General features: G+C 35.7%; 3 protein-coding genes across 3 annotated transcripts; 2 read left to right on the forward strand and 1 right to left on the reverse strand.

The window, feature by feature from the left end:
- Positions 1-4,850: 4,850 nt before the first annotated feature.
- On the reverse strand, positions 4,851-18,913 carry LOC131937138 (uncharacterized). The gene is made up of 3 exons (XM_059294330.1): positions 18,765-18,913; positions 5,257-5,885; positions 4,851-5,170 (listed from the first exon to the last, which is right to left on the reverse strand). Exons 1-3 carry the CDS (start codon positions 18,911-18,913, stop codon positions 4,851-4,853), a joined length of 1,098 nt encoding a protein of 365 aa, XP_059150313.1.
- A 6,327-nt stretch (positions 18,914-25,240) lies between these two features.
- On the forward strand, positions 25,241-27,632 carry LOC131937139 (sex peptide receptor-related protein 2). Its single transcript, XM_059294331.1, has 2 exons — positions 25,241-25,501; positions 26,522-27,632. Exons 1-2 carry the CDS (start codon positions 25,305-25,307, stop codon positions 27,630-27,632), a joined length of 1,308 nt encoding a protein of 435 aa, XP_059150314.1. The 5' UTR covers positions 25,241-25,304.
- Positions 27,633-36,651: 9,019 nt separating this feature from the next.
- Positions 36,652-38,412, forward strand: LOC131937145 (green-sensitive opsin-1-like). The gene is made up of 2 exons (XM_059294339.1): positions 36,652-36,988; positions 37,284-38,412. Exons 1-2 carry the CDS (start codon positions 36,792-36,794, stop codon positions 38,392-38,394), a joined length of 1,308 nt encoding a protein of 435 aa, XP_059150322.1. The 5' UTR covers positions 36,652-36,791; the 3' UTR covers positions 38,395-38,412.
- Positions 38,413-72,089: the final 33,677 nt, after the last annotated feature.

Below are 72,089 nucleotides of genomic sequence, written 5' to 3' on the forward strand. Positions count from 1 at the left end.
TGGGTGCGATCATTACATTCCCATTAAAAAACGCGCAGCGCCGGGGAGGTTCACGGGCGGATCGATAAGTAACAGGTGTGGCTGATCGTTATCTTTAATGAATGTTCTATTTTCGGTACACATTCGTTGTGTTGGAGAATGGTCCCTATACAAAGTACACGCTAGTGTTAGTCTTTTATTTTAAACACCATTAAAAATTTTAAAAAATTAAAAATTTAAAAAAATTAAAATCCAATTACGTAACTCGTTAATAAAAATTCAAAATTTTCAAATTTAAAAATTTAAGAAATTAAAATCAAACAAATAATCAAATTACGTAGCTAATTAAAACACAAAATAAATTAAAAGTTTAAAATTACAAAATTAAAATCAAATTACGTAACTAGTTAATAAAATTCATTAAAATTAAAAATTAAACTTAAAAAATAAAATTTAAAAATTTAAAAAATTAAAATCCAATTACGTAACTAGTTAATAATAATTAAACTAATTAAAAATAAACAAACAAAATATAAACAAAGTAATTAAAATCAAATTAATTAAAATCAAACAAGTAATCAAATTACGTAACTCGTTAATAAAAATTAATTAAAATTTAAAAAATTAAAATCAAGCTCATTAAAAAACTCATTAAAACTCATTAAAATTACGTAACTAGGTCACTGATTACGTCACAAGGTCACCGGTGGTGACCTACTGACCTACTTTCCCTCACCCTCCGCATCCCCCAGGTGGGTGAGTATTTTACTATATAACATGTTTAACCCTCACCATCCACCTCCCCCAGTTGGGGGGAGTATTTTACTATATGTCGGTGTACCTCACCCTCCCCCAGGGAGTATTTTACTATATCTCGTTGTACCTGCGGCTCACCTACCACCGCCTGGTGGGGGAGTATTTTACTATATGTCATTGTACCTCCGCATCCCCCAGGCAGGGAGTATTTTCCTATATATCCTTTGCTCACCCTCACCCTCACCCTCACCCTCCACCATCACCCATTCGCTCCAAAAGGGACCTAATATACTACTAACATTATGTCGGTAACTTTTTAAAAAAATTTCCCACATAGATGGTCCATAATGGGAAATTTCTACGTACGCCGATGTTTTTTAATACATTGTTCTACTTCAGCGTTAATGATTAATTCATTTGTTATTCCTGTTTGATTTTTTTTTTTACCTATTCTTGATAGTACACGTTTGACAAATCTTCAATTCGAGGTTTTTTTTTAACAATATTATTTAAGGGAAAAATTTGATTTAGTGTTTTTTTAAATAAATAGTTATATATTTTAATGTATGCGAATGTCAACCTCAGCCCCCTCCCCCTCCCCTCCACAAGTGTTCACAAAAACCGACTTCATTAAGACTCCGCGAATGATGCAAATGGATAGCCCAGTGGACATAGGCAAAAGTTCTGGGCTTAGAAGATAGAGTGATCAGGGGCGAAGAGGTTTAAAAGGATACTGGTTAGCATTGTGTAGTCAGCTGACACGCCGTTTTTCAATGGGATATGGGTCTTCTAGAATGAATCTAAGAGCATTTGTTTGTATTTAAACTTTCACATAAATAAAAATACTTCGTTAATTAATCACCTTTTCATCGGTAGGTAACTGGCCACGTGAACACCTACAGTCAACCGTGTAACACTGCGGCAAACTTCACCCTCCAACAGAGTGGCGACGTCAGGGTTTGTGTCAGGATTTCATCAGAACTGTTGATTTTTACAGATGCTAGAGAAAAGTGCAAATGTAATGCTTTATATCTAAATAAAATTTAATTTAAATATAATTACCTTAGAAAATATAATTTATTTTCTAATTTAGCATTTTATATTTCTTAATATTATTTTAAACATATGCCTCGCGTCTGTGGTTCTTCTCTGAGTCTATCCAGCTCTAATGGGTACCTGGTCACTCGCGTTATGTAAGTCTAATAACCTTTGTTCTAGTCGCACTATTCTTTCGTATTCCGTCATCAAGAAATCATATACATTCTACTTCTTAAGCCTCATGATCCGACTGGTCTAGAAGTATACTTTACTGTGGCGAGGCTATATTGGTGCGCAATTGATTTTAGTCATCGAACTCTATTGTATTAAAAATGTTAAAATACTGAAAACAAATTGAATTAAAATGTTTTAATAACAATCTAGTATATAATAATGCACTAAAAACTAAAAAGGAGAAACATGAAATTTATTTAATTATATAATAATACACTAAAAATATACTGCACAAAATGAACATGAAAATGTACGTATAAAAGTGCGGTGTAGTTGTTGTAGGTCGTCCTACTAATTTCAGAACATTTTAGTTAAATCATAAAAAATCGAATATTTAATTAATTCAGTCAAATATGTCAGATTGCATAATGTTTGTGTCTTGATGCACATGCCAAGTTTGAAACGAATCGGTCAGTTAAAAGTGCACTAATTTTGCTGCCTGTCGCGGTTGACGACGACAAAAACACCACAGACAGAGGAAGCTTAAAAAAATATTGTAATCATAAACTTAAAACTTTTCCAGAATCTAAAAAAAAGTCATATAAGTGTATATATGATGTAAGTTATGTTAGAGCTAATCTTTGCTCATATATATATATATATATATATATTTATATATATATATATATATATATATATATATATATATATATATATATATATATATATATATATATATACATATATATATATATATATATATATATATATATATATATATATATATATATATATATATATATATATATATTGGCAAAGATCATCATATATATATATATATATATATATAGATGGGCAAAGATTAGCTTTAATATAACTTACATTAGCAGCTTTGGGTAGTACACTATATACAGTAAAGACGCCAGAGAAACTGACCATCCTGAAGAATGTTTGTGCACGCCTCAAAACTTATGTCTGGGTGGGACTGGATGACATGGAGACGGAGGGCGTATTTCGGTGGGTGGATGACGGAACAATCGTCTCAGACAGCAGGAAAAAAGTGCTGTTTGCTCCAGGTACTTGGGTTTATTCACACTTTTTAAATCTTCACTTCTTTTCTAACAGTTATCAAAATGTAAGCAGAAGCGAAGCTAGCCATTAAGGCCCCAGAGACGAACATCCAATGTTTCACCTCCCCCACCCTACAAAAAGTGAGAGATATTGGAAGCTGGATCGTCAGATTTTGAACTTTCAAAAATAAAGTTATTTGGCGAAGTTTTGTCGAAGCAAATGCTTCTTTTTTAGGAAGTTGTTTTTAGAAGATGCAATCTAATTTATTCCATTGGTGTTTTATCTCGGGATCAATAATTTCCAAAAAAAACTAGTATAATAGAGTTTGGATCATCAGCTAAGCTGCACAAAGTAATATAGCAGTATTTATATAGTGTTACATGGTAGTCAAACGCTGTGGTAGAACGTTGTACCTGTTTTTGCTGGCCAAGTAGCATTGACTATTTACAAAGTGAAGTTTTAGGAGGTTGTTGTGAAACAAGCAATCACACGCCCATCTTTTCTGTACATGCTACTAATTTTATAGTTAAACAAGCGGGCACATCTCGCGCGTTGCCGCGGTCTCAGAAGAAAGTCTGACGCAATATTTTAAAAGGGTTTCATCAATGCGTTACCAATCCTATATTCTTAGTGTTTTTTCTATCCCATCCACCGCCCCCCCCCCCCTCCCCCGGGCACGCTACTAAATGTAAGTGTATGCTTTGCTTGGAAAAAACGTTATACAATCGAAACGTAATGGTATCCATGGATTTATGCTAGGTAAAGCACAAAACCTGAACTATAATCCGCTGTTTTTAAAGCTAGACTTTTCTACTATTAAAGATTTATAACTGCTTGTGTGAATATATAACTACTTTTTGTTTAAAGTGTATCTATTAAATCTACTAGCTACAAGAATAATTGAAAGAAATCAATTGTTAATTTATTGATAAATGAAGCCCACAAATCAAAAGTTAAAGATAATAATTGAAATAATCGTGAGATAGTTATGTCTACATAACTACTTTTTGTTTAAAGTGTATCTATTAAATCTACTAGCTACAAGAATAATTGAAAGAAATCAATTGTTAATTTATTGATAAATGAAGCCCACAAATCAAAAGTTAAATATAATAATTGAAATAATCGTGAGATAGTTATGTCTACATTAACTATTAAAGATATTTTTAAAAAATCAGAATAATATGTGTTGGGTGCGTACATTCTTAAAGCTAAGTATGTATACACATGCGTAGGTTTACACCTAGTTAACTAAATGTGTACACTTTTACATTATTATAACTAAAAAAGTTAAATTAATGTGAACGCAGCCTTACCCCCCCCCCACCCTAACTTTTGTTTAGCCATGTATTACAAATGCACGTGTGTTTAAATTCCAGGTCAGCCCAACAATGGGGGACCTAGTGAGGACTGTGTGGCCTTCTCACCTATGCTCAGCCCACTACACGACGCATGGTGCACTGATAAGGACTTGTACCTGTGTGAGATGGAGTGCTTGTATTAAAATCTTCATTACGAGTGTTGTACACAATACTAACCTTGGTCAATGTGGTTTTTTTTTTGGACTTACCTTAATTCTTGCCATTAATAAAGAGAAACGCATTTGTCATTCTACAATTACGTTTTTTTTTTAAAATTCAACATTTTTCTTGAAAGTTTTTATAGAGTAGAATATATTATATATTTCCCATACTGTATTTCTTTATAATGGTTTCTATGTTTTTTTTTGTTGTATGTTTTTAATGTGTTTACAATACATCTTTAAAAGTATGTGTATACGTGTTTTCCTTAATAAAAAATGCAATCGACTACAGCAAACTTTCTCTCGCCCTTTATATAACAATTTGACCACAAGAGGTGGACTGGGCCCCAGGGACACAGGGGGTGGACAGGGACACTGGGGGTAGACATGGAGTCAGGGGGTGGACGGCCTCAGGGATACTGGGGGTGGACAGGGCCTCAGGGACACTGGGGGTGGACACTGCAGCCGGGACAAAGGGGGTGGACAGGGACCCTGGGGGTGGACAGGGCCTCACTGTGTAGACTGGGACACTGGGGGTGGACGGGGACACAGGGGGTGGACAGGGCAGCCGGGACACAGGGGGTGGACAGGGCAGCCGGGACACAGGGGGTGGACTGGGCCTTATGAACACTGGTGTGGACAGGGACACTGGGGGTGGACACTGCAGCCGGGACAAAGGGGGTGGACAGGGACCCAGGGGGTGGACAGGGCCTCACTGTGTGGACTGGGACACTGGGGGTGGACACTGCAGCCGGGACAAAGGGGGTGGACAGGGACCCAGGGGGTGGACAGGGCCTCATTGTGTGGACTGGGACACTGGGGGTGGACGGGGACACAGGGGGTGGACAGGGCAGCTGGGACACAGGGGGTGGACTGGGCCTTAGGAACACTGGTGTGGACAGGGACACTGGGGGTGGACAGGAACACGGGGGGGTGGACAGAGACACAGGGGGTGGACAGAGACACAGGGGATGGACAGGGCCTCAAGGACACTGGGGGTCGACATGGAGCCGGGACACACGGGGTGGACTGGTACACAGGGGGTGGACAGGTATACAGGTTGTGGACAGGGGCACAGGGGGTGGACAGGAACACAGGGGGTGGACAGGGCAGTCGGGACACAGGGGTTGGACAGGAACACTGGTGGTGGACAGGAACACAGGGGGTGGACAGGGCAGCCGGGACACAGGGCAGCCTCAGCGACACAGGGGGTGGACAAGGACACTGGGGTGGACAGGGACACAGCGGGTGGACAGGGACGCAGGGGGTGGACAGAGACACTGGGGGTGGACTGGGCCTCAGCGACACAGGGGGTGGACAGGAACACAGGTGGTGGACAAGGACACTGGGGTGGACAGGGCAGCCGGGACACAGGGGGTGGACAGGGACACAGGGGGTGGACAGAGACACAGGGGTTGGACAGGTGCACAGGGGGTGGACAGGTAAACAGGGGGTGGACAGGGCAGAGTTCTGACAAGTACGACGATATCAACGCATGCAAATGATTTGACAGTTTGACAATATTTAACTTTACTACTTACTGCACTATAAAATACAAATGACAATCAGAACGAACGATGCTAAGAGTTGACTACACTACGACCTAACCCTAACACAACTAGAACAAGACTACTATTATCTTCTTCCCCGGCAACAACGAACCTACACTGAAACGTCATAATCTTGCGTACGGCATCACCATTTCATGCGTTCATTATATATTTCGCACTAATATTCGTTCGCACCAACATGCCTGATCAAACACACATCATAACAAAGCCCACGTAGCATTATACCATCACAAAAGTCCAAGTACCGCTAAAAAAGCCCATATGCAATCACGCAAACCCATTTACAATCTAACAAACTCATGTATTATCACAAAAATTCATGTACTTACACTTACCTAGGTAATATTGACAAAGTCAACGTAAAATCAAACAAGCCCAAGTATCATCACACAAGCCCACATCCCGTCATAAAATCTGCACTTTCAATTAATACATAGACAGATTTTTCTTTGTTTTGTTAGACAGTACGTAGACCGCGCAAAAAACAAAAAAAAAAAATAAATGTGGGCAATCGAATAGCTTGGTCTAGAGCAGGGGTCTCCAAACTTTTCAGTCCGAGGGCCGTATTAACTATCAAATTTCAGTTCGGGGGCCAGTTTCTTCAAGGCATGTTTTTGATTTTTCTGGGCAAAGTTCCCAAGCCATCACCAACAAAGGATTTTTCTTGGTAAAAAATATCTCATCGGGCCGGATGAGAGGACTTTGCGGGCCGCATCTGGCCCGCGGGCAGTAGTTTGGAACCCCTGGTCTAGAGCCTAGATCTAAAGCTGTATGCATGTTTTTCTTTTCTTTAAACTCAAGATTAAAAAAAAACTAAGAAGGTACACATTTCTAAAGAGAAAAATATATCATAGCAAAATTTTGAAACGTGTCTATTCAGACTATGGAGACGAAAGGTTTGAAACAAAAGCTGTTTTAATCTTGATGTCGCGACTTGCGTTTATCAAATATTTACGGTTGTGTGTCTAGCCTTCATGTTGTTGTTCACAAAACTTTGTTCTAGTTAAACTGATATAACTAAGTCAGATTGACGTAATGGAATACAAGTGGAAGAAAGAAAATACAAGTTATGACATGTACAATGCTTGCGAAATTTTGTTGTATAAACTCTGCTTTCATTTAGCCACTAGATGTCTTATAACCAATTGGTAAACTTTACTTCATCTGCGCAACCACCTTCAAATCCAATGGCTTATTTTACTTTAACATATAAACTTGTATTTATGTTGGGTTTTTGTTTGTTTGTTTTTTAAGAGACGGGTGTATAGCAAAACTCTGTGACAGTTTCGGCAACACACCAACTCCTTCCCCCCTCCTTCTTCCCCCTCTCTCTCTCTCTCTCTCTCTCCAGAAATAGAACAAATATACTTTACTTCAACCAGTATCTCCCCCACACTTGAAGTTAGAGTGGTTTCGTCCTCACTATCTTAAAAAATGTCTGTGGGCAGCAGTTGTTTGATTTTGGAATTTTTTCGCCTAAAATAATTGCTGACTACAGATAACGAGCCTCTTTTACCCGACCACGCCGCCCATTATTTCCAATACAAAAGAGCTTACTTATCAGAGGTTATCAGCGACAAACAATAATGGGTGTACTATAGTATTATTTGTAATAGAGGAATTTAAAAGTTTATGAAAAGAAACAAAATTAAAAAAAAAACCTTTGACTCTATAACGGAACTTATTAACAGTGTTTCTTCCAGACTTTTTTCTCCGGGGGGGCACTTGAAATCTTCGGGGGGGCGGTAGACTTTCTTCGGGGGGGCGGACACTGTTAAAAGTATATATTTTCTATATAAATTATATAAATTTCATTTCGTTCGGGGGAGGGCGGTAAAAAATTTTTGGGGGGGGGGGGGGGGGGGGGGGCTTTGCCCCCCCGAAGAGATGCCTGGAAGAAACTCTGCTTATTAACTGCTTTCTCATAATAAATTCACTTTTACTTAGTTTTCAAGATACGTGTTAGATCAAATGGTTAATGGTGTATAAATAGTTGTGTTTCATGTTTACATCTCAACTCCTATCTTACGTCGTTTGATGTATCGTCAATAATTAATGCCTGATCGATTACTTTTTCTTGCGCAGTCCAAAACTATGTCATGTCGTACAATAACACGGGTACAGCACGTGGATACCACAGTAGCACGACAGTAGCATTATGGTAGCACAAAACTAGCATTACGGTAGCACAACAGTAGCACCACAGTAGCACCACAGTAGCACCACAGTAGCACCACAGTAGCACCACAGTAGCACCACAGTAGCACCACAGTAGCACCATAGTAGCACAAAAGTAGCACAACAGTAGCACCTCAATAGCATCACGGTAGCACTACAGTAGCACAACGGTAGCACAACAGTAGCACAACAGTAGCACCACAGTAGCACCACAGTAGCACAACAGTAGCACCCCGGTAGCACCACGGTAGCACTATGGTACCACAACAGTGACACTACTGCGAAGAGACAATAGTATTTATCCTAGTGTAATTCCTATTCTCCTCACTGATTGTTGAAATCATATAGACGCAATATGTTGCAATATGTTACATGAGATCTATCATTGATTCGAAAGTCTGCATTATAAATGCTTTAGTATTGTATTCCAACCGTGCATCTATTATCAGCTCTTAATTTGCCGTGATTACACGTGGACAAGGTTGATGTTCTTTCTTAAGCCTCGTGCTTGTCATAATTTTGGTGGAGTGATTTTTTTTCTTCATTTTTGACGTTCAAGTCAAAATTCGTTAGGCTTACTAGAGTAGAGAACTCTACGTTAAAACTTTGGACTGTAAAATATTCAATTGCGTACGTCGTTGACTAGCATACGGTAATGCCATGTGTACTTAGATATTTCAATCAAACGGTTAAAAACCACGTACTATTCCCAAACCCGACTAGGATATGTATTACATGTTAGGACTTCTCATAATACGGCCCAAACTATTTCAAGCAAAATTCTAAGTGTGATTGCGCAGGGATTCTTGAGTCGGTTGCATCAGTAAATTTATGAAATCCTGATTAGACTTAATGAGCTATTTTAGTTTACAAACAACATTTATAATTAAACAATAATTTAGATAATAAAATGTTTTCAAAAATTTAAATTTACATTTTGCGCGTCAAAATATTAACTAATAATAAAGAAGCAAACAGAAACGGCTATATCATTTAACATTACATAAATACAACAGACTAAATGTCGCACTCTGAACGTTACCGGCTGAAAGACCTCTTAGAAGGCTCAATTACTAAAATAAATTCTATTTCGGCTGATCATGTAATAGGCAACAAAACCAATACTACTGTGATAACAATGCTTTTAAAACAATAAGTTCACTTCAGTCTGAAAAATACAGAAATAAAACTCAAGGTTAAAATATAACGCCTGCTTAACATTTCCCTTTTTCCCCACCATTTTACTGCCATGTTTTTTAAACTTTAGTACAACAAGTGCACACTATTCGTCAATAAACAATTAACATAATCGATCACTTTATTAGTGTAAGCAGTGGCCTTGGGGATGTCTTTCCCGTAATATTTAAAGCTTACCGTAGTTTTGAAAATGTTTATCTAGGGTGTGCTTCATCAATGTTTAACTACTGGGGTCAAGGGAGTGCTGTAAGTTGATGGTCAAACCCATGTATCCAATACTTGAGTTAAACTGATGATGTACTATTGACGGGTTATCCCACGTATTACAGATGAGTTAAACTAATGTTGTACCTAGATGTGTTGATAAACTTGCTCCAAGGCTAAACATTGAAACTCCACCAAAAGTGTCTAAATAACCTAAAAGCTATACAATCTCATATTAGTGTAACCCCAGCACTTCAGAATGTTTGTACGAGAGCCGGTAAGCTGCATGAGAAATATACAACATATTTAACAATACAAAATAGTGAGGAATACTATTTTACAGCTTTCTCAACAACAAATTAGTATTTGCTCACATTAAATTTTACTTAATCTTTTTGTAATGTTTATCATGGTAACATTTTTAATATTTAAATTAAGTCTTTTTTTTAAACTTAGAGCATTACAAATGCAACATATCATATTTACTACGATAAAACATCGTGTCTACAAATATTTGGTTTAACAACTTAGCGAATCACAACTGATTGATACATTTTCTTCGATAAAACATTTAATTTCAATTAAGTTTCAATTAAACATCGTGTCTACAAATATTGCCTAACATCATTTGAGTACTACCAATACACTGACTGTGTGCGATTGTACAGGAATGAGGAAACCAAAGTAAAACTGTGTTTAACTTAACAAAGATAAGAAACTTTACTGATTTCATGTTTGTATTAAAACATGTAATTAAGTATTGATAAAAGAATCTTTGATCATATACACTGGCTCATCAAAATATAGAAAAAAGTAATGTTACCTAGAAAAAGTTCAATTTATAGCCTAAACCTGATTGGGTGAAAAATGAACACGTGATGTCGGAAAATCCCGCCCATAGTATTGATCTCCTGGCAATAAATCATAAGTGAATTTGATATCTAATTGTCAAAGCACAGTCCAGATTTCTGGCTACAATACTCGCTTAAAAGTTTTTAAAAATATTCTCGTCTTCCGTCGTTTAGAAATGTAGCGTTAAATCTTCAGTTTGATCAAGTTCATTCGTACTGTTTAAACATGACTCGTTCCATCAGAATATCGGTGTAGTGTGGTCTAGTAATCAACGCCGCCTGACAATGTATCAACTCATCACTCATTCAGCCAAAAAAAAATCACTCAGTTTTAAAAACTTCTGATACACGTGTTTTAATATTCTTCAGGAAAATGTAGGTCTATGTTAACACAAAATTGCTACCCACAGACATTTTTTTAGAGAGTGACGAAGAAACCACTTTAACTTTCAGCGGGGGAAGATACTAGTTGAAGTAAAGTATATATTTTGTTTAATTTCTGGAGAGAGAGAGAGAGAGAGAGAGAGAGAAAAAGAGAGGGGCGGGGGGGGGGGGGGGAAGGCGCTGGTTTGTTTCCGAAACTATCAGATTTTTACTATACACCGCCTCCTCTAAAAAAAAAGAAAAACAAACAAAACCAATCCACACAAACAATAAAAGTTAATATGTTAAAGAATTTGAAGGTGGTTGAGCAGATGAAGTAGAGTTTACCAATTGCTCATATGACATCTAGTGGCTATATTAAAGTATGGTTTATGCAACGAAATTTCGCAAGCATCGTGCATGTCATAACTTGTATTTTCTTTCTTCCACTTGTATTCCATGACGTCACCGTGACTTAGTTATCTCAGTTTAACAAGAACAAAGTTTTGTGAACAACAACATGAAGGCTAGACACACAACCGTAAATATTTGATACACGCAAATCTCGAGCTCAAGTTTAAAACAGCTTTTGTTTCCTTGTTTTAATGCATGCTTTTGTGTTTGTTTGCTTCTTTTTTGATGCATGCTTTTGTGTTTGTTTCCTTGTTTGAATGTATGTTTTTGTTTTTGGTTTCTTTTTTGATGCATGTTTTTGTGTTTGTTTCCTTGTTTAAATGCATGCTTTTGTGTTTGTTTGTTTCCTTGTTTGAATGTATGTTTTTATGTTTGTTTGTTTCTTTGTTTTTATGTATGTTTTTGTAATAGTTTCTTTTTTTGATGCATGTTTTTGTATTTGTTTCCTTGATTGAATGTATGTTTTGTGATCGTTTGTTTCTTTGTTTGAATGCATGCTTTTGTGTTTGTTTATATCTCAATGCATGTTTTTGTGTTTTCGTCGTACCCAGGGGCGTAGCGAGGGGGGGGGGGGCGGGGGGTGCGGACCGCACCGGATGACACCATTTAGGGGGGTGACACCAAGGCAAAAAATAGCAAAATATATAGAGAAAAACTTGAGGGGGGGGGTGCAAATCGAAAGTTTGAGGGGGGGTGCAAATCAAAAACTTGAGGGGGGGGGTGTATTGAGGGGGGGTGCAAATCAAAAACTTGAGGGGGGGGTGCAAATCGAAAGTTTGAGGGGGGGGTGCAAATCGAAAACATGAAAGTTTGTCCCCGGGAAGGGTCGCAACGCCTCTGGGGGGGGGGGGGGTGACACCATTAAGTGCCGCACCGGGTGACACCCGACCTCTCTACGCCACTGGTCGTACCTAAACGTTCAAGATTTAGTTGAAAGAAAATTTGACCATTGTCTACCAGCTCGGCGTTTTGCCAAACACTTTCTTAGCTCAGACATATTGTCATGATTTTTTAATGAGTACAGTGAAACGATGAATCGTCTCACATTGAAGGGTTCTTCAAGGGGTAACGAAGTAAACTGGAAAAGCGGACTACAAGATATGCATGGAATGAGACGGCTGCCATTTAGCTAAGATTGAAAGATTGTATTTTTTTTTCGTATTAAGTGTGTGTTGGCACTAAGCTTGTTTGTCTTTATAAATACAAGTATAACAGTAGGACAAGAAACGTGTTTGTGTGTGTGTGTGTGGCGCGAGTGTGTGTGCGTCGTGTGAGTGTGTACGTGTGGCGCCAGTGTGTTTATCGCGGGTGTATGTGTGGCGCTGGTGTGTGTATTGTGCGAGGGTGTGGCACGAGATTGAGCCACGAGACATAAGAACGGGAAAAGAGTAACGCTAGAGTAACACAACAGAAGACAAATTTTTAAAATAACGACATAATTATTCTCTTTGAAAAAAAATAAACCGGGTGTGATCTCCCCTAAAATTTCTCGAATATTTTATATATGAAACAACAGGGTATGGCAACTCGGGATATCGACATGATTTTTAATCCATTTTAAATACTTAATCTTTTTAAAATAGAATAAAATATCGTAGAAAAAGAAATTGCACACCAAGTGAACGCCAAATAAAATGTGAATACTAGTGTGGAATATTATTAGTAGGCCTATTTAATAAATTCACATGCGTTTTTTGAGAAATCGGAAATAGCGAAAATTACTACTTTCGTTCATCGAAAATTACTCAAAATTAAATAGAAGGCAGACAATTAGATATTTTACTTACACGAGAAATTTATTTATCTATCTGAAATAGTACTCAATTTTTAGGCTTTTGAAAAATTGGAAGTAGAAAAAGTTCCAGTTCCGGTTATCGGAAATCGCTCAAAAGTTGATACGGATCTACGATTTTAATATAATACTTACATATGAAATTTCATCAACCTAGCTGTAACGGTACTCAAGTTATCGTTTTTACAGACACACACACAGACACACACACATACCCACACACAAACATACGGACAAGATTACAAAACTATTTTTTCCGACTCAGGGAGTTGTAAAAAGTCGAGATATGCAAAAATCTGTTTTTTTTTTTTTTTTTTTTTTTTTTTTTTTTTGCACGATTGCAAGACTTTCTTTATACTTGTATATACGAGAGAGTAAAATAAAAGCATTTCCATTCAAGCGAAGACACTTTAAATTTCTTATAAAATATTTAAAAGCTGTTTTCTACACATCAATTGAACATGTTTGTTACTGAAATAATATTTGTTTTATCCTTGTTTCGGGTCATTTGAGGTTAGTATTGTTTAGAACACCATGGATAGTGAGTTGCGAGTTGAGTTTAGCCCAGGGTTGTGTAGTTTTACCCCAAGGTCGAATGCAGATTGTAGAAACTCGTAAATGATAGGAGATGGGGGATAGTGGATGTAGTGAAGGAGTGAAGGGGGATGAATGGGGCTGATTGTTGTTTGTACTTGGCACCTTGTTCGTCCCTGTTCAATCCTCGGTCTGTGATTTGTAACAGTCCGGTTTGTGCCAGTTTATGTAAAGGTATATAAGGTGTATGAAAACGTGTGTGATTGTATCAGTTTAGTCGAGTATATAAGGTGTATGAGAACGTGTGTGATTGGCTCAGTTTTGTCCAGTTCTCCCACAAGATTAGTGTCAGTTAGGTCTATACGAGTATTTAGCCACTGTATCGTAGTTTTTGTACTATCGTGTGTATTTTGTGTTTAGACTAGACTGTGTTAGGTGTAGATAGTGTATATATAATTAAATTCTTTTAGTTTTAACGAGCTGTTGTTTTATTCAGTCTTGTTTTGTAACCCGTTTGTTGTTGTTTGTCTAATATGTTGCATCGGATCACACATAAGGCGTGTCCGCGTGTTGACAACAGTAGACAGCTGGTAGAGCGAGTGGGGTTGAATGTTGATAACACGATTGTAAAGAGTTGTAGAGGAATAAACACGTTACCAGGTACCAGAGTGTTGAGTGTGGATGTGTTTTGGTCTGATTAAAGAGAATCAGATTTCATCAATCCTTTACACATTGTTATGTTCGATGTTATAGCAACCTTGGTGGAAAATTGTTTTAATTATGTGTCACAATAAGTTATATATAATCACTAAATAAATCTAACCCCACTGAACGAGGAAACAATTTTGTAGCCAATATAGGGGAAATAACCAAGTAAATAGCTCAAGGTTTAAAAAGTCGTAGTTGTTCTTTGATCTGCAATGATGTCGACAATTAAAAGTGCTAATTCTTAATTTAATTAAAACCAGTTAAATAACCTTAAGTACATATATATATATATATATATATATATATATATATATATATATATATATATATATATATATATATATATATATTCTTAATACAAATATTTACTTTGAAAACATATTTAAACCCAATCTCTCCCAAATATATATCTCAGTGTACCATTAAATCAATTGCCCATTTTGGACATGGCTTACATTTTCCTAATGCACTTTTACGGGGTTTGTATAAAAGACACAGCGCAATTGCCTGACACATGTAATATTTTGTTCCAATGACAGCAAGAAAAAACAGCTAGAAAAAGATGCAGCCACTCTGCATACAGAAACATCGCCAGGGGAAACAATCGCAATAATAGCGTCATCCCAGGGGAGGTAATACAATACTTAGGATAAAGAATTGCCACTGTTGTCAGATACAACCCTGATCATATTTTTTAGTTGAGCAGAAATGATTCTAGCATTTGGTTCTGACGGCAAATAATGTGTTCGGGTAATGTTTATCTTTTTCATGTAAAAGTTGTGTAAATATCGATGCCCTTGTAAGCCGTAACATACGTGACGTTACATGTTTGTCTTATTTTCATTCGCGAATAATATATGGACATCAGGGGTCCAACAAGGCACTGACTAAATCATATTCGTTCTAATCTATTATATTTAAATGAATATTGTATGTGGTATACAGTTACCGTAACATATGTGGTATACAGCAACCGTAACATATGTGGTATACAGCAACCGTGATCACATTATGTGGTTGGTGCAGAACTTTGAAAGTATAGAAATGGGTGCCAAATAGCGGCTACATATGCATCGTGTTTGTGACCAACCACCACTCAGATCGGCTGAATGACCTCACATATTTGTATCAGCACATGTGTTTGTACACATGTGCTGGTAATTAACCTATATGTGCAGTAATGTGTGGACTGTGTGTTAAACTCGCCAGCCAGCCAGCCAGCCAGCATCAAATCAAATCCACTCAAAGAACACGTAACATCAGCACCTGCATCTAAATGATTTAAAGAACATCAATTCTGTTGTTGTGTCATGGCTCAATCACTTCACGGTTGGTGAGCTTATAACCACAGCTCCTCTGTTCCCTCTCACACTACAGTTCCCCTGTTTACTCTCAAACTCAACCTTCCCTGTACCTGCTAGAACTGATGCTCCTGTGTTTCTTCTGGAGTTTAAAAGTCCCCCCTCCCCCCTCCCATCCCTGTGTTCCGGTAAAGTGCTGTTTGTAAATAAACCCATTTTTCATTCTTTGAACTTTCTTACGATTGAAGAAATAATAACAAGAATTAACTAGCCGCCTTTTATCTTCAAATTTTCAACATTTGATTTGAGAATGTATATAGAATCTTTTACATAATGTTTTTAAGCTATAGTATATATATATATATATATATATATATATATATATATATATATATATATATATATATATATATATATATATATATATATATATATATATATATATATTTATTTATATATAATTACATATGTGTGTGAGTGTGTGTATACATTATAATATTTATATTTACACACATACAATTCAGCAAACCAACAAAAGCATCACATTATCTAACACACACGTCACAACACATCTCCTCCAGTAATTAAAGCATGCAGCCGTTCATTTAGCCTGACAGGCCTTGATTAGTACAACAGGTGATGCCGAGGTTTCCTCACAACTTTTTAACTGCTGCTTCCTCTTGAAAAACTTCCCGCAGACTACCGTGTTCTATTTTCGTCACCCTTATTTTTTCACGCATGTTTTTTTTTAGTTCCACCTTCACACAATGTAAATTAACTATGTGAGTTTAACTCTGAACGAAAAGTTTTAACGGTTAGTGTAGAGTGTAGAGTAACACACATCTTTTTTTAGAACACGTTGATTGTGAATATAAATAATAATCAGATAAATATTTTTATTCACACTAAATGTGTTCTCAAAACGATTCGTTATGCTCTGCTATTTTTCTCTTGGCTAATTAATTTTGAAATGTTCAGTCTTGTAAGAAAACTTGACTCTGTTTAATCTTAGAATGCTATTAAAATAATTTTAATTAAACAACTTATTATCTTTTCTTTATACTATATTTTTAACACATTATTATCTAATAATAGAGAGTTACCCTCTCGGAAATTGCGGTACATATTGTAGATGGAGTAGATTTAATCTGTTTCTGTGAGCTCGCTATGTATGGATATGGTGTAGTTAGGTCTATGCCAGCCACCTTTACTTTCCCAGGTCTCAACTCTGGGATCCGAACTGAAGATTTCCGGGCTACCAGTTGTTCTCACTACTGCCCGTTCATCCCTTCCCCACCCCACCTCACATAGCTCAGTGCACCAAAAAGCTAAACATTACCTTAACCTTCGTGTTATGTAATGCCAACGTGATCCCACAGAAACACATTTACAAACACTTCTTTGATCAAAGCTTGTGCAAAACCTGACAATAGCGAAACAGGTAAAATATTTCAGCAATTAGGCGATACATAATTGTCTCATCAGGTATGTAAGTTTTTACACTGAACTAAGACATGCCCAAAAAAAAATCACTTCGTAAATCACATCTTTGTATAAAAACTCACAATAGAGGACGAGATAGAAACTTAGAAGAGAGTTCTGGAAACAGACGTGGGTAAAAATATGGAAGTACAGCTGCAGGTAACATAACACAACAACACAACAAAAACACAAAACTGCAAATATATGGAAGTACAGCTGCAGGTAACATAACAACAAAACACAACAAAAACATAGAACTGCAAAAATACAAACAAGCAGGAAAAAGAGCTAAATCATAAATCAGAAAAAGGAAAGCGAAACAAAATACAAAATACATAAAAACATAAAAACATAACACTACACAAAAATACAACAACTACACGACCTACACACACATAAGCACTCACAGATTGCACTTACTATATATATATATATATATATATATATATATATATATATATATATATATATATATATATATATATATATGTTTTTATCTTAATATCTCTAACATGATTATGTAGTGGGATGATGCGCATATTTTCATGTACAGAATGATGAAATTAGAAGATTTAATCGTGTGCTTCTAATCCAATTAAACCAAAAAATTTCAAAAGAAAGCCTCAGTGGCCCCATGACTCAATTTGTTCCCCATCAAAAATTTCCGCAGCACTAATTGACACGAGCGGTTTAAAAAGTCTCATGGCTCACGTGTTCAACAGGTTAGTTTCTGTTGCACGAAGGTGCGTGCTCTCAAAGTAAAATTTTTTCGTCGTTTGTACATAGCTTTACTCTAAATATTATGATTTTTTTTTTCAGTTCACTTTGGTTATACATATTCCTGGTTTTATTTATTTACAGTATGATATAGAAAACACATTACTAAACTCCAGGACAAATAGAAATCAAAGTTTTAAATTAAAAATAAAGTAAAGAATTTAGCACCCACTGAAATTGTGTATGAATGGTAACTCTAAAGATATTCAAACAACTATTGGTATAGGACTCAAATTAAATATTTAGAAAATTAAAATTATTAAAACAAGAATCGACAGGCAAAGATTCTATTAAAATATGCAACACGCAAGTACAACGAAGTAAAAGATTTAACATGTTAAGGCAACATTGTCAATTATTTAGGTGACTGTATGACTACACCACTGAGCGTAAAACACGCTTACAACCACGCACACATCATGGCCGAAGATAATCTCATCCAAGACTTTTAATGCAGACTTTACAAAATCTGTGTCCTCGTTGCCCTTCTGCCTGGCAAACAATTCTAGAACCCAATCATCGCTACCGGCAGATCACTAGATTCTATCTTAAGAGCCCTCGAAGGATAAAAGGCATCAACTTTCCCAACAACATCTATAATGATAGAATACAAAGAGGGATAGAAGTGGAGGCCGTTTCACAAGTAATTCAAACAAGAAGACGGCAAAAGCATGCCAAATTTATGGAAATAATTTCGGCATTGGTTTAGCGGCTTCGGTACTATGGATACTTGTTATCTCACCATGTCCACATATTGCACACAACTAACCACCAAAATTGCACATACCTAACCACCAACCCACAACACAACAACCACCCAGGGACTTAGTAAGATGAAAGGTAACCACTTACATTGGACCTGTTTTATTGAGCCTGCAGGTAACCTGTCTCACTGTCTGCAGGTAACCTGTCTCATTGAGCCTGCAGGTCTCACTGAGCCTGCAGGCAGCCTGTCTCACTGTCTGCAGGTAGCCTGTCTCACTTTTCTTGACTGCCAGCATCTGTGTCTGCTCACCAGATGCCTGAATGATTGACTTCCGTTTGTCCTACACATGTTTGATCCACGCCTCCCCCGCCTACCCGTTGTTTGTGGATGTAAGACCGCGTATGATAATGTCTGAGGGAGGGTGGGGGGGGGGGGTAAAACTCGCCGGAAACCTGGAGCTTCATGCAGTGCCATTGCTAAGTGGGTTGGGGAGAAGGTGGGGTGGGTTTTTATTTTACTACACAGATAAATATCTGGTAATTAAAAGTCACTGACAATAGCGAGTGACGTTAATGTAATTTTGTATACCTTTAGTATACCTTATTTAATGTTTTCAACAACATCATGTACTTTATCCCGTCATAATATAGTGTGTTGTATAATTTTCGACCACGTACATAGCAGAATATTTTACTCTTACACTAAACCCCCGCTATAAGCAAACATGTCATAAAGAGAACGTTTTATTTCTGATTGATGTTTTGGGCCAACAAGAAGATGTTTATTCCCTCACAAAAAATGTGTGGCTCCACGTGTGAGACATACCCGAGGGTTATTGTTTTATCCTTTTAGACAGGGAATTGCAAGGACACGTACGCAAAAAGCATCGTTCAAATCACGCTTTGTTAAATATCAAACAGCCTCCCCAATACAGCCAGCGGAGATATAGATGATGTGTGATCTTAGGATGGCGTGGAGCTATTACAGAGCATGAAACATGACTCACTCATTCTCTAATTTACCCTAAATACCAAGTATAAATAGCTTGTCTAATGCTGTTATAATAGAAGTGCTGGTAAACAATGAGACGACATTACGCGTTTCTTCATAAGTGTACCCATGTTATACCCATGTTATACCTATGTTATTTCCATGTTATACCCATGTTATACCCATGTTATACATATTATATATATCCATGTTATACCCATGTTATACCCGTGTTATACCCATGTTATACCCATGTTATACCCATGTTATACCAATGTTATACCAAAGTTATACCCATGTTATACCCATGTTATGCCCATGTTATACTCATGTTATACCCATGTTATACCCATGTTATACCCATGTTATACCCATGCTTTACCCATGTTATACCCATGTTATACTCATGTTATACCCATGTTATACTCATGTTAAACAAATGTTATACCCATGTTATACCAAAGTTATACCCATGTTATACCCATGTTAAATTGGCTTGAATGGTTAAAACATCGAACTACACCATCTTATAAGACGTTGAGAAAATGTATGGACAGATTTAACGAGCAAATGGGTTCAAATCATTGTTTGGTAGTTGTAGTACATCACGAATTTAGCCTATTACAATTCATAATTTATTACAAGCATTTCACTATAAATACAGCTTATTGAACTGATGTTTTTAAGTAAATTATATTGTTTCTAGTGATAATATAAATTGCGAATGTTTGGGAACAAAACAGTTAGAAATTGTGTTGACAATAATTTCAGAGTGTGTTATGTTTTAAAATACTTTAACTCCACGCAAATGTCTATGTGTTTTATTTAGACAAGCAGGCAGACAAGGTTAGCACAGGAGGAAAAGCGCAGGTGTGATTAGCTGGTTTTAAAATCTGGACTGATGAGCAGGTGTGCTTCCCCCTACCCCCGGGACATCTTGGAGCCATCACCTGCTGTAAATGCGGAAACTCACCGAAATTGAAACAGGTTTTGCTCATGGTGTTTGGCACCTCATGACAGACTTGAACAAAAACATCTCCAAACTTTCATGTTCAAATACATTTTCGACATTTCTAGTTACCTTCTCTTCTTATAAAGGAACTTTTTTAAAACCATTTTTTCCTAAAGTCACAACCAACTTCAAAAACGTGTGTAAACATTCACAGCTTATGACGTAATGTAAAGGAGTGGCGCCAGCTTTTGAATGAGTCTGGAGATTTTTAGCGGATTGCACTCTCTAATTCTATACATTAGCTAAAGCTTAACTCTTGGTTTTCTCCCTTCCTTCTGATACCGGTTGTCTCCCTTCCTTCTAACACTAGTTTTCTCTCTTCATCCCACTTCTCGTTGTCTCCCCTTCCTCCTACCTCAGATTGTCTCCCCTTCCTCTTACCTCAGATTGTCTCACTCCCACCTCACATTTTCTCCCTTCCCTTCATAAGTTCATAGGTATGACTCAGCATGTTTGTAAACATTTTCAAATAGTTTTTAAAAACAATCTCCCAAAATACTTTTTTTTCTTCTTCCCAAATAAAAAAAAATAGTATTAACGACGTTTTAGCATCTTCTAATATCAATAACATTCGCGAATCTTCTACTCCTCTACTGCGTGCCAGGAAAGTCAATTAACATAATTATCGTTACCTCTCCTCACCCCACCCCCCCACCCCACCCCCACACTCTCGCTCTCAACAACGTAAATCTTAGCAACGGCAGGAAACAGTTCTCTATCCCACTATTACTCGCCAACTTACACACAACATATCCTACCCCTCCACCCCCAACCTACCCCCCGACGTAACGTATCACATGACATTGATAAACACAGCCAGTATGGGCACCCATCAGGACACCCAGTGTGGGCATTAAATAATTTTCTTTCTGAAAGTAATTATCTGTTTGTCTAAGTTACCAAACCATATAGATATATTAAAAAGCAAAATAGAAGACATATATTGCTGCTACCACTAAGTTATCAATAGACAATGTCTGCTGGCAGCGAGTTTAGGTATACCTACCGTGGCATCCTACCACAAGCAACAAGACAATTTTCTATTATCTCGACTCCTTTCTGGACTGATATCTGAGTCTATTTTGAGCGCGATAAATCAACACATTGGTCGTGCTTATTTCCGTCAACACTAGACGAAATAAGCATTTAAAACAGCTTGAAGGAATAAGCATTTAAAACAGCTTTCTAAATAAATGTTTTTGTAATTACTACAGTGTGAGAATTTAAAAAGTTTAAGTTAACAAAACATTTTTACAGATATATTTCTGTTGTGTATGGTTCTGTTGTTTGATTTTTATTTATTTTGTGACTATGTGCATTGCATTGCAGAATTATTGTCTCTCTATTGCGATGCTATATGTGTTCAGAGCATTGCCTATTATTTGTGTGATACTAAATTAATTCAGACTCATATCTTTTAATGTATGATACAAGTACAAACCTAGCACGAAGGTCTCGAGTTAGAACCTCGGTTCGGATTTGTATTATAGGACGTCTCTGAGTCCACCCAGCTATGACGGGTACCTGACATAATTTGGGTGAAGTGTTTGGCACAGTGTTGAGCACACCTTACCTTCATATGCTGAGGTCAAGAACCATGAACTCTACTTCATCTGCCCAACGTCTAAAGAGGAATCTTAGAAACCTTAAGTTGAGTTGGAACCTCAAACTTGTATTGTCTGTGAATGACGTCTATCAGCGTGTGCTCCTGTTACTTGGCCATGAGATTACAAAACCTGCACCTCGAGAGATCGCGTGTAACAGCCATGGATGACGTGTGTAACAGCCATGGATGACGTGTGTAACGGCCATGGATGACGTGTGTAACGGCCATGGATGAGCATGCCTGCTGTCAAAACTAGCAGCGTGCATGTTACTCACTCAGTGCTAAAGGGAAAGAATGCTCAACGATACTAACAACACCTGCTTCTTAGCGCGTGTGTGGGTTCTGCATGAAAGGGTGCAGGCTTTAAACAGGTAGAGGGGGGAAGGGGGAGGGGGGTGGGTGGGTGCGGGATGTAGTGTGGAAAAAATTAACGCGCTCTAATTAGTCTAAAAAATTATGGATCTTTGAAAGGTGAACGCAATTACTAGCTTCATGGTACCGTAGTGTATAGTCACGACAACAAGTAAGGTTGTAGAGCTGGGCAACAAGCTAGCGATAAGTGGTAAAACACACAACGTATACGATATAACACACAACGTAGGTCTACGTACGGGGATACCACTAACATTTACATGTAGACAGACACATTTTTTTTTCTACAAACTGAAACTTTTCCCCCACCCCTCACACACGAAACTACCAGCATTTATCCATCCCTCCCCCACCCCCTCACACAAAACAGTAATAACATTTATTCACCCCTCCCCCACCCCCTCACACAAAACAGTAATAACATTTATTCACCCCTCCCCCACCCCCTCACACAAAACAGTAATAACATTTATTCACCCCTCCCCCACTCCCTCACACAACACACTACCAGCATTTATTCACTACCCCCCCACATAACAGTGCACCATTTATCCATCCCCCTACACAAAAAAAGCATAATTTATCCAACCCCCACACAGCAGTACCAGCATTAACTCCCCACCCCCACACAACAATACCAGCATTAACTCCCCACCCCCACACAACAATACCAGCATTAACTCCCCACACCCACACAACAGTACCAGCATTAACTCCCCACACCCACACAACAATACCAGCATTAACTCCCCACACCCACACAACAGTACCAGCATTAACTCCCCACACCCACACAACAATACCAGCATTAACTCCCCACACCCACACAACAGTACCAGCATTAGCTCCCCACACCCACACAACAGTACCAGCATTAACTCCCCACACCCACACAACACTACCAGCATTATCCTCCCACTTACCGAAGGGTGTAGTACATTTCCCCCCCCCCTACCTACCTCAGGAACTGACTGACGTCTGCCTACCAAAGCTTAGACTAATTTACACCCGTGAAATGTTAGCCAGGCAATTATGGAGCCCCGAACCACGTGACCGGAGGGGCGTGGAACATGCACCAGGAACAAACGTGCCCGTGAGACTTAGAGAACCGGCCGAGTACCCCAACCAAGGGCGATAATCCGCGTCTGTGTTCACTCATTCAGTCGGCACCTGTGTAATGTGTAGCTCCGATGTTATGAGCTGCATTGTTGCTGTGTTGGTGTGTTCGTACTTCTCTGACTGGATTATTTGTGGATTAACATTATGTTAATACTTTTTTCCTCTAACATTTTGTTAGGTAATTAAAAAAAAATTGTATGCTTAAAGGTAGCAAACGTCACTGATTTAACTAGAATAGGATTAGTCGCTTACTGATCGGCAAACAGTTATGGATATTATTACTGTGTGAGTATATATATATATATATATATATATATATATATATATATATATATATATACATGTGTATATATATATATATATATATATATATATATATATATATATATATATATATATATATATTTATTAATTAATTTATTCATTTATTTATTTATATATATACATTTATATATATATATATATATATATATATATATATATATATATATATATATATATATATATATATATATATATATATATATACTTTACGTCAAGAATATAATATATGTTTTATTAATATTTGATTTTTACTCTTCATATGTAAAGAGCACAAATCTCTGTCACATCAACTAATATTTAAGTTTTGGCTAGATCGATTGTTAAAAGGAAAGTTCGCTAAATCTAAAATCTGATTTATGTACGCTCAAGAGTCGTTCCAGCTCTAATGAGTACCTGTCTCAAGTTGTCGAGTAGAGACAACGGGCAAGATTTTATGTATGTGATAATTCACAGAAACGGGTGAACATTTAGTGAGTCAATTTCAAGGGATAATTAACATTATATTCACACGCTATTAGTAGCCCTTTCTTTTATTATCAACATTTCCTCACAGATTAACATTTTCGTGATATGACCACGAAATGCTTTCGACTGGGCCTTAATACAATCGAAATGTTAGATATACAGTCAGCTCTTTTTATCTGCTACCAATTTTTTTTCAAGCTAATAGTGCGACGCAAGATACGTTTTAATTAAAACTTTTGTTTTGTTCAAGTCATTAATATTTCTGAGCACCACCAACAATTAACAGTTAACAGCAGTTTAAAATGTTGGCAAACTCCTGGCCTAAAGACGGCTACATCCTGTCTGTAATGTAAACTCTCGCCCAGCCCTCCCCACCCTGCTCTAACATTTTCCCATGTTTTCGGGATCGAGCGTCAAACACAATATTTCTGATTAAATCTTTGTTAAAGGGTTAATCTATCAATATCTGTAAGCGGTCTCCTCAAAAAGTTATAATATCAAGTTTATGTTGTAGGTTCTTAATGGAATATATATATATAGTCATTATAAACAAACACAAACTTTCTTTTTAATTTTGTTCTAATGTTATTTATTATTTATATTTTCCAGCTGTTAACAAAACATTGCTTTGGGTAAAGTGAATTTTTAAACGGTAGGAATATCTGTTGCAGGGATCTCCTGAAATCAAACACCATGCCTTGTCCAGGATAATGTGCTTTCTTGGAAAACCTACCTCTGTGGTTCTATTTGAGGAACTAAACATGATTTAATGCTGGCAAAAGACAGCTCAGTTCTACGATGGATTCAACAAATGTAACCTTGGATTTCTTCAACGGGTCCACCTATGGGACCCAGTCAGTCGGGGACCCCTGTAACCTCACTAGCACCGACCTTGACCTTACCTGTAACATGATGAACGTCACCATGAGCGTCCTGGGCGATGAGGAATTTACATTGGTCTTTCGTAGGGGAGATGAATCTGGCGAACTGGAAGAGTAAGTCTTGATAGTGACATGAGCCATGTGACATGAGCCATGTAACATTAGCTATGTGACATGAGCTATGTGACTGAGTTATGTGACATGAGCCATGTGACATGAATGACATGAGCTATGTGACTGAGTTATGTGACATGAGCTATGTGACATGAGCCATGTGACATTAGCTATGTGACATTAGCTATGTGACATTAGCTATGTGACATGAACTATGTGACATGAGCAATGTGACATATGTATATTTTTTTATTGGGAAAAAACTTTCAAATTAAAACACGTCATTCACTTCATCTGAATCAGTCACAATAATTATGGGATGGGGTGGTTTCTTTCTAGCGCGAACACGATATTTATATTAAATAAATACATTTATTAGCCAAACGCCAACAAATAAATACATAGCAATGGTTTAGAGCCATTTGTGTGCTTTGAGATCCCCCCCCCTATTGGCTATCTGTGTGGGAACATTAAAAAAACAATTGGTAAAGTCTACTTAGGTTCCGTATATATGTCATCTGAGTGAATAGCTAACGCTCTTTCAACCTATATTTTTTGTGGAAATTTATTTGTATTATTTAGAGACTTGATACAAGTATTGGACCTGATAGAAACAACAAACAATTATATGAGAAAAGATATAGCCGAAAGCTAGCAATGCCTAGTAACTCCGCATTAAACATTGCAAGTGACAACATTATTATCGAAGACTTCACCCATGACCTAAGTTCAAAGTTCATTTCGGCTTAATACTTACAATTTCTTTTATGCAGTCCTTATATAAGTAGATATGCAAGGAAACGAAACATAAAAAACAGAATTACTTATTGCTAAATTTATAAGCAAACTTTTTCCACAGCATACAAAAATAAGTTTGTTATAATTAATTAAGATTAAAAGATTCTGTGATCTTGTAATTGTATACGTACCAAGTAAATTAAAAAAAAAACCAACTAATATTAAAATCATCATATAATTACTTTAACTGAATGATGTATTTATGGCTTTTACTTTTACCAGGCTTGAAGAAGCAAGAAAACTAAACAATATCAACTTGAATATCCGAACCTACTACCTGTACGTGCTTTGTTTTCTTGGCGTGCCTACCAATGTTATGACCATCATAACAATCCTAACGATGCAGGCCATGAGTCCAGCCACCTTCTACGTCGCTACGTTGGCGTTCTGCGACGGCAGCGCGTTGATCTGCAAACTCATCGGCAACCAGTTCACAATACGGCAGGTGCGTATGGACACGGTCTGGTGTGCCGCAGGGTGCCTGCCCATGTACCTGTCGTCCCTGGCCAACTGGGTACTGGCCCTCATCTGCACCGAGCGGTTCGTCTCAGTCTGCTACCCGCTCAAGAAAAGCTACATCTTCACCAAACGGAGGAGCTACATCAGCATTGGTGTCACGTCTTTTGTTCTTCTTGTTCCTTTCTTAGGAGTTTTTGCTGTAATGCGCGATTATACGCCTGTCGATAAAACGTGCGCTACAAAAGAAGAATACCTGTGGTTTTGGGAGAATATTTATTTCTGGATCGAAGCTATCCTGATTGTGTTTTTTCCATTTGTTGTGATATTCATCTCCACGTGCGCTATTGTCAGAGGACTACGTCTGTCAAGAAAAGCGCGACGGACAATCTTAAGAAATTCCATCGTTAAAAATCCTCACAGGAAACATGAGATGACTAACGCCAACAACGAGAGACTTGTTGCCGAGACGGAGCGAGCTGAGAGGAACATCACCGCCATGATGGTTCTCGCTGCCGTTCTCTTCCTCATCCTCGCTCTACCTTCATGTGTTTACTTCTTCACGGCGAGAAAAATCCCAGACTCTGAAAGTGTCTCTATTGCTCAATGGGGACTCTTTAAAGAAATCTCGTTCGTGCTAATGGACTCCAACCATGCTATCAACTTTTTCCTTTACTTCTACACGGCCAAGAGGTTCAGGAACCAGTTTTTTAAGCTGGTTAAGTGTAGGCCACTGCGCAGCTGGTACGTGAGAAGGACAACAGCAACTCATCTCGGTAGTCATCCCAAAGGTGGTAGCGAGGGGGGCAACTTCTTGACCTCATGGCATAAAAGCAAAAATAGAAAGAGGAGGGAGAAGTTTGCCCACACAATATGAGACGTTGTGTCATTCCCAGAGACTTTCCTGTCTTTAGTCTATCACTGGAATGTCGACGTAGGCGACAAGACAATTAAATATAATAAATTACTTGTGGTACTAAGGATACAATTGGGATCTAGTCCTAATGTATAAGAAACGATAAACATTTAAATACCAATAACCTTACATTATTGTAAAAAAAATTCACCATTTTAAATTTAACTGCTGAAGCATATTTTGTTAAAATTGGCCCTCCAAAAGGTTAACATAGCTGTAGCTTACGGGTAATCACTTGGCGCAAATCTAAGTGTGATTTTCTGCTTCATCGGAAACACCGATACTAAAGATTTTCCCAATGTATGTAAAATTCCCATGGACAGAACTATGGCAGGGGTCGGCAACCTGCGGCTCGCGAGCCGCATGCGGCTCTTTTGATATCAAGTTGCGGCTCTCCAGCTCCTTGCACAAATACTACTAATCTTAATAAAAAAATGAAATATTTGAAATAAAAAAAAATGTTAGTGGCTCTTTAAAACCAGGGAAATTTTGAAAATTGTAACTTTTGGCTCTTCCGCTTCAAAATGTTGCCGACCCCTGAACTATGGGCCTACCGCTCTCTGACTGACGGGTTATCATCATGTGGTGTTTGGGTCACACCCTCGTTAAGTGTTAACTGCCGTGACATTTCCATTCCCGCCTAGAACAAACCTAACGAGAGAAACACAGTAACGCAGCTCGCGGATTTCATGCACATCACAAACTATGGATATTTGAGGTGACATTGATATATTTTAATGCCGGGTAACTAATGAATTGCTAAGACATAGCTGTATTAAAAAAATGCTTTCCTTAGTTTTAAGACAAGAAGACACGATCGGTTGTGGTTCTATCGAGTGACTTCTAACAACAATAGTGTATTTTTTGTATTTTTAATTAGATTACACATATTTTATTAGTGGTGAAATTAAGCTGCCAATAAAGATTTCAATTAAAACTGTTCTTCTAAGAATTATTGAGTCTAATATTATGCAATATATCTTTTAACCCTTTATCTACTGACGGTACTTATAAGTACCACTTTAATTAAGTGCCTGTATTATTTTTAATTTAATACGAATTTTAAAAATTATTGAAGTAATTGATAGTATTATCTCCCCTGAGTCGCCGGTAGACGGAGGTATCAATGTTTTTTTTTAAATTAATGGTGTGGCGCCATTTTCAATGTCTTGCTATATCGGTAGTTCACAATTTTTCTGTACAGTTCTCACACACGTTCCTGAATTCCCTTTGTTTTACCTTATTTTTCAAGTTTTCATCCCCAAATATTTTTTATTGGCACCTTCAATAGTCAGGCAAACGCGTTTAACTTCTAGTTATACAATTTTAATCAAATTGTCTTTGTATTAGATCGATGTTTACAAGTGGACTTATAAGTACCGTCAGGGCACACGGTCATTTTTTTAGGATTTTTAGAAAATGGCAGATTTGTTAAGTGGAGTTACATAAATATTGTCTTGATAATTAATTATCGAAACATACTCAAAAAATGATATTTACACATGTATAAGAAGGTTAGCATAGAGTTTACATAAGAAATATTGTAATTACATGTTAATTTCTAGTAGTAAAAAAAAATAACAAGAATAAATGTATCAGTTGCAGGCTCGTTTACATGGTTTAGTATACTTCATTTGTATACCAAAGCCTAGTTCTAGTTGTAAGATTTAATTTGTTAGTTATATTTACTGCAATAAACTGTCTGGCCTACAACTAACACTTACGTGATGTATACCTGTAGACTAATAATAGTCCATACTTCTGCATATAGTATAGATCTCTATGGTAAATTTTAATCAGTAAACAGAAAAGAGTAATCCACTACGGCTATCCTAAACACATTGAGGTCACTTCTATTTATGAACTTTGCACTGTAGTGTAGACTTGTCATAAAATTCTAGTAGGCTACAATTATACTAGTATTCTTAGTAGTTGTGTGCTGAGTGACTAGGCCTTTGTTTGTTTATGCGGCTTATTGTACTAGCTATTGGAAGCTTCCAGCAAAAGCATATTCATTCCGGCAACCGTTGCTACACCAGAAAGACCACAGAGAAGATTGAGCGAGCATGACATGTCGACTACTTTTGCTGTGTTTGAGGTCTAAGATGTGTTCCCATACAAAATCCAGTAAAAATCGTACTCAAAATATACTTTTGTGCAGTATTTATGTGTGAAAATTACAAAAAAGTGATTGTTATAATGATAGCCATGTTATTAGTTAATAAATTGTATCGTTTGTTCCTGTTTTGTAAAAAAAAAAAAATTTTGAAAAAAAAATGTCCTAGATTACTGACGGTACTTATAAGTACCAATACCTGTTTGGGCCATTAAAAATTTATGAAACGAAATTTCCTTTGACATATGCTTTGAATGTGCCAAAAGCAATATAGTAACATATTGTTTAAGTAAAAATCTCATTCAGAACATAATTCCGTAAATAAAGGGTTAAGTAAGGTCGGTTGGTCAATGTTTTCTTTCTACAACAACAAACCATGGTCTGCTAACGTGTACTATGTTAATGATTGCTATAAAGCTGCATGTTTTTCTCTAGTAACATTTATCACAATGTAAATTTGAAAGTGGTAAATAGTTTAAGGACTTTGGATTGTCAGATTTACTTTTTAATAAAAAACATCTTGTATGCATACAGGTTTAACTTGATTTCAATTCGACCTATGTTGCATTTCAGTGAGATCATATTACATAAACTAAATAAAAAAGCATTAACTGAAAATACGAAAAAAAAAACAAAAGTGTTTCGTTTTTAAATGCATACAGGTTTAACTTGATTTCAAATCGACCTAGGTTGTATTTCAGTGAGATCATATTACATAAACTTAATAAAAAAGCATTAACTGAAAATACGAAAAAAAAAACAAAAGTGTTTCGTTTTTAAATGCATCGGGGGCTCGTAAAATTTCTTATGTATTGTAACGACCAATGCTTTTATTAAACAATTCTTTTTCACTTATTTTGACAGCATTTAAAGCTTATTATTTTTTTAAATGTATTCATTTTATTCTCCATATTTTAGAAATTCTTTCTAAATGAAGTTGACACCACATAGGCTACGACTAAAATGTTTGCGTTAAAACCCGATTCGTTTCTAGCAATATCTAAAAGAAAGTTATCTTGCAATTAATCATTTGATCTCTACTTTTATTATGAAATTAGTAATTTTTAAATGAAACTTTGATTTCTAATCAAATGTCTAATTATTGGAAACATCAGATATTATTGCGCTGTCACTCAAGACAAATATATCTGGAAACTTTGAAACAAACAAACAAATAACAAACGTTGAGGACTATATAAAAGCTTATGTTAAGCAGTCCAATACATTTGTGTTAAAATTAATTAGCCTATACACTTTTTACCTATTTTGGTCATCTTTTCGTCTTGATGTCTTTTCTTGTATGTCACAATCTACATGTTCTTTTTGGCTATCGGTATTTTATTATTTTTGGCCATTAGTATGTACTTTTTTTTTGTCAATGTGTAGCTAATTTCCTTCATTTTGGCCATGTTCTTGTGTGTGGCCATCTCCTTGGCCAAGTGCACAGTAAATTATGTGTGGCCACATATATTATGTGGCCACAAGTCTTGTCCTGTATGTGGCCACGCCCTGTACAATTGGAACCAACATTTGTTATGTGTCATACATCCCATTTATTATCCAGTGCTTCCCCAGGGTCGTCATCAATGGATTACACAAGATCTGATGAACAGGAAAGCAAATATTTGTCTACCCATTAGCCAGTTGTTGTTTTTTTTATTTTTTTTTCTAATGCGATGAATCATTTGGGATTTATTTTTATGATCGTCAAGGTTTCATGCCCAAACTAAACACAACACTGCTCAAACTAAACACACCACTGCCCAAACTAAACACACCACTGCCCAAACTAAACACAACACTGCCCAAACTAAACACAACACTGCTCAAACTAAACACACCACTGCCCAAACTAAACACACCACTGCCCAAACTAATCACACCACTGCCCAAACTAAACACATCACTGCCCAAATTAAACACCACTGCCCAAATTAAACACCACTGCATAAATTAAACACCACTGCCCAAACTAAACACACAAATACCATCACAGAGCTAATTACCACCCACACCGACACATAGACACTATCCACACTGACCTATCCACTACCCACACTGATCAAGCCACTACCCACATTACTATCTACCCTCATGGACCTACCCACTACCCACACTGACCTAACCAGCCCCCACACTGGCCTCACCAACACCCACACTGACCTAAACAACACCCATGCTGCAAGAATCCTGTGTACCTACATACGACTGTGTGAGAAGGACTTCTACTAGCAGCATCCTCCTGCTTCAAACAACCCAGCTAAGGATCTGTACAAGATGAAAACATTTTCTGTCTATAGGCTGCTGTTACTTTAATGACAATACTGTAGTGTCACTAGAAAAATTTGACTAAGATAATGATAGATTCACCACACACAATTTAACCATGGACAAATAGAGGCTTAAATGTCATTAATGGACATTTTAAACATTAAAAACAATTTGCTCGAAAACAAATTTTTCCGATATTTTGTTTTGTTATGTGTTGTCCATTAAGATATTTAATGTTTGACTAAAACAGTCGATAGATTAAATAGTTTTGTCCTGAAATGTTTTGTATCAGATATTTTGTCATGATATTTGTCCGATATATATTTTTACCCGCTTTATTTTGTCATATATATAATATGTCATATATTTATATGGGTATTATTTACACTAGATTTTCCCCCCGATATATTTTGTTCTATAGCTTTGTTGTGGCAACGATTCGTCCAATCAAGCTTTGATCACACCAGTAAAATGTTGATCAGGCAATTAGCGAGACCCGGATCACGTGACATCGCGGGTATGGAACATATCCAGAATCGAATGTGTCGGGGATATGTGGGGGAACTCGCAGTGCAGAATTCTGCTGCAAAGGGCGGTAATCCATTTGTCTGTACACTGTAGCAGGCAGTACCTGTGCTGTGTGTAGCAACAATTTGTGTGCTGCTCATGTTGTGAAAATAGCGTGTTCACACTTTTCTGGCCTGATGATGTGTTAGTTTACTGTTTTACAAAATGTGTTTTAGAATTCTGTTTTTTGCAAGACTGGATAACCAAATTTCACAATGTAAAATAATAAGGACATCTGAGGTAGAGGTAAACTAATAAAGATTACTTCCTAAATAGATTCGTATTTATTTTATTGAATGTTTGTTTATTATTTGTTAAGTTGTAAATATACTAAGTAATTGACTAAGTAAACAGTAATAATCAATGGTCAGCTTAAGTACAGTCAAGATGATTCTTAGAATCTTAGTCATTTGTATTTTTAAGTTCGGCATATACATAAATAAAAATGTGCATATATATTTATAATTTATACAGACACACACACACACACATATATATATATATATATATATATATATATATATATATATATATATATATATATATATATATATATATATATATATATATATATATATACTTTGTATTATAAACAAATTATAAACAAGAACAAATTATGCTCCCGTTAAACTTTAAACTTCCAACATTATGAGAAAAATAGTGTTTTGAAGCGACCCGTTAACCGCAGTTAAAAATGTTGGCAAGCTCCTGGCCTACGGCTACATCCTGTCTGTAATGTAAACCCTGCTCTCCCCTCCCTGTTTTAACATACTCATACGTTCTGAGTGCCGAGAGATGAGCACAGGCGTATAATTGTTTAAAGCATAGTTTAATATATATTTTTTAATATTACGCATATAAATTTATTTGGTTTGATTTTAGATATGCGACATTATACATAACTGTTTTAAATATTCAAATACATTTAGAACAATAAATAGTATTTATTTATCTTACTTATAAATATAAATCCATTATATATATATATATATATATATATATATAAATCATTTATATATTTTTTATATGTATATATATATATATATATATATATATATATATATATATATATATATATATATATATATATATATATATCAAGTTGACAGTACACTGCCGGCAATGTTAACGGGGTTTGCTGTATACCATATGCAGATTGTTGATTTGATGAAGGATCAGTTTTACATACAGCAGACCCTATCTCGCAATTTATCAGTCTGTGGACAAGATGAACGTTTGGAAATGTCTGCTTTATTTATCATCTCACGATTGTTATCCCCATTATGGCGTGCTTGTAAAGTGAAAGATAAACGTATAAAAATAAAATGCACCACCCTTATCGGTCTACAACCCCATGATACGCCAAAACACGAGCAGTGTTTCGTCCAGACTTTTTTCTCCGAGGGGGGGGGGGCACTTGAAATTTTAGGGGGGGGGGGGCGGTAAACTTTCTTCGGGGGGGGGGCGGACACTGTTAAAAGTATATATTTTCTATATAAATTATATAAATTTCATTTCGTTCGGGGGGGGGGGGGGGGGGGGGGGGCGGTAAATTTTTTTTTTTTTGCCCCCCCCCCCCCCCGAAGAGATGCCTGGAAGGAACTCTGAACACGAGCACGGCATGAAGTATTTAACCAGTTGTTGTTAGGGTTAGACTAAATACAGGGTTATCTCCCCTTGTGAATTATGTTGTCTCTGGTTCACTCGCGCCTATGATTCTCTCCCTTCTCCTGTTCTCCATTCCTCTTGTTCTCCCCTTCTCTTCTTCTCTCCCCTCTCTTGTTATCTCCCTTATCTTGTTCTCTCCTCTTGTTCTCTCCCTCCTCTTGTTCTATCCTTTCTCTTGTTCTCTCCCTTCTCTTGTTATCTCCCTTCTCTTGTTATCTCCCTCTCTTGTTATCTCCCTTCTCTTGTTCTTTCCCTTTTTTTTTCTCCCTTTCTCTTGTTCTCTCCTCTCTCTGGTTTCCCTTCTTTTGTTCTCTTTATTCTCTGGTTCCCTCCTTTCCATTATTCACTCCCTTCCCAATGACTCACTCAATTGTTTACAATCTATTTTTGTGTGGCTAAATATAGGAAACAAACAGCTGAACATTTAAATAAAGTTATCCATAACTTTAGGTATAATTTGGAGGGAATGTGATACATTGTACAAACAAATTTGTATTTTAGTTACTAATTGTGTGAAAAAAATGTATATAAAAAACAAAGAAACTAAATGTCATTAAACATAAACATTTAAATCCAGCTGATAGCGAGCAGAGAAGTTCATTAAGACTTGAAATTTTGCTTCATTCAAGCGCGTAAGACAAAAACATTGGACTTCATGAATGTTGGCGTTTCAAGTTTGCAGTTGATTGAGATAAAGGGATTAGCTCTAGTTTTAAGCTAGGAGATATGTTTAAAACTATGGTAATCACAGGAATTAGCTCTAGTTTTAAGCTAGGAGATATGTTTAAAACTACGGTAATCACAGGGATTAGCTCTAAATTTAAGCTAGGAGATATGTTTAAAACTACGGTAATCACAGGGATTAGCTCTAAATTTAAGATAGGAGATATGTTTAAAACTACGGTAATCACAGGAATTAGCTCTAGTTTTAAGCTAGGAGATATGTTTAAAACTACGGTAATCACAGGGATTAGCTCTAAATTTAAGCTAGGAGATATGTTTAAAACTACGGTAATCACAGGGATTAGCTCTAAATTTAAGATAGGAGATATGTTTAAAACTACGGTAATCACAGGAATTAGCTCTAGTTTTAAGCTAGGAGATATGTTTAAAACTACGGTAATCACAGGGATTAGCTCTAAATTTAAGCTAGGAGATATGTTTAAAACTACGGTAATCACAGGGATTAGCTCTAAATTTAAGCTAGGAGATATGTTTAAAACTACGGTAATCACAGGAATTAGCTCTAGTTTTAAGCTAGGAGATATGTTTAAAACTACGGTTATCACAGGAATTAGCTCTAGTTTTAAGCTAGGAGATATGTTTAAAACTACGGTAATCACAGGGATTAGCTCTAAATTTAAGCTAGGAGATATGTTTAAAACTACGGTAATCACAGGGATTAGCTCTAAATTTAAGCTAGGAGATATGTTTAAAACTACGGTAATCACAGGAATTAGCTCTAGTTTTAAGCTAGGAGATATGTTTAAAACTACGGTTATCACAGGAATTAGCTCTAGTTTTAAGCTAGGAGATATGTTTAAAACTACGGTAATCACAGGAATTAGTTCTAAATTTAAGCTAGGAGATATGTTTAAAACTACGGTAATCACAGGGATTAGCTCTAGTTTTAAGCTAGGAGATATGTTTAAAACTACGGTAATCACAGGGATTAGCTCTAAATTTAAGCTAGGAGATATGTTTAAAACTACGGTAATCACAGGAATTAGCTCTAGTTTTAAGCTAGGAGATATGTTTAAAACTACGGTAATCACAGGAATTAGCTCTAGTTTTAAGCTAGGAGATATGTTTAAAACTACGGTAATTACAGGAATTAGCTCTAAATTTAAGCTAGGAGATATGTTTAAAACTACGGTAATCACAGGGATTAGCTCAAGTTTTAAGCTAGGAGATATGTTTAAAACTACGATAATCACAGGGATTAGCTCTAGTTTTAAGCTAGGAGATATGTTTAAACTACGATAATCACAGGGATTAGCTCTAGTTTTAAGCTAGGAGATATGTTTAAAACTGCGGTAATCACAACTGTATGGTACCGTATGGTGGGGTGGTAGAGCCTACCTTTACTAACCTGAAAGTCTCGAGTTTGGAGTCTGTAGGACGTACCTGAGTCCACCCAGCTCTAATGTGCTCTTGACTCACGGTAGAGAAGCAGTAGTGGCTGGTATTGACCACACTATTCCCTCTTATACCGAGGTTATTGAAACAGATTAACTGTACTTCATCAGCCCTAAGTGTTTTGGGCACGAACAGGGAAAAACGATGAATCACAATTGTGTAATTGTAAATCTGCATCAATCTAATTATTTTCTAATACACTTTTTTTCCATAGCTAAATCAAGATTACAAGCACATCGCTACAATCTGTCAAGGCTAACGTGCTAGAAAACCATTATAAATTACTTTGATTTACTGCTGAGGATCTGAAGATGTAAAAATAAATGTCGTAAATTGGCAACGGGTAACCCAGTTCTACAATGGATCCAACAAATGTAACCTTGGATTTCTTCAACGGGTCCACCTATGGGACCCAGTCAGTCGGGGACTCCTGCAATGTCACTAGCACCGACCTTGACCTTACCTGTAACATGATGAACGTCACCATGAGCGTCCTGGGCGATGAGGAATTTACATTGGTCTTTCGTAGGGGAGATGAATCTGGCGAACTAGAAGAGTAAGTCAGTACCTTGGTATATCTGAATGTTACCGTTCGTCTAAAAATATTCTGTCAGTTTTACAGGATTTAGACGTATGTCTCAAACACCAAGGTTCAGGACATATTTGGATAGAACCTTACAGAATCAATATTTTAGAAACCTAATTATTACAAAATTATTTTCTTAATATAAGTAAAAAAAATGTAAAAGCCATAATTTAATTTTTTTCTTTCTTTTGAAATGTCAGGCTCTTTGGTAAAAATAACAAAAACAAAACAAAAACGTTCATTTATAAGTTTATTTTATTTCCAGGCTTGAAGAAGCAAGAAAACTAAACAGCATCAACTCCTATATTCGAACCTACTACCTGTACGTGCTCTGTTTTCTCGGCGTGCCTACTAATGTGATGACCGTCATAACAATCCTAACGATGCAGGCCATGAGTCCAGCCACCTTCTACGTCGCTACATTGGCATTCTGCGACGGCAGCGCGTTGGTATGCAAGCTCCTGCTCAACCAGCTAACAGAACGAAAAGTGAATATCGGTACTGTTGGGTGTGTGGCCGAATTCCTGCCCATGTACCTGTCGTCCCTGGCCAACTGGGTACTGGCCCTCATATGCACGGAGCGGTTCGTCTCAGTCTGCTACCCGCTCAAGAAAAGCTACATCTTCACCAAACGGAGGAGCTACATCAGCATTGGTGTCACATCTTTTGTTCTTCTTGTTCCTTTCTTAGGAGTTTTTGCTGTAATGCGCGATTATACCCATAAGGAAATGTTGTGCTCGACCAAGTCAGAATATCAGTGGTTTTGGACGTATGTCTTTTTCTGGATGCAAGCTATCCTGATTGTGTTTTTTCCATTTGTCGTGATATTCATCTCCACGTGCGCTATTGTCAGAGGACTACGACTGTCAAGAAAAGCGCGACGGACAATCTTAAGAAATTCCATCGTTAAAAATCCTCACAGGAAACACGAGATGACTAACGCCAACAACGAGAGACTTGTTGCCGAGACGGAGCGAGCTGAGAGGAATATCACCGCCATGATGGTTCTCGCTGCCGTTCTCTTCCTCATCCTCGCTCTACCTTCATGTGTATATTTTGTCAGTCTGAGAGAAATTCCAGAAAGCCAAGACCTCTCTAAAGCCAAATGGGGACTCTTTAAAGAAATCTCGTACGTGCTAATGGACTCCAATCATGCCATCAACTTTTTCCTTTACTTTTTCACGGCCAAGAGGTTCAGGAAACAGTTCTTTAAGCTGGTCAAGTGTAGGACGCTGCGCAAGTGGTACACCAGACGACACGCCTCATCGTATCCAACCAACTTCTCTACCACCATCAGCCGAGTCAACCACAGCATCACAGATGTACAACACGTCAAGGAAAAGAAGAGGATTAAGAATTTCGCACACACCATATAAGCCAAGTTTTCCCCTCACTACCTACCTTGTTTCAATACTGATCGTGTTAGGAAACCTAACTTAAAACTTCAGACCTATCTCTTGAACAAGGCATAAGTTACATTAGTTTTTCTCTATGTATCTGACATGCAAATATTATCTTCAAATGTCAATTTTGATGGATTTGGCCAGAAAGTGAGGCATAACTGATCTCAACCATGAATATTATATTTCTTTCTAAAATCTCCCTTTTATCGAACATTGGGATCTATGTTGTGAAATTTGTTAGCTAAATAATTTACCATGCTCACCTGCTTTAATATTTAGGAGCCGGCCCGCGGCATAACATACGCCGCTATTTAGTTGTTTCTAATTTTCAATAATTCATAATTTGTGAATTCGACAGTACCACTGAAAATATTTCTTTAAAACACTATAAGTAGCTCGTTAAGGACCATAACCCCCCCCCCCCCCTTCCTTCCCCCCCCCCCCCTCCCCCCCCCCCTACGTTTAAAATCGTTGGCTCTGCTTGTAAACATTTAGAGTGAACACAGCTCACTAAAACCATGTAGGGGTGGGGAGGTAGGGAGAGCGTTTGCAGCTTGTTTTCTAACGGCTCGAAGAAGAGAATTATATATATAGATACCATTCATGTTTAGCATCTGATTTTTATTTGAAACGAGTCATCATGAAATTTATCTTTATTTTGAGACGGATCTTATACAGATTTTTATCATCTAACTGGTTCTAAAGTATAACATTTGTGAGAATGTTATAAATATAACAAGACGACTCATGCAATGTACACCAATGTGGCTGAACTGACTGCCATTAAATTAAATACATTTCTTAAAGTAATTTTTTTTTTTAAATTCTGTGCAACAGCTGCTAGAGTGTTTGGCAGATTAAGAGACACGCGATATTTTTAAATTACGTATGCACATGTTTTATTTTATTTTGAAATTAACAATTAAATACATATTGTAATATCTCTACATGCTATAAGATTTTTTTCAATGGTGTTAAATCATTACATTTATATTCGGTTGAGTATTTTACCCAAGTTTTAAAATGGGTGATTGGGTTCAACTGCATAATGCAAATACTGAACTCGTTCTCTGATGTCATTTTAAATGAGTAAACATGTTACGAGCACAAAGCTATTTTGATTAATCTGCAAATCAATTTTACATTAGTTTCTAATGGATAAAAACATAATTGATTGATGGTGTATTTACATACATTAGACATACAAACATACATAATGACGTAAAAACATGTTTGTTAAATAAAATTTATAATTTAGACACCAGTCGATGAAACAATTAGTGTTGTCACATTTTGCCCTACGTACGTCCATTACTCTTGCTTCTTGGGTGGTCGCCTTTTGCCCAAAGTAGGGCAATCAATCTTGCTCCACTGGTGGTCACCTTTTGTCCCAAGTAGGGCCACCAATCTTGCTCCACTGGTGGTCACCTTTTGCCCCAAGTAGTGCCACCAATCTTGCTCCACTGGTGGTCACCTTTTGCCTTAAGTACGATTACTAAATCTGGCACCCTGGGTGGTAACCGTTTATCCCAAGTACGGCCACCAACCTGACACCCATTTTGACCACCACCCGAGCGACTTTGACGTCATGTTTTCCCTAGAGGTCCCCCGCCAGGTCCACAGGACGATTGAACAGTACAGCAAATATTTACCATCTGTTTGTTGTGGAGGTTTGAACATGTCTGACGTGATGCATATATCTGTGTGTAGTTAAAATATTTACCATCTGTTTGTTGTGGAGGTTTGAACATGTCTGACATGATGCATATATCTGTGTGTAGTTACATTATCTGGCGTTGAGGGACTCGACACTAGATACATATATACAATGCTATACATGCTGAACTTTATATTGTAACCGACATATTACATCAAATATTTTTTAATTACGTTTTTTAAACCAATAAATTAAAATATTTTAACCAACACTATTTAGGACGATCAATATTTATACCACACATTTTTTTAAATCACAATCTTTTAAAGTGCTTATTCTGATAATATTATAAACTTTGACAAACATGTTATTTGATTATTGACGAACTTTATTCCGCCGAGATTTCTGATCTCTAAATGTGGTTGGATTTAATAACAGGAGACCACTTTAAGAATTAACATTTATTTTTTAAATGTAGATGTAAAGAAAAATCATTAAATTCTAAATTGTTGGCAATACTGATTAATTATTTTAAAAAAGGTACAACTTGATTGTATATCAAGTCGTTGTAGAAATCCTTTGTTATAAATAAACACATTTCAGATTCATCTAACTGGTTGTTGCTGTTGTTAATCTTTTAGAAAAAGAAGGTTGTTAAGTAAAAAAGATTTTTTTAATTACATCTATACATTTAGCAGACGTAACAAAAATTCCTAAACTAACATTTGGCATTTTGCGATTTCTCTAGGAGATTAAATTATTTTTATCATAATAAAGTGCGAAATTGCTCAGAAAGAAAGTATGACAGAAACATATTTCTATGTAAATTAAGCACACGTGCTCAGATAATGTAAGCTCAATTAATTGTTTCATTGTTACAAAGTTGATTAAACATTTTTTTCTGATATTATAGGCTATACGTCTGCTAAATTCCAAACACAGTATAAACATTTGTCGAGATTAGAGTTTACATCATTACGGACGCTGTCGCATTTTTTTTTTAAACAAAGGTAAATTTTATGTTCATCAACCAAAGTAAGCAGTGTCTAGGTTTATAAGTTTTGATCGCCTTTGCTACATGCAATAGTATGTTAACCATTTGAGTTAATAAAACACTCCAATTAATACGATTCATAAAATCGTGGATGTAAATGAGCATGTATCTTAATGTGTGTATCTTAATATGTGTGCATGATTTATTTAGACAATGCGTGTGTGTGTGTGTATCTCATGGTGTGTGCATGATTTATTTAGACAGTGTGTGTGTGTGTGTGTATCTTAATATGTGTGCATGATTTATTTAGACAATGCGTGTGTGTGTATATAAAGGTGTGTGCATGATTTATTTAGACAGTGCGTGTGTGTGTATCTTAAGGTGTGTGCATGATTTATTTAGACAGTGCGTGTGTGTGTATCTTAAGGTGTGTGCATGATTTATTTAGACAGTGCGTGTGTGTGTATCTTAAGGTGTGTGCATGATTTATTTAGACAGTGCGTGTGTGTGTATCTTAAGGTGTGTGCATGATTTATTTAGACAGTGCGTGTGTGTGTATCTTAAAGTGTGTGCATGATTTATTTAGACAGTGTGTGTGTGTGTGTATCTTAAGGTGTGTGCATGATTTATTTAGACAGTGTTTGTGTGTGTATCTTAAGGTGTGTGCATAATTTATTTAGACAGTGCGTGTGTGTGTATCTTAAGGTGTGTGCATGATTTATTTAGACAGTGCGTGTGTGTGTATCTTAAAGTGTGTGCATGATTTATTTAGACAGTGTGTGTGTGTGTATCTTAAGGTGTGTGCATGATTTATTTAGACAGTGCGTGTGTGTGTATCTTAAAGTGTGTGCATGATTTATTTAGACAGTGTGTGTGTGTGTGTGTATCTTAAGGTGTGTGCATGATTTATTTAGACAGTGTGTGTGTGTGTGTATCTTAAGGTGTGTGCATGATTTATTTAGACAGTGCGTGTGTGTGTATCTTAAGGTATGTACATGATTTATTTAGACAGTGCGTGAGTGTATCTTAAGGTGTATGCATGTGCCAGATCTTACACTGCCCACCAGAAATTTATACGTAGAAGAGATGGGCATATACATTTACCGTAATATCTAGAAGTCATGCCTTATGTTCTTTTAGTGTATTAAACACATTACAAACTTAATTCAATGAATTTCAGATTATCTGCAAGTTCAATGGATTGGGTGTTCTCCGGATGTATGACGTAGGTGTAGTTAAACTTGTAAGTCCCGTTTACAAAAAAAGCGTAGTCGCTTCCCCTTACCAGTATGGACAGCTCAAACTCCGTGTTCACAGGGAAGAGGAACGGATCAAAAGCGATATTTTTCTTGCCGACATAGTTATTATTAACCATGGAGCTGAGCTTCAGCATTTGGTAGTAGCGAATTGGACCAGTACTAATGATTCCTGCATAATCAGAGACTAAGGACAAAGGAATATTCTTGTCGTCTTGCCGCATTAGAAGTTTGAAACCGTCCATGCTGGTCATAATCCCTCGCACAACAACCTTCGGAAAGAAAATAAAGGAATCGATTTTTCAGAAAGATTTATAAGATTAATTAATTGGGGTTAGTGTTGTCATACATTACGGTTTGATTTCTTTTATTCTTACGGTAGGTCTAAGGATATTATAAATGTGTATTATACTATGTTTAAATTTAGATTAATACGTTCTATTACATTTCAAAAATTACCCCCGTCACAACTGTATAAAGTGCACTTACGAAAATTTAAGCCCCGCCACTTGACTTATTTCAGTGACTAGACATTTAAATATTTTAAATAATATAATTATATAAAAACAACGCCTCTAGGGTTAGTGTTTTGGGTTGGGTTACGGTTTAAGATGGGTCAAAGAACAAGAATTGCTTTGGGGTTAAATGACTATAAACTGTGGGGTGAGCAAGATATGATATTGGGTTGCGCAGTGAAGCCGATATACCGTTTCCGAACTGGAATCTGTGTCGTCTAGTTACTAAAAAGGAAAATTAAATGATGTTCTTTAAATATATAATAATGTCCTACTTTTAAAAAATATTATTAAAGTAAAAGCGTGAGTAGCTTTTTAAATTCTAGTAAAGGTACTTCTTACACAATATAGTTATTTTAGTTATTTACATATCACCTCAATATATATTTAAAGAAAACCATTTTTTCTCATTTTTAGTGCATTATTACATATAAGCTTGTTATTAAAACAATTTAGTATAAAATATATAGATAGATTGGTGACAAAAACACTACCAAATATATCTTTTGATTACAGTTACAGTTTACTATAATAGATTGACGACAGAAGCCTGTGGTTGTATATAACACATTTAATGGGTCTAACTACCACGATGGTAATACACCAGAGAGGACGGGAGGAAGTACTCAAGGGACATCACTCAAGATAACAATATTATAAATATAACTAATACAGAAGAGTGAGTTCCCTTGACCTCACAATTATTTCAATCTATTACATCCCTTTACCCTTAGAACACAATAACACATCTCTCAATAGAACAATTGATAGTATCCTAAAATCACCAATTATATTGTAACATGAACATTATGGTAGATTACATCCTTACAAACAATGCACAATATGCCACAACATAATCAAGATACAAAACAATAATGTCAAAGTCCTTTTGACCTTTAGAATCATAGGTCTAACTTATTTGGGACTTTGATTGTCCTGCTTGACCTTCTCAGTAGCTTTTGATTTGGTGACTCAATATTCTGACCATTTGGATTCTCTATCTCAGGAGGTCTAGGATTTAAATCATTAACTCCAGAATTTACATTTTCTGACTCCAGACAACTTGGTTCACTCATATCAACAGAACTTGGTTGTGGAACAAACTGAGTTGGTGTGAACTGATCAGACTTGGTGGGATTGATAGATTCACACTTATTATCTGCACAAGTTATTTTTAACTTTATAAGGCACAGGTCCTGTACATTGAACAATTTGACCTGGTATCCATTTTTCCTTTCTCCCATAACTTCTTAGATACACATTCTTATTAACACCAAATTCTCTTTCAATGAATGTCTTGTCATGATCTAATGGAACTATTTTTGAATTGGCATCTGAAAGTATTATGCTGTTATTCAGATCCTTGACTGACATAGATTTCTTTGATTGATCAATTTTCTCAGGTAATCTGATAGTGCTTTCCTGGTAACCAAAAATACTGTTTAAAGTAATATTCTGGACCATATCACTTTGCAACTGTGATCCAGTATTTGAAGTGGGTGTATTAAATGGCAAAAATCTTTTTCTTCTTTTGATGTTACCCTTTTAGTTTCTGTAAGTGCTAATGATGTTAGCAAAGTTGTTTGATGATCACATTCCTTCTTACTAATGTATTTTCTTTAAAACATTTGAAATTGCCATATCACCATAATCATTTATTAAGTTACAAATACTTTGTTTAGGCAATTCTGACTGATAATGGACTGCATCTTCTCCATCTTTTATATTATCTTCACAAAGGGTTTTATTTCTTATTTAATATGGCTTTTAGTCATCATTCACAGACTCTTCAGGCCAACCATTCATACAGTACTCATATACTTTTATTAAGCACTCATCTTTTTGTGTTTCTCTTTTAACATCATTCACATTTATATTGGAGTTATCCATGATAGTGAAGAGAACAAATACATCTTCTGGTACATAGCTCAGGCTTTGGTTTTTTAAAGGTAATCTACTAAGACTATCTGCACTATTCTCAGATCCAGGTTTGTATTTCAATTCATAATTGTATGCAGTTAGTGTGATAGCCCATCTTTGAATTCTTGGTGAGGCATGCTCAGGTAGGGTTTTGTTTTCTCCAAATAAACCTAGCAATGGTTTATGATCTGTAAAGATGGTGAACTTCCTACCAAGCAGAAACTTATGAAATTTCTTAACACCAAAAATGATGCCTAAGCCTTCCCTATCTAACTGAGAATAATTTTTCTCAGCTTGGTTCAAAGATCTACTGGCAAAAGCAATGGGTCTGTCACCCTTCTCATCCATGTGGGACAAGACTGCTCCTACACCATCTGGTGAAGCATCACATGTTAATATAAGTCTTTTCCCTGGGTCATAGTGAGTTAGTAAGGTGTCAGCAGACAAAGCCTCTTTTGCTGTATTAAAAGCAGCTTCTTGTTGTTTACCCCAGTGCCAAGTTGCATTTTTCTGCAGCAGCTTGTACAGTGGTGATAGTTTACCAGACAGATTCCCTATGAACTTTGCATAGTAATTTATTAAGCCCAAAAAAGCTCTTAGTTGTTGGGTATTTTCAGGTTTGGGTGCTTCTTTAATGGCTTTTGTTTTCTCAGGTTGAGGTCTGATGCCTTGTTTGCTTAATATATAACCAAGAAAACTAATTTCTGTCAGCATGAATTGACATTTATCTTTGTTTATCTTTAAACCTTTTTTACCAACAGTTTTCAATACTTTATCAAGTGTTTTAAGATGTTCAGTGTCATTCTTACCAGTTATGTACACATTGTCAAAGTACACACAAACATTTGGAATATCCTTAAAAATACTGTCCATGACAGCTTGGAAAATTCCAGGGCTAGATGATATGCCCAAAACATAGTCTTTCATATTGGTAGAGTCCTTTATGTGTGTTTATTGTCGTATAGACTTTTGAATCTGGATGCAGTTCTAGTTGAGTGTAAGCATGACTAAAGTCTAATTCAGTGAATTTGTCTCCTCCTGCCAAATTCAAAGAAATTTCCTCAATGTTAGGTATAGGGTACCTATTTAGCTCTATTTGCTTATTCAGTGTAGTTTTATAATCTCCACAAATTCTTATAGAACCATCCTTCTTTAACACTGGCACAATGGGTGTCGCCCAATCGGAATAGTCTACCTTCTTTATAATGCCGTTAGATTCCAATCTACTTAGCTCATTTTCAATCTTGTTCCTCATTGCATAAGGTGGAACTCTAGCTTTGCAGTATCTTGGATTTGTGTCTTTAATGCTTAACTTCACTGTTCTATCATTTAGTAATCCAGAGTTACCAAAAACACATTTATTTTCAGATATAACTCTATCTAGTGAAGTAAGACTAGATTCTTTTCCATTGTTCAATGAACAAATACTCTCCCAATTTAACTTAAGATCACATAACCAGTTTCTACCTAATAATGGTGGTCCATTTCCTTCAACCACAAGAAGAGGAAGTTTAACACTTTGACCATTATAACTTACATGAACCATACACTCTCCTATTACCGGAACATTGTCACCAGTGTATGTTGTTAGACACTTGTGACATGGCTGTAGAGGCACTGATCCTCTTGTGAAGGCGTCAAAATCTTTCTTTGTTATGACTGTTAGAGATGCTCCAGTGTCAAGTTGGAAGCTGATGCTCTTACCGTTGATATTAACTGGTACATTGATGGGAGCATGACTTATTGATTTCACAGAGAACAGGTTGAAATCCGGCTGCGAATCAGTTTGAGCATTTTCACAGGTAGAGTGGTTCATTGGTTGGGTTAGGTAGTCTTGGTGAGAGTTAACATAGTGCTGCCTTTGGTTGCGGTACTGTCTTGACTGGCTAGATTTAGCAACAGGCGAAGACTTTGCAAAGCAGGCCTTGGCAATGTGACCTTGCTTACTGCACTTATAACAACTTGCTAACTTGAACTTGCATCGATGAGATGCATGGGGACGATTGCATCGATGACATTTTTGATAATTATTACTAGATTTAGATCTAGGCTTTGAACGTGCAGGCTGTTTAGCATAAGTTGAAATGCTCTGATGGGGTTGGTGTTTGTTGACTAACCTGCTGTTTACTGCATGGATCCCTGAGGGCGTTAGAAATCTCGCCGCATCGGATGACTGCTGGAATGAAGTTGCAAGTTGTATTGCTTTTTCTAATGTTAGATCTGACTCGAGCAGCAACTTTCTTTGAACATCAGGGCTGTTTACACCTGTCACAAACTTTTCACATAGTCTGTCAGACAGCGTGTCTCAGAATTCACAAAATTCACTTAAATGACGTAAAGCAGCAACATATTCTGATATTGACTCGTTTGGTTGACGAGTCCTACCGTCAAATCTAGCTCTACATAGGAACTTTGATGGTACAGGCGCATGGTGGTCTGTTAGCAGTTTGCTCAGCTCGTTAAAGCTCTTGGTATCTGGACTAGCTGGTGCGCATAAGTCCTTTAATAGCCTAAATTGTTGAGGCCCTATGACTGTTAACAAAACAGCTCTCTTTTTGGCTTCTATCGTCACGTCGTTAGCTTCTAGGTAAAAGCTTAACCTCTCTAGGTAATCTTGAATGATTTCATCATTCGCATCAAATTCTTTTATTTGGCCATACAGCGCCATAATTCTAGAAATAATTAGCTAATAAGCTCTAGCAAACCTCTTTTTTGCGTAAGTAGGTGCTCTTTCTAGTAGATGTTTATCCTTCGTCGCCAGTTATAATAGATTGACGACAGAAGCCTGTGGTTGTATATAACACATTTAATGGGTCTAACTACCACGATGGTAATACACCAGAGAGGACGGGAGGAAGTACTCAAGGGACATCACTCAAGATAACAATATTATAAATATAACTAATACAGAAGAGTGAGTTCCCTTGACCTCACAATTATTTCAATCTATTACATTTACAAAATGAAATGGACACTTGAATTTATTTTAAGGTAATTTTTAAATAAATCTGATATAGGCTATAGACGTGCAATTTAAAATAGCAACACATTACGAAAATACTGACACATGTATTTTGCTTACCATTTTTCCAACAATAACGCCACAACCTACGTCTATCTGCATGTTGAGAGGTATGACCGTGGTCGGCCCTTTCTTACTTAGGCCCTGACTCAGGGTGTAGAACGTGCTGGTTGATGCCTTGCTCGTGTCGTACAGGCTACCCTGGGTGTTCATAGCACAGACACGGCACAGGTTAGCGCTGCTGTCGTAGCCAAAGGCAACACAGTTTTTAGTCTTTAGGCAGAGTACAGAGCAGCCAAGTTTTGACTTCGTCAGGTGTGTCGGCAAACTGTCATTACATCCAGTGTAAGGAGTCTCCATTGGCACAAACTTGTTGGTTTTTATAGGAGCTTTAGTACACTGCTGTCCCGCTGAAGTAACCACCAACAGACACACAACTCCAATAGACGGAATGAAGTGTCGCATGTTCCGGTAATATGTAGCACTAGGGTATAATTTCTCTAAAACAGTCTAGTTTAAAATTACAAGTTCGAAAATCTTTCATTGAAATGTCAAATTTTCTTTGACAGAATCTCCAAATACAACCACCTACACGTATCAACGGTCAGGGATAGCTTTTACGTGCTGCACCAACGAGAGCGACCTGAACAAATGTTAGTTCGGCAACTAAATCTATTCTCTCTGTGAGATTTATCATCAGAAATTCTGGGGTGAATATAAAACATTTATGAAACTATTTCAACAATCTCCCAATCTTGTCCAAAAACACGAATGAGGCCTATGTTTTGTATGAATTAGTTTTACATCAAAGCAAAAAGTGTGTCAGTGAGCCATATCTAAATTATGTCTGAAGTTTTCTTTGACTGTATGGATAGGTCGGCAGTGAAGCGTGGAAATACATACACGAAAAACCGTAGTTGAGAATTTTAAACATGAAAATAAGTTTACAGCCCACGTAATTTATGCACAACTTTTACAGTACACTGTGATTTTTCTTTCTTTACCGGTTGACGGAAATAGGGCTTGCATGAGCCATAGAACTGGTTGGTGACCTACTTACCAGCCCTATTGTTCATTCCTTCGAGTACGGCTGACATCTTAGGTCAGATGTCATCTGAGATTTGCAGTAATTTATCAAGGTGCAAATATAATTGGACTTTAAAATTTAATTAAAATTTTGGTGTGACTTTGAGTCCCCTCCCCCCCCCCCCCACATGGCGAGATCACATGTCACAGTAGTTCTTCCCCTGACCTCTCCTTGTGGTAATTGTGATGTGAGAATGGTGAGCAAATAGACAAACACAAACAAATTCGTCAAAGCATTAAGGTGGTTTTTTTTTTAAATGCAGTTAATATATTTCTCAAAACTAATTATATTGAGTAGTCTACAGTAGAACGTGCAATAGTTAATAGTCACACATACACACACACACGCACGCACGCTAACACACATACATAGTCATACATACTCCGATCACCATAAAACATAAGAAATATACTCCAGCGATGGTTTCTGCATTTGAATATAAATGTAATATCTTAGAGGCTTCGCTATTGCCGTAATGTGCGTTTAGAACCAATTTTTCCAAGGGCTATATTAGCACAAAAGGTTCGTCGATTGCATGTTCTACACAGGGGGTCAGGATTTCTACTTAAATCAACAGTCAATCTTTCCTGTTGCGACTAGCTTTCGCCCATACACAGCACAATCCAAGGCAATGTTCAATATTTTATTTGTTCTAGTCTTCACACATGACACAGTGATATCCAGTACACAACACAATCCAAGGCAATGTTCAGTACTTTATTTGTTCTAGACTTCACACATGACACAGTGATATCCATACACAACACAATCCAAGGCAATGTTCAATACTTTATTTGTTCTAGTCTTCACACATGACACAGTGATATCCAATACACAACACAATCCAAGGCAATGTTCAGTACTTTATTTGTTCTAGACTTCACACATGACACAGTGATATCCATACACAACACAATCCAAGGCAATGTTCAATACTTTATTTGTTCTAGTCTTCACACATGACACAGTGATATCCAATACACAACACAATCCAAGGCAATGTTCAGTACTTTATTTGTTCTAGACTTCACACATGACACAGTGATATCCATACACAACACAATCCAAGGCAATGTTCAATACTTTATTTGTTCTAGTCTTCACACATGACACAGTGATATCCAATACACAACACAATCCAAGGCAATGTTCAGTACTTTATTTGTTCTAGACTTCACACATGACACAGTGATATCCTAGTCGCTGGTCTATTCAAGTCCCTTAACAAGCCTTCACTCCCGCTTGGGATAACAATATATAAACACACCGGGTTTAACTCACACACGCCCCTCCCCTACGTTCGAGGCTATTTTAACCTGTCCAATTGCACCATACAGACGATGAACTCACTCTCTGATACATTTTAATTAAGTAAACATGTTTTGCGTAAAGCTAGTTTATTTAATCAACAAATGGGTTTTGCTTTTGTTTCGAATGGAAAGATACAAAATAGATTGATGTTTTATTTACATACATCAGACGTACAAACATATAGTGAAGTAAAAACAACTTTGTTAAATAAAATTTATAATTTAGACAGGAAAAAAATTAGTGTTGTCACAATATGCCCTACGTACGACCATCACTCTTGCTTCTTGGGTGGTTGCCTTTTGCCCCAAGTAGTGCCACCAATCTTGCTCCACTGGTGGACACCTTTTGCCTCAAGTACGATCACCAAATCTGGCACCCTGGGTGATCGACGTTTATCCCAAGTACGGCCACCAACATGACACCCATTGTGACCACCACCCGAGTGACTGTGACGTCACGTTTTCCCTAGAGGTCCCCTGTTAGGTCCACATGAAGATTGAACAGTACAGCAAATATTTACCATCTGCTTGTTGTGGAGGTTTGAACATGTCTGACGTGATGCTTATCTCTGTGTGAAGTTACATTTTCTGGCGTTGAGGGACTCGTCACTAGATACATGCATACAATGCTATACATGCTGCACTTTATATTGTAACACACAGTTTTACATCATATTATTTTTAATTACACATTTTAAGTTCAATCAATTGAAATGTAAACCAACACGAATTACATCGACAAATATTTAAGCAACATTTTTTTTAAACCCTCATTTGTAAATCACAACCTTTTTAAAGGGCTTATTTTATAATATGATGAACTGTGATAAGCATGTAATTTAACTAGTAACTAACTTCCGCTAAGATTTCTGATCTATAAATGTAGTTGGATTTAATAACCGGAAACCACTGGCTTACGAATTAACATTTAATTTTTAAAAGTACAAAAAAATTCTATACATTCTAAAATGTTGGCAATACTGATGATTTATATTAAAAAGATTAACAACAACAGCAACCAAATAGAGGAATCTGAAATTACTCATCGTAATTCAGTTAAAACATCTTACTTATTTAAAAAAAAAACATTTGACTATTACTAATTTATATAACCAACGTAAACAATAATCATAAAAAAAAACAATTTCTTCTTTATTCAATCAACTGTTTTTCTTTAAACTAATTAGTGAATCTGGTATACATAGAGCTCATTAGTTTAGGTATTAAAATAAAGACATGTAACAGTTTTTTAATTTTTAAAAAATAAAGATTAGAAATGGCAGTCAGAAAGTACCAAAATAATTGTTCACAGTAACGGAAACTCAACACTAAAATACCAATTTGTCCTACACGATACATGATATACGTTTTGGAAAGTGCGAAAAAAAATCAGAATATATGTTTACAAGATCCAATTGCTTTATTAACGCAAAAATTGAAAGAAATGTTTACTACATCAATTAGATTTGAGAATAGATTGTTTGAATATACATAATTAGCAAGAGCGCAATCTGTATTATAAAGCATGAAACAATAATGAAATTACACTGAAACCAAGATGATAACACAATTTCGGATGTTTCTTTTTTAATTAAACATCGATATGTATTATGTATGTGTTGTTTTAATTTAAGGTATACACAAATCTAATGTGCTTCTATGTAATTTTAACCTTATTATTTTAACACGAGAAAAATGGCCCGTTGAGGAAGGATACAACGGGCGCTAGGTGGATAGTGCTGTCTATTTTCTCGGTACTATAATTTATACAAAATATAGTCATAGGCATATCCCTAAACCATGCACCTAATCTCATTCATGACAAAAGTCGCATTTAGAGTTTCTTTCAGGCAACATGTCTACCGTCCCATTCAACGAAATATAATTATATACTTTTTCCAGTGTCCGCCCCCTCCCCGAAAATTCTACCCCCGCCCCCGAAAATTTCAAGTACCCCCACCCCTCTCCGGGGAGGAAAAAGTCTGAAAGAAACACTGGTGTCGCGCTTAGCCACTACCCGAAGAATTGCATTAAAGAAATTGCAAGAAAACCACTTTTTAGATTAGACACATTAATTAGGCGGTAATTTTATTATAGAGTATCGATGAAGAAATTTCTTTTGAGGGGGGGGGGGGGGGGGGCTCAGACGTTCTTACGCGGGGGTGGGGCTTCGCCCCTACCCGAAGAATTGTATGAAAGAAACTCTTCACGCAAACCATTTAGATTAGACAAAATTGCCTTTTTATTCAATGTTTACTCGAGAATCAATGACGTCAAATTACTGTGTGCACTCTCCGGCTTGAGATTATTTTCTACTCTATGCTAAATGTGACGACGTCATACTTCGTTTTTCGAATTACAATGCATGTTTTTAATTTGCTTGTCTTTTCTCTAGAGCGTTCTTGTCAGACAGATAGATACACAGACAGCGAAACTATTAGTATTAATTTGTAAAGCTTTAATAATCTTTCACATTTATCAAAGATATTTGAAGTTTTTTAGAATCCTATACAAACATAACGCTTGTCACTTATATGTCCTTTAGATAAATAGATAAAAAACGACATCAAATGGCTGATTTTTTGGACATACACAGAAGCTTAAGACGGAGCCTTTTTTACGCAAAACCGTGCAACAAGTATTAGATAATTAAAAAACAACTTGCGTTTTCTTCTATCATAAAAATAATTAAATAAACTTAATGTCGTGTACTTACTTATACTTCAATGTCTAAACACAATACGCAGATAAGGATTTACATTTTAAAAAAATTTAATATGCAAACATATATGGACTGTTTGAGTTTAAGAATTTAAAGTAAAATAAACAAACGCTTTGGATCATTTGATAGCGATTTGTTTTGTAAAATACTCGAAGAATTGTATTTGGGAATAATTATAAACAATTCTCCAAAGAGATCTAGCTTGTAAAACATTTTTTAAAATTTTGTATTAATCGACTTGGAAAAATCTAAATGAATAAACCACAGCATAAGTTCATCAATTCTATTTAAAAAATGCAATCTTCATGATATTTTAATTTTCATATGGACTATAAATAAATGAGATATGTATTAAAGATCTATAATTATAATGCAATTAAGAGATATCAGTTACATAGATATTATAGCTTGAGATATATATTTAAAAAAGCTATGAGTGAAGTTCTTAAGTAAATTACTGCATACATACCTGAACTAATAATATTTTCTATTCTATTATACTATCTGACAGTTGGGTATACTTAAATACATCAAACAACTGCGCAAGTAATCTTTAACAAGTGTGTAACTGAGATTGTGACTGAAAAAACTTGAGACAAGACCGAAATTGAAAGAAAACAAAACTATTCTACAAGCTCAGTTCAAATAAATCAAGATAGTCGATGATTTGAATGGACTGGGTATTCTCCGGATGTAAAGCGTACTTGTAGCTAGTCAGGTACGTCCCGTTTACATAGAAAGCGTAGTTGTCTTCCCTGGCCAGAATCCGAAGCTCAAAATCTTTCTTTTCTAGGATGGGAAACGGATTGGGAATTGAGGATTGTCCGCTGACCATGTAGCCGTTTACCATGGTGCTGATAGTTAGCATTTGAAAATGAACCGGTGGGCCAGTAGTGCCACCATAGCCAAGCAGGACGTTAAAGTACAAGGGCATATTCTTCTCGTCCTGACGCAGTATAAACCTGAAACCGTTCCAGTCCGTCATGTTACCTCGTAGTAAAATCTGTAAGGAGAAAATACAGAACACAAGTTAGCTCAAGCAGGGACTCTCAAAATATTATTAAACATGCATGTTAGTTAAACAAATACTACGTAATTCTAGCTTGTTTTAAACTACGGAAGAAGATATTTATTTTGTTAACTAACCCAATTTTTAAAGGACGTTACGTAATGGGAGAATGGGAACAATAATTTATCAGTCTATTTATAATGAGCGTTAGCAAAAAATAAATTTCAGAACATCACCACTTGTACCCTAAAACAGGGATCACATGGACAGAAGATCTCAGGACAAATGGTACCATCAAAAATGATCTCAGACAAAATATCGCAGACAAAATATCTTAAAGCAACATATTATATTTTGTAATTTGAAGAATTTTTGTTAATTTAAACATTTTTAAAATGTCAGGTAGATTTTAAATTTCTTTTTTACACAGAATAATTGTGAAATATACTAAATAAATGAGTTAAACTAAGTTTTTTAAATATAATTTTATATGAAATGTATAATACATGAAAATGAATTTTAAAAAATGATTGAAGCCGTAGTCACAATAATGTTCAAAACACATGAAATATATTTTAGAAAGGTGATTTAGTCTTTTGGGTCTTAATGTAAACATTATGATTTTAGTGCATCATCACTATGTAACGTTAACTTTTCTTTGCTGGTTGTTGCCTAGCGTAAATCTCGAATCTTAAAAGTGCGGATGCCTTTCTGCGATGTAACGTGAGAGGCTATAGCTATGTAATCACCAACAGTACTGCTTTGTTGGCATGCTTATTGTGATTAACGCAATCTACTCTTAGTTTTAATTTACGAGTATTATATTTTAAATTGCAGTTTTATTATGTTTAATGTAATGTGCCAAACCTATACGATTAACATTTTTTTCACAATTATTATGTGTACGTAAAAAAGTATATAAAAACTAAATGACAATCAATTAAAGTTTTTAAAAATCGATTAAAATAATTTTAAATACTAAACAAATTGTACTGTTGGATATTTTGTCCATTGTTCATTTGTTCTGATATCTTTTGTTCAGAGATGATTTGTCACGGAACCCTGTTAACCTAGCTAAAACAAACGTCTAATTCACCTCACGGACACATTTACATTTTATTTTAAAAATATAATTTACAAAGTAACTAGGTATATTAAATTTTGCTTACCATTGTTCCAACATTAATGCCGCAGCCGATGTCGATCGTCATGTTGAGTGGTGTGACCGAAGTTGGGCCTATCTTTTTCACACCCTGAGTCATGGCATAGAACGTTATGTTAGATGCAGTGCTTGTGTTGAAGAGTTTACCTTTTCCGTTCATGATACACACTCGGCACTGATCAGCTGCTTTGTTGTAGCTAAAGGCGACACAGTTTGGCGTCTTTTGGCAGAGTACAGAGCAGCCGATTTTGGACTTGGTCATGTACGTCGGCAAGCTGTCATTACATCCAATGTAAGGAGTCTCCATTGGCACGAATTTGCTGGTTTTTATCGGAGCTTTTCCACATTGCTGCACAGCTAAGGTCAGAGCTAACAGAGACACGAGTCCAAAATATGGAAGAAAGTGACGCATGCTGCAGAAATAAGTAGCACTTAAGGATAAATTAAGAAATTAAAACTATCTAGCTAAAATCTAAAATAGACTAACAGTTTCCTTCACTACCAACCTCTAGTGAACTCTTTGACAAAATGGACCAAACAGCTAGATCTTTGCAAAATGAGAGTTCAGTGTCAAAATGGGCCTCTCTGTCTGGTTTATCATAAAAAAATCTGTCGCAAATACTAAAATATTTATGAAACTGTTTAAACAAACTTCAGATCCCGTCGCAAAAACAAGAATATTTTCGATTCCATGCTTGTTTGAATCTCAAGTTATCTACGTATTAGTTTTTCAACAATGAAAAAGGTAGCTCATTTATAATTCGGAAAGATCTAGATTACATTTTTGTTTCCTTTGTGGAGGTGGCTTTGGTCCGCGTACACTTGAACGGAATACCGAGGTTGTAAAATACAATCATGAAGATAATTTTTTTTTTTGCCCACGTAATTTATGCAAGCATTTAAATCAAAGAAAACCAATAACTGTGTTCTATTTGTTGACCAGCTAATGGGGGATGACTGATAAATTCTCAGTGTAGTCTAAGATTTGCTGCCTTCTTATATTTGCTGTAATCTTGTGGTGGCTGTCATGTTTGCTATCATCTTAGGTATCTTTCAACATAGATTGGCTGTCATCTCACGGCTTAAGTTAAGATTGGTGATTAAGATTAATGACTTATAGAACATCAGTCGTACGTCTACATTTATCATTAGACCGATAGTTGTATGTTTGATACTTTTTAAACAGCTTAACAATAAACAGGGAATATTATAAAGCATTTACTTATAAGCTAAATCGCCATCATCTTGTATTATTTAGCACACTCTCCGAAACCGTAAAGTAAAATCCCATTTTAATGACATTATATACTAATTTTTTGTATTCTAATGTTACCTAATAGAAAAAAGAGTTATGGATTTAAAGCTATGGCACTAGCCTAATAATACGTTTAAACGCAATTATTTATCGTGGTTTTATAGTCCTAAATTTTAGAATCTAGAATCGAGTTACTACGACAGACCTAACAAACTTAACAAACGGCTTAATTCTATTTATCGCTTGTATCTCGAATTAGATAATTAATAATAGTGTTGAAACCAAATAGAAGCAACAAACAGTTTGATCATGGAAGTTATAGCCGAATGTTAATCATAAATTGTAACACATTCAGAGTTTCTTCCAGGCATCTCTTCGGGGGAGGCGAAGCCCCCCCGAAAAAATTTTACCGCCCCCCGAACGAAATGAAATTTATATAATTTATATAGAAAATATATACTTTTAACAGTGTCCGCCCCCCAGAAGAAAGTTTACCGCCCCCCCCCCCCCCGGAAGATTTCAAGTGCCCCCCCGGAGAAAAAAGCCTGGAAGAAACACTGAACACATTAGATATTGCACGTGACAAAAAATTATCTTTATTAGACAGCCATCTCTACTTTAAAGCGAAACACTCTCCCATGCATAAAGTTCAAAGTATAATTTGGCTAACTATTACAATCATACTTGCTGTCCTTATTTAAGAAGATTATTATAAATCTTTTATTTTATAGTATGATATTGTAAATGTTTGCTTTTTATAGGATGTATTGGGTTAGGTAGTACATTTTTATAATTTTTTAAAAATTTGAATTATTCAATATTTGGTAATATGTTAATTTTTTTGTAAAGGGGTTTTCTGCATTGGATTTTTACTTTCTCGTATATACGAAGTATAGAGAAAGTCTTGTAATCGTGAAAAAAAATTGAGATTTTTACAAATCTCGACGTTTTACACCTCACTGATACGGAAAAACATAATTTTGCAATCTTGTCCGTATGTCTGTGTGTCTGTGTGTGTGTGTGTTTGTCTGTGTTTAAACACGATAACTTGAGTACCGTTACAGCTAGTTCGATGAAATTTCATGTATAAGTATTTCATCAAAATCGTAGATCCGTTTTATTTTTTGAGCGATTTCCAATAACCGGAAGTGGTACTTTTTCTACTTTGAATTTTTCAAAAGCCTACAACTTGAGTACTACTTCCGATAGACAAATGAAATTTCATATGTAAGTAAAAGATCTAATTCTCTACCTTCTGTCAAATTTTGGGTAATTTCTGTTGACCGGAATTACTAATTTATGCTATTTCCGATTTCTCAAAAAAACAGAACATTGCGCATTATTATGCACATTTTGTTTTGGCGTTCGCTTGGTGCGCAATTCTTTTTTCTACAATATTCTATTCTATTTTTAAAAGTTTAAGTAATTAAAAATCATGTCTATATTCCGAGTTATATAAGAATATTCGAGAAAGTTTAGGGGAGATCACTCCCGTTTTTTTTTAGTTTGGTAGGGTGTTTTTATAAAGTGTTTTTTTGGTGTGTTTGATTTGATGACAGTGTGGTAGTATATAGTAAATATCATTCTCTCTGTTGCGTACTACCCTCAACTAGCGTGACCAGATGTTTGAATACTTAATTCCGCAAGAAAAATCTAGGCTCGTGTTACAGAATCATTCATCCAAGCAAAATCTAGGGTCGTGTTACAGAATCATTCATCCAAACAAAATCTGGGGTCGTGTTACAGAATTATCCTAAACACTGTCAATCGCATACAAAGTAGGGCAGGCCATTATGCCGCTTTAGTGTCGAGTTCCTGGGATCAATAAAGACCTACATTAGCATCTAATTTTTGTTTCATACTTCACAGAGTTTCATTTTTTAGGTACAAGCTCAATTGCTTGGCGACTTGACAAAGACAAAAAAAAAACCGCCAGTCTTGTGACGTAAGCAAATCCTCCACAATTTACAAAACGTATTCTAATGTTTTTGGTAAGTGGCGACAGTTAAAGACAGTTTTTAAGTGTATACATTAAAAGTTGCTTTTGATTGACACTAATTTTATGTTATTACTAAAATATGAACATAATTTCACAATTTTGACAAATTGTCAATTTAATTTAAAGAACGTTAATTTAAAAAAAATAAAGAAACTTTGCCCAGCTTTGTTTCATTTCAAATCGATACTTGTAAACAATAAAGTGGCACTAATCAATACGTTCACAAAAGATTGTAAAGATCCCGCATAATGCTATTATTTTACATACTTGTTTTCTGTGTTGGCAAGAAAAAAACTTTTGTTTACCTCGAAGGTTGGAAGAGACTCATGAGAAAGATCTGATTTAAACCTCTGTGGTAAGAAAAATAGTCTTTCTTTTGCACCGAATGGGAGCAAAAATCATCGTTTCGTGACAATCAGGAAATTAGCATTTTGAAACTTGAAGACATCTTGTTAAAGATCTAAGAATCGCATGCTGTCTTATAGCATTTTAGTATTTGTACCATATTCCTAATACTTATTCTCGACAAAACGATTTATTTAATATGCTTTTTACTCAAAGTGTTTTATTTTAGAAATTTGGTAGCCAAATATTCATGCTGATGATTAAGAGCTAGTCTGTTGAAATTACAGGCTACAATTACGAGAAGAAACAAACACACTTTATAATTACAGGAAGTAAAACTAATTCATTTTCTTAACATACAAGCATAAGTCCCTCATAAAACGTAGCCTTAGCGAACAATGATTTTAGTAAAGAGAGCTGTTTCGCTTAAATGTTTTAAGTTATCAGAGTCTTGAAAAGATAATTGTAATAAACATTTATGTTTTATTTTATTCCTTCTTAGTAATTATAAACCTTGAAAATAAAAATCGGTATTTCTCCTACAAGATATACAATATAAGTTTTGTACATAACAGATTATTAAGTACAGAAAAGACAAAACATCATAATATTAATTTACAAGATTGTATTGTTTTTTGTAACAAAAACATTGAATGAAATAAGTACAACAATTGCAATTTGATAATAAATTGTATGAATAGATGTAATTAGCAAAAACGCACAATCTGTATAATAAGGCAATAAGCAATAATCAAATTACACTCTTAACCATACGATAACGCAATTTCTGATGTTTCTTTTTCAATTAAACACTGAAAATTTATCAGACCATTTTACCACACTGTTTCATCATTTATATAAAAAAACATTTTACATTTATTTTTTCAAACAAGATTTGAACATTTGATTTGAAATTTACTCTTCTTGCCTTTTGGGGTCGTTTGCTCGCGGTTGGGTAAATTCTCTTCTCAGCAAAAGGAGTATGTGTTGTTTTAATTTAAGAAATACAACGACCTACCATGTTTCTAAATCATGTAAACAACGAATTTAATTTAAATATTGGAATTTTAAAATTTGTAAAACTTTAGTTAACTTTCACGTTCATCAAAGATATTTAAAATTTTATAGTTTGTTATACACTCATCTAACATATCGTTGCCACTGATATGGGGCTGGTAAGTAGGTCACCCAAACAGTTATATGGCTCATGCAGGTTTTACTGAGCCGTAGAACTGGTTGGTGACCTACTTACCAGCCCTAAAATGATAATATATCGTTCAGAAAATGGGTGAAAATGACATAAAATAGGCTAATTGTTTTTCTTGGAGCTACTGGTTTACATTATTTACGTTGGTTTTCCCAGGAAAGTAAATATATTTATTATACAATAACAAATTGTCTTTTAATCAGTTAATATAGTTTATGTATACAGTTATGTTTTAATTTATGCCCAATATTTTTAAAAAATTAGACTATTTACACAAACTCGTGCAACGTGTTTTAAATAACCGAAAACATTTTCCTTCTATATTTCCTTGCATTATTTCCTTCTATAAAATATACATTTTAAGTACACCTGATTTTGTGTACTCATTAGTACTTACATTAAATATCTAAACACATTTTTTAAACGGAAAATGCAATGATAAATGGATTCGATGTTTGGGTTTACGAATTAAAAGTAAATGCAACAAACGCTTTGAATAAGTTAACGGTGATTAATTTTGTAAAGTGCTCGAAGAGTTGTATTTGCAAGTAATTATAAATCCTTCTACAAAGAGATGGCGTATCTATTTAAAATTATATTATTATTTATTTGTCAATAACAAATGTCATTATTTTTTGTTGTTTCATCTAGCATTTATTCTTTTACTTTATATTAATCGATTTTACCGAGTCAATTTGGAAAATTATAATCGAATAAACCGGGAGTGATCTCCCCTAAACTTTCTCGAATCTAATATATAAAGCTCAGTTCTGTATGTGACGGACAAAAATGTGCATCGTTGGCATTTCTACGGATTCAAGTGTTAGATCAATTATCGTGCGCAGTCGTCTAAATTTACGAGTCAAAAAATTACCATTGAAAGTCTTTAAAAACAATTTTCATTCTATTTACTTAAAAGAATAATTTTCAATTATGAACGCGACATAAAATTTTTAAAAAGTGTATCGACGTTTATAAAATTTCTAAAATTGTGTCGGAGATGTATTGACTGCACAGTTACTTCCCTTTAAAAAAAAAATCATTAAGAAGAAAGAATTTACTTTTTATTATTACTTTGTTTTGGTGTTAAGAAAAAAAAAATAATTACATAATCAGCGGGGATTGATTAAGTGCAATGTCGTTAGGTATTTTTAACACTGCCTTTTATTTATTCTATACACTGAACATACTGTTCAATAATTTTTTTTTTTTTTTAAATCAATAACATTTAATAAGCCATGGTCCTACAAATCCTATATGTTTCTTTCTTTCCATTTACGGATAAGCTTGGAGTGTTATCATTTTTGTTCACTAAATTGAAACAGGCGCGTCCGCCGGCGCCCCTGCACGGTTCGATTTGGCACCCTGGGCTATCATGTGAGCGCTATGCTGCATAATTTTGTTTTGAACATTGCGATAGACTATGGATAAGAAAGGTTACTATAGTCTTTAAGTGAATCAAATCCGGGCGTCCTCCGGCACCCCGACAGGGTGCTATTTGGCGCCCCGGGCCTTCCGGTGTACGCTAGGGTATCTACGTTCGCGTGAGTTCAAAAGACTATGAATAAGTTATGTACTATAGTCGTTTACCAAGTTCAATCAGGCGGTGACGTCATGGTGCGTCCTCTGGCGCCCAGACAGGGTGCTATTAGGGGTCCCGGGCCTCACGTGTTCGGTTTCGCGCCTACGTTCATTAAAGTGAGTGCAAAAGACTATGAATAAGTTGCGGTACTATAGTCGTTTATTAAGCTGAAGCAGGCGATTCAGCCCCGTGAGTACTGTGCGTTTATGTTCGCGTTAGTGTTTTCTTTGTCTTTAGGTTGGGTTTGCGTTAGTGGTTGCGTTTTGATTTGGTTCGTTTTTGTTCTTTCTTTTTTTGTTTTCGTTTGTGTTTTATTTTCATTGGGTTTGCGTTTGTGTTTGTGTTTGAGGTTGGTTTTGCGTTTGGATTTGGTTTGTTTTCGTTTGCTTTTTCGTTTGTGTTTTTTTCTTTGGGTTTGTGTTTGTGGTTGGTTTTGCGTTTGGATTTGGTTTGTTTTCGTTTGCTTTTTCGTTTGTTTTTTTTTTTCGTTGGGTTTGTGTTTGTGGTTGGTTTTGCGTTTGGATTTGGTTTGTTTTCATTTGCTTTTTTGTTTGTTTTTTTCTTTGTGTTCGTATTGGTGTTTGTGGTTGTGGTTGGTTTGTTGTTAGGTTTTTGTTTTCGTTTGTATTTGTAATTGTGTTAGCTTTTTTTTGCGTTTTGTTAATTTGGTTTTGGTTGGTTTTAGTTTGGGTCGGCAATGCCGGGTTTATGATGATAACTAAGCATACACGTAATGGTCTTTAACAGAAAGGTTTTTTACAGAAGCCAGAGCAGGGCCTGGCCGGGACGGCTAGTATTTTTATATAAAATAACAGGGGATGGGAACTCGGGCTATAGACGTGATTTTTAATCCATTTTAAATACTTAAAGTTTTAAAAATAGAATAAAATCTCGTAGACAAATTAATTGCACACCAAGTGAACGCGAAATAAAAAAGCGCATAATAGTGCGCAATATTATTAGTACTTTTAAAATTTACATTAGTTTTTTGAGAAATCGGAAGTAGCGTAAATTACTACTTCCGGTCAACGGAAATTACTCAAAATTTAACAGAAGGTAGAGAATTAGATCTTTTACTTACATGTGAAATTTCATTTATCTATCTGAAATAGTACTCAAGTTATAGGCTTTTGAAAAATTCAAAGTAGAAAAAGTACCACTTCCGGTTATCGGAAATCGCTCAAAAGTTGATACGGATCTACGATCTTTGATAAAATACTTATATATGAAATTTCATCAACCTAGCAGTAACGGTACTCAAGTTATCGTGTTTACACACGGACACACAGACACACAGACACACACACACACACACACACACACAGACATACGGACAAGATTGCAAAATTATGTTTTTCCGTATCAGTGAGGTGTAAAACGTCGAGATTTGTAAAAATCTCGATTTTTTTTTTTGCACGATTACAATACTTTCTCTATACTACGTATATACGAGAAAGTAAAAACAACCACAATATGAATTCTTAAACTCTATCTACAAAACACTTTCTTAATAATAATAATAATACAGACTACAAATGTATTATTTATAAAAGATAAAAAGCTTGAATAATATTTAAGCAAGTGTATAAAATGGCCAAAGTTGAAAGAAAACAAAACTATTCTACAAGCTCAGTTCAAATAGATCAAGATAGTCGATGATTTGAATGGACTGGGTATTCTCCGGATGTAAAGGGTACTTGTAGCTAGTCAAGTACGTCCCGTTTAGATAGAAAGCGTAGTTGTCTTCCCTGGCCAGAATCCGAAGCTCAAAATCTTTCTTTTCTAGGATGGGAAACGGATTGGGAATCATATATTGTGCGTCGACAATATCGCCATTTACCACGGTGCTGATTTTTAGCATTTGAAAATGAACCGGTGGACCAATGGTGCCGCCATACCCTAGCATGACGTTAAAGGACAAGGGTATATTCTTGTCGTCTTGACGCAGTATAACATTGAAACCGTTCCAGTCCGTCATGATTCCTCTAAGTAAAATCTGTAAGGAGAAAATACAGAAAACAACGTAGATAATGAAACATGTTTTGGGTTTAGCAATATATCTACAAACACATTCATTCTCTAGATATTAGAGATTAAAGAGGCATAGTCAGTAATTTATTCAGGTTGGTTAGCTCAAGTAGGCGATATGGACTCTTAAAGTATTCTTTTGAAGTGTATCAAACATGCATTTTAGTCATGGGTCGGCAACCTGCGGCTCGAGAGTCGCTTGCGGATCTTTTGATGTCAAGATGCGCCTCTCGAGTTCAATGCGTAAATATTATTATTTAAATTATTTTTTTTAAAACTCAAAAAAAAATATTACTCTTCAACACTAGGCAATGAACGATATAATAATAAATATAAAGAATAAACACGCTACTTAATTCTAATATTTAGTTACTTCCAATTTAAAAGTACTTCCTATTAAAAACTGCTTCCAAAAATTGAAAAATTCTACGTCAAGGTGGATATCAGTATGAAAAAAAAAGAGCTAAATGTAATACTACAAGAAAAGAAAAACCCAGCCTATGCCTTGCTGGAAGAAGTGGATTGTTTCGAAAAAAAAATTGCTTGTCTTTGTTGAATTAGCTAATTTCGAAAAATCTTTCGAAAATATCATAATGAAACCAAAGCTATTATTAACATGAATCACTTCAGCATTACTATACACAAAATGAAATACGGATTCCTGAGAGATTTGAGTAATTCAAAACAAAAGCAAGTACTATGACGTTCATGGTAGATTCTCTCTACACGAAAACACATGCGATCAACATTGAGCAATTTGGAATTGATAGTGGTTCGCTTCAAATAAAATTGCTCGGTTCGAAAACCAAACATTTGTGGAGTGATAAATTCACAAAACTCAAGAGCAAGTTGCAAGAGTTGTAGGTTAAGAAAAGCATGCAAGTTAGACTTCACATGTACACAGCTAAACTAACTTTCAAACGGAATGCAAGGCCAATGCTCAACTGACACTGATATAACTAACATTCAATGATTATAGTTTTATTATTTGATGAATAATTTTATTATTTTAGCAGAGGTAGCTCACATACTTTATTATGTTTTGTGCAAAACGTGTATTTTTTATTTGAATAAATGTTATTTCATTGTAAAACTATTATTTTTTAACTTTATATATATAAATATATATATATATATATATATATATATATATATATATATATATATATATATATATATATATATATACATATATATATATATATACATATATATATATATATATATATATATATATATACATATACATATATATATATATATATATATATATATATATATATATATATATATATATATATATATATATATATATAACATATATATATATATATATATATATATATACATATATATATATATATATATATATATATATATATATATATATATATATATATATATATATATATATATATATATATATATACTAATCAAATACCAAGTATGGAAATAAAAATGTCAGTGGCTCTTTGAAAATTGGTAAATTTTGTAAATTGTAACTTTTGTCTCTTCAGTCTCAAAAGGTTGCCGACCCCTGATTTATGTTAAACAGATACTACATAATTCGTGCTTGTATTAAACTATCTAAGAAGATGTTACTTTTTTAACTAACCAAGGTTTTTAAAGGACGTTACGTAATGCGAAAATATGTACATTTATTTTCCAACCCGTATAGAACACCAGCACTTTTACTGGTGTAAAAAAGAGACCACTACCTTATAGCCGTACAAACAAACCGACACGATTCGGGATTACAATACAATCACGACTGGTAGAATGATCGTGTCTAGCTAGTTATCTCCAATTCTGGAATTGAATATTGTAATATATGTAGTGATTTAATTTTGTTATCTCTCTTAGTTTTGAAACCGTTCAATTAATTTATAATGACTAATAAAACATAATTAATTTTTTTTTAATCTAGATAGACTTGTGTTGTCATGGAAAGTATCTGGAAAGTTTGCACGAAATCGTTGCATTAGAAGTCAAAATTGAGTTACACGATTTGCCACAAACCCACATTGCGAACTCAAAAACGCTTGTAAAAAACAAACAGACACTGCGAACTCAAAAAAAGCTTGTAAAAAACAAATAGACGTTGCAAACTTAATAAAAGCTTGTAAAGAGGTACAAATTACAAAGTAACTTGGGACATGTATTTCTACTTACCATTGTTCCAACATTAATGCCGCAGCCGATGTCGATCGTCATGTTGAGTGGTGTGACCGTAGTTGGGCCTATCTTTTTCACACCCTGAGTCAAGGCGTAGAACGTGATGTTAGATGCCGTGCTGGTATCGAAGAGGTTACCTGCGCTGTTTATGGTACACACTCGGCAATGATCAGCTGCGTTGTTGTAGCTAAAGGCGACACAGTCCGGAGTCTTTCTGCAGAGTACAGAGCAGCCGATTTTGGACTTGGTCATGTACGTCGGTAAGCTTTCATCACATCCAATGTAAGGAGTCTCCATTGGCACAAACCTGCTGGTTTTTATCGGAGCTTCTCCACATTGCTGCACAGCTGATGTCAGAGCTAACAGAAACACGAGTCCAAAATATGGAAGAAAATAACGCATGCTGCAGCTATACGTAGCACTTGGGGATAATTTAAAATTTTAAAATATCTGGCTAAAATGTAAAGTTCTTAAGTGTTTACTTTTGTACCAGCTTCCAGGTAAAACTTTGGCGAAATGGACTACCGAGCTACATCTGTGCAAATGAGCGTCCAGCGTCCAGAAGTTTCCTCTCATTAAGATGTATCATAATAAATATGTTGCAAATACTAAAATATTTATGAAACATTTTTAACAATCTTCAGATTCCGTAACAATAACACGAATATTTTGGTTTCAATTTATGTCTGAAACTCAAGTTATCTATGAATGTTTCATAACAATGAAAAAAGAATTGCATTTATCACTAGGCAAAATCTGTGGGGAGAAGGGGTGGTCCGCCATTGTCAGGGTTGCGTTCAAGAACGTGTTATAGAGGCACGTGCTGTGGATTACAATCATAAAACTAATTTTTAGCCCACGTAATTTATGTTCACATTTACATCAAAGAAAACCAATAACTGTGTTCTATTCGTTTACCAGCTAGAGGGAGCTGGCTGACAGATTCTCAGTGTAATCTAAGATTTGCTGTCATCTTAGATTTGCAGACATCTTAGGCTTGCTGTCATCTTAGATTTGCTGTCATCTTAGGCTTGCTGTCATCTAAGATTTGCTGTCATCATAGAACGGCAGACATCTTAGGTTTGCTGTCATCTTAAGCAGGCTGTCATCTTAGGTAGGCTGTCATCTTAGGTTGGTTGGCATCTTAGGTTAGGTTGTCATCTTAGGTAGGCTGTCATCTTAGGTAGGCTGTCATCTTAGGTTGGCTGTCATCTTAGGTTGGCTGTCATCTTAGGTTGGCTGTCATCTTAGGTTGGCTGTCATCTAATATTTACGACTATGCTGCTTTACTGTAGAGTTCTTGAGATCAATATGGGTCTACTTCAGCACTTAATTTCTATTACATACATGAAAACTTCGCACCTTTTAACTGCAGGCTTTACCGCTCAGCGCCTTCACACACAGACAGAACAAAACCTGTCAGCCTTACAACGTGAACAAGACCTCTATGACGGACATCGTGTTTGTGAACGTAATGGTCAAGTTGGGAGAGTTCAAGCTCATTTTATCTGTATTAAAGCGTAACTTTTTTAAAAGAGCGTTCCCAGGTTTTTTGGTCTTATTTATTTTATGAAATTAAGAAAAACCAAAGGAAAATGAAAAATGCGAACGGCAAAAAGTAAATTTTAATTCATTTATTGAAAATCAATTAGGAAAACAATAAAGTCAAATTTGATGTCAAACTAAATTTTCATCTAGCTTGATCCACCTGCCAAGTTTTTAATAAATAGGTCAGTTAGAAGAGCTCGAAATTTCACTCGGCAGTTTTGATCGATTACGAAGAAAGCAAGATGGATAGCCATCGGAAGCAAATTAAATAAAAGCTTGTTAAAAAGTTTTAATAACATTTTTTATGTTAAATGTTCTGAAAGGAGATAATTACTTACTTAAACAGTAATTCATTATTATATTTCAAGAAAATACTTATTTTCTACTTTTATTTTTAAAAAAAAAAGCTTATTATTAAACCCTTTTCGGCAATAATTCCATAAAAAGTAGAAAATAATAACTTCCTTTAAGTATATAATAGTGACCTACTATTTAAAGAACTAAAGGAAATTTGTACAGTAGAACCCCAACCAACAAGCTGAAATCAACACTAATAGAGGAAATATGTTTTTAACCCCTGCTTGAAATTATTATTTTTTTAATATCTTAAACTTACAGCCCTCACACGTAATGCTAATTTTGTTTGTCACAGTAAAGACATGTTTAAGGGAATACATTCTGATCAAACAAATGATAAGCTGTTGTGTGTGTAGCTTCAGCTGTAATGTATGCATATTTATGCAACGAACAGAAAGGAAAATTAAGACATGTAAATATTCCCATAAAAGATTCACTTTGAGAATTCTAGAAAATTTAGATTAGTTCAAAACTTACGGGTCAGTGAACGTAAGCTGACAGCAAGACAGCAAAACTAACTGACAGCAAGACAGCAAAACTAACTGACAGCAAGACAGCAAAACTAACTGACAGCAAGACATCAAAACTAAGCTGAGAGCAATCTTAATACGACATCAAAACTAAGATACCAGCAAACATAAAATGGCAGCAAACTTAAGATGACAGTCAACCTAAAATGACTGTTAACTATAAATGACAACAGCGCTAATAATTTATTATTAAGATGCCGCTAGCTTATGGAATGACTAGTTCACATTTATTAAGATTTTGTTTTGTTTTACAACTGTTTGTCTGAATCGCAAAAAAAAAGAAAATAAAGTATTAATGCTCCTATAAAATTCTAGGCTCGCGTCCTTGTGGTACGGGACAAATGATCTCAGACAAAATTTCCCAGACAAAATATCTCACGGACTTCTTCTTCGTTCTTAATTTTTAGTGTTGGGATGGATCGAGCCTTAGCTGCCTGAGGGTTTGAACTCGAGACTTTTTTTGAATTTATCAACCATGAGCTTTGCCGACTCGACCATGCTTCCATCACAATTAAGGATTACGTGTCAATTGGTTATGCGCCATAGAAGCCATTGACCCCGATTTCAGCCTGCTTTTCTTTTTGGATTTGCTTCCATAGCCTTTGTCCAACCAAGAACAAAGTACAAGGCAGCAGTTGTTTGATTTTGGAGTTGTCTCTCCTAGAAGAGTGGCTGTCCCCAGCTAACGAGCCTCATCTGCCCGAGGGTTCGAACTCTCACGGACAAATGATCTAAGGACAAATGATCTCGTAGACAAATTTTAATAATCTCAAGGAAAAAAGATACCAGGAAAAAATATTCCAGGACAAATTATATCAGAGACAAATGTTCTCAGACAAATATGATCTCATTAAGTAACTTTAAAATTAAATATTAATTCTTAAAGCCAGTGGTCTCCTGTCATTAAATCCAACCGCATTTAGAGATCAGAAATCACGGCCGGACAAAGTTCGTTAATAATCAAATAACATGTTTATCAAAGTTCACCATATTATTAAAACAAGCTATTTAAAAGGTAATGATTTACAAATGAGGGCTTTAAAAATATGTGTCTTAAATATTTGTCATTTTAAATTTCAATTGATTGAACTTAAAATGCGTAATTAAAAAATATCTGATGTAATATGTGTTACAATATAAAGTGCAGCATGTATAGCATTGTATGCAGGAATCTGTCCACCAGTCCTTCAACACCAGATAATGTAGCTACACACAGATAAATATATCACGTCAGACATGTTCAAACCTCCACAACAAGCAGATGGTAAATATTTTCTGTACTGTTCAATCTTCCTGTGGACCTGGCGGGGGATCTATAGGGAAAACGTGACGTCACAGTCGCTCGGGTGGTGGTCAAAATGGATACGTTCGGGCATACAATTAGTGTTTTAAATTTTAAAAAATACTTTTAGTATTTTAATTTGAAATCTGTATGCGTGTAGCAGTGTTTCTTTCATAATTTTTTTCTCCGGGGGAGGCACTTGATATTTTCGGGGGACGGGGGGTACAAAGAGATGCCTGGATGAAACTCTGGTGTAGACTTCACTATATCGCAACGGTCCTAGTAAAACACATGCGATAATTATCACAAATACAACCATCAATGATTTTATTGAAGTCAAATGAACACCTAAATTTGATAACAAATTTAATAGCAAATTTATTTGATATTGGAGTAAAATATCACCAAAATTCATTGATAAAGTAATAGGTCTTAGTTTACAATAAAATGGGTGTATAAGTAATACTTGTGAAAATTAGACATAAAAGTATAAAATCAAAAGTAATATATAGGTTTAACATTTTAGGTCAGTAGTAACAGTAATATATACAACGAGCCGACCTGCAGCGTATCATACGCCGCTATTTAGTTGTTTTATTTTCTACTTTTCAGTAATTCATAATTTGTGAATTCGACAGTACCAATGCTGCCACTGAAAACATTTGCTTTAAAACACTATCAGTAGGTCGTTAAGGGCGATAACCCCCCACCCTCCTTTCCCCCAACCCCTACCCTACCCCCCCCCCCCCCTGTGAAAGCAGCCTCCTCTTAGTTACCTCCCCTTTTAAAATCGTTTTAAACTACATTATCTGCCCCTAATAGCGGTCACTAAACCCGGCTCTACGATTGTAAACATTTAGCGTGAACCACAGCTCACCAGACCATGTGGGGGTGGGTGTGGTAGCGATATGCCAAGAGAGGAAGAGAGGGGGCTTCTAGGAGGCGCGTATACAGCTTGGTGTTTTCTATGGTCTCCAAGAAGAGAATTATATATATAGATTGTGAAATATCGAACAACAAATAGTTATAAAAGTATTTTATGTGAAATAGCGAATAGATATTAAAATAATCTTACAGTAAAATGACATTCTTTAGCTATTTGATGTCACTATATCAGAACTCAAGATAATAATACGAAATTTAATGCACAGTTTAAAAAAAATACAATTAGGAATATTTCATTTCACAAAAAATTTAAAAAATGAAACATTCATAGCTAACGCGGACACAAATATGCAATACACCTTTTATTTTTTAGACCAGTGATTCCCAAACTATACTAAGTCAAGTCTTCCTTTTAAACAGCCCCTGCGCCGTATCAACTGACATAATACAAAAAGCATCAAAATTGAGAACGAGATAGAACTGTTAATTAATCAATTATTTCGTTTAAAGTGACAATTGATAATGTAATCCTTTATCATCATGTCTATCGCATAAACCGCTAATCTAACGCTGGAGGAAATTGTTTTAAAATCTTATTATTTCATTTAGAGGCAAAAATATCACACCAACTAGACGACCCAGTTTCCCGATGGATAATCGTCTGTCGGCTGCAATGATACGCCCAACCGACCCCTATTAAACCTCTTCACATGTTCACTGCACCATCTCACTGGGTCATCCTTTTTCGTGTTTCCGGGGTACCAGGGAGTCCCAAACAAGTCTGTACATCAAAATTAACATTCGAATTCTACTGTTATATATATATATATATATATATATATATATATATATATATATATATATATATATATATATATATATATATACATTTATTCAATAAAACACCATATTAAATACCCAAATTGATTTACTAACAAAGACAATTCAATTAACAACCAGGTTGTTCATTGATATATTTTTTTTAAATATAGCCCCTTTTTTGTCCTTCAAAAATATTCCTTGGGTTGTCTGCGCGTTAGTGTCGGCGTGGTCGGATCTGTAAATCTCATGGTCGGATCTGTAAATCTCATGGTCGGTAAACCGAAAACCTCCAAGCTGGAAACTCCGATCAAATGAGACTGACTTATTATCCGGGGACGGCAACCCTTCTAGGAGAGAAAACTCCAAAATCAAACAACTGTTACCTCCTAGATTGGTTGCTGTCCCCAGCTATCAAGCTGGATCTTTTCCGGTATTTTGGATTGTTCGGTATAGTAGCCATAAGCTTTACCGATTCGACCACGCCAGCCGCTAAAAAGAATGCTAATTACAGAGACAGTTCATAATCTTCTATATAGTTCCAAATTTGTATGAACTGAATATTTTCAGGCCGTATGGTGTAAGCGTAGCTAGTGATGTATGTGTCGTTCCCATAGAAGACGAATTCATCGGACCTGGCGAGAATTCGCAGCTCAAACCTCTGGTTAACCACGAAGGCCGATGTCCGCACTGAGATTTCCTTGATGTAACCACCGGCCTTCATGACGTCGAAGATCACAATCGGATTGTTGCTTGGGTCGATACTAGGACGAAAACGTAGAGGAAAATTGCCGTTGTTTTGTCCCAAGATAAGTATGAAGCCTAACTTGAGAGTGTACAGTCCCTTCAATACAATCTGTAAGTACAATACAGGGCAATATACACAAATGAAATTAAAATTCCTCATTTTCGATTCGATAACCATCATATAATGAAACATATATGTATAACAAACCATTCTTTTTTTACTTTCTTGTATGCGAAGTAAGCCTAAAGTGGGAG

This window comes from Physella acuta, unplaced genomic scaffold, assembly GCF_028476545.2.
Source record: "Physella acuta isolate Inbredline_101_S28 unplaced genomic scaffold, ASM2847654v3 ptg000200l, whole genome shotgun sequence".
NCBI lineage: Eukaryota > Metazoa > Mollusca > Gastropoda > Physidae > Physella > Physella acuta.

Coding starts and splice junctions, on each gene's coding strand:
- LOC131937138 (XM_059294330.1), bottom strand. CDS start 18,913: ATGCTGGCAGTCAAGAAAAGTGAGACAGGCTACCTGCAGACAGTGAGA. Junction 5,886..18,764: donor CTCAATAAAACAGGTCCAAT/GTAAGTGGTTAC, acceptor TGTCCACCCCAG/TGTCCTTGTCCACCACCTGT. Junction 5,171..5,256: donor CCAGTGTCCCAGTCCACACA/GTGAGGCCCTGT, acceptor TGTCCACACCAG/TGTTCATAAGGCCCAGTCCA.
- LOC131937139 (XM_059294331.1), top strand. CDS start 25,305: ATGGATTCAACAAATGTAACCTTGGATTTCTTCAACGGGTCCACCTAT. Junction 25,502..26,521: donor GAATCTGGCGAACTGGAAGA/GTAAGTCTTGAT, acceptor TACTTTTACCAG/GCTTGAAGAAGCAAGAAAAC.
- LOC131937145 (XM_059294339.1), top strand. CDS start 36,792: ATGGATCCAACAAATGTAACCTTGGATTTCTTCAACGGGTCCACCTAT. Junction 36,989..37,283: donor GAATCTGGCGAACTAGAAGA/GTAAGTCAGTAC, acceptor TTTTATTTCCAG/GCTTGAAGAAGCAAGAAAAC.